General features: G+C 45.6%; 2 protein-coding genes across 6 annotated transcripts; both read left to right on the top strand.

The window, feature by feature from the left end:
* The first annotated feature begins 24,375 nt into the window (after window positions 1-24,375).
* On the top strand, window positions 24,376-32,603 carry LOC119461303 (uncharacterized). Of its 3 annotated transcripts, none has more exons than XM_037722552.2 (4): window positions 24,409-24,602; window positions 29,187-29,257; window positions 31,131-31,310; window positions 32,327-32,603. In XM_037722552.2, exons 1-4 carry the CDS (start codon window positions 24,521-24,523, stop codon window positions 32,549-32,551), a joined length of 558 nt encoding a protein of 185 aa, XP_037578480.1. In that variant the 5' UTR covers window positions 24,409-24,520; the 3' UTR covers window positions 32,552-32,603. The 3 variants fall into 3 exon arrangements, with proteins under 3 accessions (XP_037578482.1, XP_037578480.1, XP_037578481.1); XM_037722553.2 differs by lacking the exon at window positions 24,409-24,602 and adding an exon at window positions 25,915-26,122; XM_037722554.2 differs by having other exon boundaries at window positions 24,376-24,602; window positions 31,131-32,603.
* A 16,192-nt stretch (window positions 32,604-48,795) lies between these two features.
* LOC119462154 (uncharacterized) lies at window positions 48,796-58,808 on the top strand. Of its 3 annotated transcripts, none has more exons than XR_007468353.1 (4): window positions 48,796-49,021; window positions 54,090-54,185; window positions 55,228-55,407; window positions 57,725-58,808. XR_007468353.1 is itself a non-coding variant. In XM_037723499.2 (4 exons), exons 1-4 carry the CDS (start codon window positions 48,910-48,912, stop codon window positions 57,869-57,871), a joined length of 507 nt encoding a protein of 168 aa, XP_037579427.1. In that variant the 5' UTR covers window positions 48,796-48,909; the 3' UTR covers window positions 57,872-58,808. The 3 variants fall into 3 exon arrangements, 2 of the variants coding, with proteins under 2 accessions (XP_037579427.1, XP_049528388.1); XM_037723499.2 differs by having other exon boundaries at window positions 54,118-54,185; XM_049672431.1 differs by lacking the exon at window positions 55,228-55,407 and having other exon boundaries at window positions 54,118-54,185.
* Window positions 58,809-60,948: the final 2,140 nt, after the last annotated feature.

The raw sequence follows: 60,948 nt of genomic DNA, 5'->3' as shown, positions 1-60,948 counted from the left end.
TCAATTTGCAAGTCATCCTTATTTCACCAAACTTGGACCGTGACTCGGCAATTGCATCACCACTCTGAAACCACAATTTACGGTCATTCTTGCAAGCCACCATGTTTTTTTGCAAGTCACCCTTCCTATGATTCTCCAAGCTCTAACCGTGACTCGGCACTTATTTTTGCTAAGTCACTCTCACTTGGGCCCTCAAATCTTTCAGTTAATATTTTTGAAAGTCACTCACCAACTCCATTACTCCTTGAATCACTCTTAATTCACACTGGATTTACACTTGAGTCATCATATCACTGCTTGGTTCACCTTCATTCAACATTCATCTCGGTTTTTCTTCCATCACACTTGGTTTGCTCTATTACTTCAAATTTCCAATTTTCATCACTCTTCATTCACCCTTTCACCACTTGATTCACCTTCATTCACTCTTAATTCACTCTCATTTACTCTTCATTATCTTAGCTTACTCTATGTCATTATTGCCATTCGTTTGACTCATATTACCCAACTAAACCCCCTTAATTCCTCTTCAAATCACTCTTAATTCACCTCATTCACCTCTCCGTATACCCATTTTTATCATTACCATCACAAGCGTACTTACACCCATTACTATCATTAATTCTCGGTTCCTGCCAACTTTCTGTGTTTTTCGACCCGTTTTTCCGCTCCGTCTTGCTAATTATTATAATTAATTTATTGACTATCATGATCATTTATCGATACTTATATTCCTCATGCAATTATCTATTGATTGATATCTATTTTTATGGGGTTTGTAATTACGTTACGGAGTTATCAATTATTGTATATATTTTTCTGATCTTTGTAACCACATTTTGAAGGTCACCTCAAAACTAGACATACGAGTATAAGGCTTTCCCCTTAATAATTTTGTAGTTGACACCATTTACGAAATATGCGCCATCAAACTTGTGGTAAAAATACACTGTCATTCCACATAATTTCTTAACAAAACATCGTTTTATGCATTGAAGCAAAAAAGTAACTGGAACTCCAACGCATTTCTCCGCAGAGTTCCGAAATTATTATCTCGAAACTGGTGCCATCCTGAGAATTCGTTCCAAGTGGATCCTCCTTGCAAACTCCCCGGCTAGAAAATAATAAATTTCAATACCTGCCATAAGGCAATTAGTTCATAACTTATCTAGTGTATTTTCGGTAAATAGTCGTTTATGAATTTCAATTTTTTCTGCAAGTAATATCCGCCTCTTCGAGTACACTAGCTCATGCACTCGAATTGTGCTATCGGCCACAGGCAATTTTTTTTTTGCAAGTGTTCGCTGAAACACCAGGCATGTCATTCAAGGAACCAGACATATCCGGCTATATCGCTATCATGCGCACTCCATAGTGAATCCTGAATATGCGAATAAATTGGGCCGGTATTCAAAAAAACTGTTCGTAAAACCATATTCCAACCAATCGTGATTGTGGAATATACACTCAAGGCGACAGGCCAATGACGAAGAGCACTTAACGAACAAAACGCTTTGTGAGGTTGGCCTAATTTTCCTGTTTCTCTATATTTGAACTTTTAATAAATAATGCTTCATATAACGTTAAGTTTAATGGCAGGAACTCGCTAAAGTTGTCCATAAACTAAGATGCCCATGTCACTGGTGACAACGGCACTCTTAATTAGTCGAAAACTATTCGAAAACTATTCGAAATTTATTCGACATTCGATTAGATTCGTTTCTGGCACATGCTATTCGTATTTGATTCTATCTCAAAAATTGCCACTCGTGGCCCCTACGAATTGTCTTTCACCTTTCCTACTTCTGCGCTGGCCTGCTTACTTATTTCTTCAGTATTTTCTGCTATCATTGCCCGAAAACCCTGCTAGTGTTTAATTTGCATCGCATTTTTTTTTCAGTAGTCGTAGCTCCTGTTAACACATGTATTGTACGATGACGTGGGTATCAAAAAGGGATCATAGGCCATTTGAACTGTTCTGGTTTAAGAGCAAGATGATTACGGTGTTTCAGTCCTTTTTCACCGACGCATGCAACGGAGCAAGTATGTGGTGCTTTTCCCACCCCTTTTTGGTGTATTTGGTTTTCTTTCTAAGTCTCTAATATTCGCATGCCAAACATCTGCAAATGTTGTAGACATGCCTGTGTAAATCACTGACCCCCCACAAGCACTGCCTTTCCGAACACTTTTACGAAACCATTGTCATCATAGCTGCTTTAAGGCAGGTTAAATATTTTTGCCGCATTCCTTCGCTGTATAATAGCTCACAGTTGGCCAAACTCTTACGGTTGAAATTCGTCCGCGCGAATTGAAACGCAATTTCCGGAAACGTACCGGCAAAATTCCCACGCGCAGATGACAATGCATTGTGGTCGCTGTTGCCAAAAGCCCAAACACTTCAGGTTTGCTTCCGGGAGCCTAGACCTCGTCCTTCGCAGCCGCACTACGCTTGAGATACCACGTTTGGGATAGTAATATTCAGAATAGTTATTTAATCGAAGCGGCGTTATATACTCTTCACGTATCACATTAATTCACGCTCCAGAAGCAAATACATTGTTTACCGAGGTGGTAATACACACCATGTCAGGTGAGGCCCACTATATGTATAATGTATTCGGGAAAGATGAAACAAGCGTCCACCCTTACAGAATAATCTTTTGCTGGGCTATTGGCATCCGGATACACAATGCCCCCTGTCTATGGCCATTTTCTGTTTACCCGGTAACCAGACACTCAGTGTCTTATAGTGGACATAAATCACACATGCCAAAAAAATATTATCTTTATTTATGGACCACCTCGACAGCGAAGCTATTAGTGCTACTGCAAGCGCTCGAACACATTACATGCGTGTTTTTATGGTGTACTGAAAGCACTTGATAATTCACTAAATTCACATTCACGAACATTTTGAAGTGTGTGGTCTTATCAGGAGCTAGATTTTTATTGCTAAGCACTCGTTTATTGACAGTTCTAAGGTGAAACACTTGCAAAGTTTGGCTGCTGCCATTAAAAAAACTGACAGTACGAATTTTAGACTCGCAGACGATATATCGAGAACACGTTAATTTGTACCATTATGCCAAGAGGGACGTGCACCCTTTGTTTGAAGTGTGTAAGTTAATTACAGCATGTACGACAGACCTTTGCTTTGTAATTTCTACAAGTACGACAGACCTTTGCAAGCTTGTGTTGCAAACCACGCAGGAAGTTTACTAAATATCCTGAAAGAACAAAACCTGCCCTAAAGTTCACATATTGAAGGAATGAGGGTGCATTGTTTGAGTGATATAGGTGGACACAATTGTAAAAGCGTCAGTTAACTCATATACCGTTGCAAAAACAATATATTCATTGCCAATTTCTGGAAGGCGTTATACGGCCGCTACCACCTGTTTCCCAGCATCCTCCGAGAACTGTACGTCAAACCGAGTCTACGTTTGGTGAAAATAGTGCACAAGTAAAGTTTAATGCACCGCGAAGCTTTAAATGTTTGCCTTTTCTGGCCTAAAAGTGACCGCTCGAAATTATTACTGAACCACCATTTTCGCCCTATCTTCGTGCGTTATAGGAGGTTCGTAGTTTTCCGTCGCCAGCGCCGCCACCCCGGCCGCCCGTCATCTGCCCCCGCAACGCCCCGAGGAAAACGGACACGTGGCGCGCCCCCGACCGTCGGCCGCTGTGCTACCACTGCGGAGAAGCAGGCCATGTCTATACCACCGATGCCCATACCGTAGGATGGGACTACGAAGATTTAGCGTGAACGCACCGTGCCCGCGACAAGAGGAACGACCACGGGACATCACCGACTACCTGGCCGCAACTAAGTGGAAACCGTGACGACCTTCCTGTTCGACGTCACCTGGCCGCTACCTTTCGTCGCAGGGACGACCGTACACTGCCCCGCCCCTTAGCCGGACAGTTAGCCCATATAAAGCATCAACCGACGGAGGTGTGGCTGCCGTTCATCGAAATGCCGAAGATCATTCGCCACCGAAGACGACGCTTCAAGACCCAACTCGACGACGAAGCAACGACATGCCTCCATCCAGACGAAACATCGAAGCCAAGATGATATCACGTACAGAAGACCTGACTACTAGACGGGACTATATATGTATACAGCGGAATAATGTGACAGCCAAGACCCAGCTGCAATGCAAGTCAAAGTAAGACCGACCTCGACGTGCTTATCGGCGGCCACGTAGTCACAGCTCTTGTAGACACAGGATCCGTCATCAGTGGATCATTCGCCACCAAGTTGAAGGAGATGAAGACTGCGTGGGACGCCCCTCAAATCCGGACAGCCGAAGGACACCTGATAACGTCGAGTGGAATCTGCACGGCAAGAATTACCGTCCATGACCGGACCTATCCTGCGACCTTCGTTATTCTCCAGGAGTGCTCTCGAGACGTAATTCTCGGCGTGGACTTTCTGAACCAACACGTCACAATCATCGAGCTGAAGTCCAAGTCGATAACGCTATCTGAATACCAAGCGACACTGCCAGAGGGCTCTCCGAGTCACCATGCTTTGAGTGTGCTCGAAGACCACGTCAGCATCCCGCCTCGCTCCACTATCATCATTTCCGTCGGCGCCGAAACACCCGCAGACGTAGAAGGCGTCGCCCAGGGCGACCAACGTCTACTGCTTGACCGTGAAATTTGCGTCCCAAGAGCAATCACCCGGCTGCACGGAGTAAAAGTTAAAGTTATGCTAACAAACTTCAGCCAAGAATACAAACACCTCAACGAGGGCACGACGATCGCATACACCGAGGAAATTGTGGAGACGAGCAATGTGTTTGTCCTCTCGGATTCTTTCACATCTACCTCGACCACCATAGCTCCAGAACCAGGCTTCGACATATATCCGTCTCCCCATGAGTAAGCAGCAACAGCTCAAAAGTCTTCTCTGTCGATACAAAGACAGCTTTTTGACGTCATCGAGGATTCAACAAACACCAGTTGCAAAGCATCGCATAATACCCGAAGAATGCGCTCGATCACTCCATCAGAGCCCGTACCGTGTTTCGACGCGGGAACGAGAAGCCATAAAGCAACAAGTCAGTGAAATGTTACTGGAAGAAATCATATAGTCTTCGAGGATCCCTTGAGCTTCTCCTGTAGTCTTGGTGAAGAAAAGGGGTGGAAACCTGCGGTTCTGCGTCTATTATTGTAAGCTGAGCAAAATAAAACAGAAGGACGTATACCCCCTCCTACAAATAGACGACACATTGGACAGGCTTTGCAATGCTAAGTACTTCTCGTCGATGGATCTGAAGCCTGGCTACTGGCAAATATACGTGGACGAGAGGGATCGCGAGAAGACCACCCTCATCACGCCGGACGGTCTCTGCGAGTTGCAGGTGATGCCTTTCGGGTTGTGCTCGGCGCGTGCAACATTCTAGCGTGTGATGGACATGGTGTTAGCAGGGTTGAAGTGGCAGACCTGTCTCGTCTACTTGGATGACGTGGTCGTCTTCGCCGGGAATTTTTACAATCACCTTAGGCGGTTTGGTGCAGTACTAGAGGCGATCATCAGGGCTCATTCTAAAGACGGCAAAGTTCCGCTTCGCTTACGATGAGCTTCTGTTTCTGGGCCACGTCATCGGCAAATCTGGAGTCCGTCCTTATCCACAGAATACATCTGCCATCGCTAACTTTCGTCATGATTTACGGATTTTATTGGTGCAAGGGCCAGATATGGCCAAAGAGCGCGAATCAAAAGAAAATGAATAGATTGTCGATGGTAGAATATGGCAAATGTCAGAGTTGTGAATCATAATCGTGAATGGTACATGTAACTTGGCTGTAGAGAATCCTAAAATGTGTCGCCGCAAAGTGCGTAAAATGTACAGGTATTAAAATAATGGAAATGACTAGTGGTGTATTCTATGAACATAAAAGTCAGATTACCAAGGGATTATGTACTAAACGTGCGAGTAAAAGTAACACTCGTGCCTCACCAGTGATCCCTTGACCACAAGGACTAGGAGGCATAGGCGTGGGGGGGGGGGGGGGGGGGCACTTGCACCCCCCCTCCTTACTGTAAAAAGGGGAGGAGCAAAGTTTCAACTGTTGAAAAAGCATCTTTTGTAAACCCTCTCCGGCTTGGGCAGCATTGCTGCCTGCAGTATGGTGCAAATAAATAAACAAATATTTGGGCTATAGGCTAAGCACCACCAAGTCATCTCCAGCATTTTCCGCAATTTATTTATTTTTGATGGATTATCGATTAGCTATTGATTGCCTATCGATTGGCTATCAATGACTAACTAAGCTTAAGTAGTCCCAACCATGCTTAGCTAGACTTAACCAGGCTCAGCTTCCCTAGTTCAGAGGGGTACGTGCCATTGCGCTTGAACCCTTTCTGCACAACCGCCAGGATCGGCCCACATTTTTTGTCCGTGACGGGCGGACTAACGGCCGGCTTAAACAGCTCCGCTGTTAAAGTAGTTGGGGCCCCCCTTAGTCTTTCCTCATCTGAACACACCCTACTACAAATAAAATAATTTCTTCGTACAACATGCTGCTCTTTAATCACTGTCTTTAATACTAATATTGATACTTCGAAAACAACACTTCATATACACATACACATGGTTCATCAGCCAATCACACTAAGGATGCTTCGCTTTACGTAGATATCAACTGGAGATGAGTCTGCCTGTTTTCAATACAACGACAGCCACTGAAGGGGGCCCAGAATAAAATTGCTGTTTTTCTGCACTGTGCTTAAAATTGAAAACTAAAAAACTAACTCACACCACATACTATAATAACACTATTTCAATAGTCAGCACATTTTATTTCAGAGAAAGTCAACCGGCAACACCGAGCATTGAAGACATCAATGTTAAACGGTTGAACAAAGGTAGCAGAAAGAAACCTAAAAATTTGTCGATTGTATTGTGGCACCGTTCACATATTACTCACGAAAATGAGAAAGCATAATATCGTTTGACTGGTGCACATCCTAAGTAAGAAACACGAACCTTCAATAGAGGCATGTTTGGGCTGTCAGTTTGTATGTGGGACTTTTTAAGTTTGGTAATCATGTCCCTTGAGCTGGATTTGAACTCTATAAGAATCACGCTTTGTACCAAAAAAAAAAAAGCTAGCGCCACCCTTGCTAAATTACTCATCAGACCGGTTCTTTGTTGCCCATAGACCTCGAGAAAAGCCGAGACTCTCGGCCGTCGGATTTACATTCATAGCAACCCAGGCGTGCATCTACGCTTATTTGCACTAAGAAAGACCACCATTTGTACTGAATAAATGCAGCAGCCCATATTCCCGCGAGAGCTATATCACTCCGATAAAATCGAGAGGTCGTCCGTAGCAAAGCACACCAACGTTTAGCATGTATACACACAGGCGAAGCCGCGGGACCATCACGCACGGATCCACCATTCGCTAGGGGTACTTTGCGGGTATTCCCAGTAGGCCCTGGCCGCAAAAGTAATGACTGGCACATAATGTCATTGTGGACACTACGCTACTGTTCGCAGTAGACAAAGGTCTATAACTGCGTATCGATAAAGTGTTCCTGTGGGATGTAGCAGATACCTCGCTAGATTGGATGGACTGACAAAACACATGACACAGAGGCTACGCAATGCTTTATTGAACTTACAAAACATCCTGTTTCCTGTCTTATGTGTCTCCTGCCTGGACGCAACCAATATAGACACTGAATATCGGAGGCCGAATCCTTAAAGCTCTTCGTTCATAGGTGTTATTTGCGATTGGCCGGTTGCATTCGTTAATAATATGTCGGACATCCTGATTGGCTAGCGTCTCTGCTTAGGAAAAGTTCGAGCTTTGAACGTTTTTGTGACATTTTATGTCCTGCAGTGGACATAAAATATAGGCTCATGATGATGATGTGATCATGGGTCCGGAACTCTTTTTCACAATTGTAACTAAATAATTTCTGGAATTCTTATGCCAAAAGAACCGTATGAATATGAGGCACGCCCTTGTGGGGGACTCCGGAATGATTTAGCCAAAAGTATTTCTGTTTATTGGACACTCGATGCACGCTACACGGGTGAATTTGCATTTCACCCCTATAAATGTGCAGCTGCCGCGGCCGTGATTTGATCTCGCGCACTCGAACTTAGCAACGCAACGCCATAGACGCTAAGCCACCACTGCGGGTAGGTGAGACGTTCAATCATTGAAGAGCGGCATATACCCAGTGCATTCGTGGCACAGCTCACTAAAGCGTTAGTGTGAAATACGTTATCTGTAAAGCAGCTCATACAGGTACCCAGTGGCGCAGCTTGCTAAAGTGTCGGCTGCTGTGTTTGAGGAAACCGTGTAAAGTGGATTCGATTTCGTTCAGCATCGGAGAAATTTAAGGGATCTTTTTCGTCATGGAAGAGTGGCACATTCCTAGTGTGTCACAAATAAGCACATAACCTAAGCGCACGCCACGCATCACTCAAGCCAGCAAGGAAACAAGACGGCCCCGCGGCAGCTTCGACAGAGGGAGAGAGCGCATACGCCAGACAGCCGACGCGATCAACGGAGTCTAAAACAAAACAAAAAAAAAAACATGATACGCGAAGGCTACGGTAACGAGCGAGAGAGAGAGAGAGCGTCGAAACACCCCTCACCCGGTGAGCAACGAGAGAGAGAGGACGGCTGATGAGTCACCACCCTCCTCGACGACGCTCCGACGGCCGTGGTCGAAAACGTGAGAAACGTCCAGAAGATTCCCAGGCTTTCTTCATGTTACGTGATCACAACTCCGACCGAAGGTTCCAGAAGCGCCGGTGAAGGCAATAAAAGCGCCGTGCGGGAATCGGAAGGGGGATCAGACCACGCCGGTGAAGAGATATAACGTGAAGACCGAGGGCCTGCGGAAGAAGGGGATTCCCCGGCAAGCTAACTGATGAGTTCATCGAGCGTCTACATTTCCGGAAGAAGTTCCTTCTTCGAGATTTGCCTCGAGCTACGCCGAGATCGTCCGGCTCTAGACCAGCACGGGTGAATACGATTGCACACTTTGTGTTCCTATTCATTCTGTACTTTACGTGTTTGACTCTTAGTGCTTGTCGTTAATTATTTTCCAGTGTTTCGTTAATACCCATCTGAATGTATTGTGATGTGTCTAGCCGAAATGTACACGCGTGTATGTCTCTGCCTTATTTGAAGAATATATGTTGTTCTGTTTTGACAACTCTGGGCTCTGACTCGGTGTCTGGACCATAACCGGCGTTCGCTGACGCACCAGAGGGCCCTTTAATAATTGTCCTTGCTTTCGTGGGGTTATTTTCTGAAGCTGATAAGTCGGCTTTGGGATTTGGCCCGGCATTGGCGCCTCGTTCACGAGGTGTGTGACAGTTCCATTGCCGGCATAAAACGAATTACAGCACGAACAGGAAGCCACAGTGTTTATGTCGCTGTATAAAGTAGGCACAGCCAGTGGACGATAAAATATCCATATGTTGTACGAGATACAAGACACGTCTAGAGGGAACTCTCGTTTGAGCAAGTCAACAGCAGCGAACCATTCTTGCTAACATGCGCTAACCTGTGTACTTCAGCAACAGCTTTTTGAATGAATCCACTTTTAGATCGGCGCTTTCTTTCCCTAACTTCCGGGGTTTTGCGTACGTGGCTGCTGGCTGCTTGGTCGGTCAGTATCTGGGCGCATATATTTGTGGATTATATACGAAGGTTATGTATGACCCGAATAGAAGTACCAGCTAATGGGGCTTATATAACCCTGGTATGTTGACTGACAAACTATTTCAAATAACCGCTCCTCTGTTCTGCCTAACAAAAAAAAAGAATTCATACAATAAACTGAAAAAATGGTGTCCGCTCACAGGTATCTCTATAGAACAGCGACGTGCTAATGGAATAGTAGGTGATATTGATGCGAAAGCGTCAAATGGCCGATTGAGCGATAAAGCCGGCGTCTGTAGTCGGTAGCAATGAAACGGCACCTAAATTCCCATTGGCTGCGACGCCACGTGACGAGCGCGCCTCAACGAAGCAGAGCAGGCGAAAGGGTCTCGCGATAGCGCGCCAGGTGTTACGTGAGTGGAGAGGGCATCGCCGCGACGCCACGTCACCCCCTCTCTCGGAAGCCGGTGTGCGGTCTGTATTCTCTCTCTCTCTCTCATCCCCACTGGGCTTAGCTGGTGCGCGCGCCTGCCTGCCTTCGTGACCGCTGCTGCTTCCCGGCGTCTCTCGTTTCGCTGGACGTCGGTGGCCCGCGGCGTTGGCACGGCAGGCTGTTGCTGCTTGATGACTCGGGCAGCACATACCGCTATGGTAGATTACACGCAACGCAAAACTCGAAGGACCGCTAAGCTGCGTTCAATTTGACATTAATGCTTTCGCATTTACAACTCATAAGAAGGGCTTAGGTGTCCTCGGATTTTTACCCGCCATGGTTGCTTAGTGGCTATGGTGTTGGGCTGGTAAGCACGAGGTCGTGGAATCGAATCCCGGCCAAGGCGGCCGCATTTCCATGGGGGCGAAATGCGAAAACACCCGTGTAATTAGATTTAAGTACACGTTGCAGAACCCCAGGTAGTCCAAATTGTTGCGGAGTCCCTCACTACGGCGTGCCTCACAATCAGATCATAGTTTTGGCATGAAAAACCCCATAATTTAAGTTTTGTTAATCCACGGATGTTTTTGAATGGTTCCTTGATTCGCTTTATTTTCGTTGATTTCGCCATTCCGCTAGTGCCACTGGGTGTATGCTCGTGCTTCGCTCCTCCAGAATTGGTATCCGTCACTGGTAAACAAGTGGTACGGAATCCATAAACATTGCTTCATGCGTGTCTCCCTTTTATGGGCATGCACCTGTCATTGCCATTCTTCCCTGGACAAGCAAAGTACATCGCCTTCATCCATGAGACCTCCCGCGTAAGCATCTCACATTGTGCCTCCGACTGATTTGGACTTTGCTTTTCGCTATAGCATTGTGAGCGGTGTGGTGCAAAAACATAAAAAATGCATAATAATAATAATAATAATAATAATAATAATAATAATAATAATAATAATAATAATAATAATAATAATAATAATAATAATAATACTTTATTGACATTTGGTACAGAAACAAATACAAAATTGCCCTGCCAAAGCCTCATTGGGCTTGAAGGGCAGAGCCGACAGACAGCAGACAACAGGAATTCATTTACCTGGGACCACTCTAGTGCAGATACATTTTTTTTTCCTTTCGCGCATACATGCAAACATTAGACGCGCGTGTACAGCAGTGCATGAAGAAGAAAAAACACTGATGGTAATACATATAACGTCACCCAGCCTTACATGAGTTGACCATTCGTACATGCAATGGCAAAAATACAATAATAGATCACCATCATATTTTTGAGGAAAAGAAAAATTTTCTAATGCCTTTAATACATCAACAGCTATGCGCAGCCTGAAATACATGGTTACCTTAAGGTTTTTGATACCGCAGCGGCATTAAACGAAGGAAAAGAATAGATATCACGGAAGAGTTAGAGATGAATGCGACGAAGCAGTTGCTTCAGCTTGAATTTTGTTTTTGCACGAAAGACACTCGGGGGTAGTTGATTAAAGCAAGACGGTATAAAGTAGCTACGAGTGCGCTGACCATATCTGGTGGAGCAGCGAATCACCCGAAAACGGTTTTTAGGTCGAAGGCAGCGTGTAGGGACGTAAGGAACTTTATACTTGTTAGACCAGAAATGCCTCAGGACAGCCGTCTCAGTCAGAAGGGCATCAAAGTTAGAGCATCGTAATGATTTAAAAAGGTCTGTGCCTGAGGGCAGTCTTAAATCATAACTAATCACTTTCAAAATTGAGAGAAGGATAGAGTTAATTCTATTTTTCCAACGATTCGCGCAGTGACCGAACGTCGTAATACCATACCGAAGAACACTATAACCTCAGGCTTGCAGTATCATTTTGCGAACTGATAGTGGCGTATAGTATCTGATAGTGTATAATGTACGAGACACTGCCCGGAGCCTTGAACAAACATACGCCAGGTGAGAATTCCAGGTGAAGTCACTGTCAAGAAGTACACCAAGGTATTTAACAGATGAAACATATGGAACAGGTGTACAAGAACACGGAGAACAAGATGAACAGTGAGCCAGCAATGGGACGCTTAAACTAACTTTTTTTAGTGGATTATGGAAACAAATGAGCTGTGTTTTAGAGACGTTTACATTAATCACATTATTGGCGAACCAGTTCATCAAGTTTATCGTAGAATCTTGCAGAAGGGAAACTGCTTCTGGGAAACGGGAATGCCGAGACAAAATGACAGTGTCGTCGGAGTATTGAAATATGCAAGTAGATACAGCCGCGGCGAGATCATTGACATATAAGTTGAAAAGAAGTGGACTTAAAATTGATCCCTGGCGCACTCCGGCTTTTATAGAGGTTATATTGCTGCGGTACTGTCCTATGGATACTAACTGTGTTCTACTGTCTAAAAAATTAGCTAGTAATTTTAAAAAAGGCCCACGAAATCCGATCAATGAGAGTTTTGTTAATGATAAACTATGACACACACTATCAAAAGCTTTGCTAACATCCACGAATAGAGCACAGACAACCTGGTTGGCTTCGAAAGCAGAATTTATAAGGTCTGCAATATCTTCTAGCAGGTCCTGTGTGCCTTTACCTGGTATAAAACCATATTGCGCATTTGATATAACGTTATTAGCGTCAAGGTACGTGAACATAGCTTGCAAGATATGTTTTTCCAGTATTTGAGAGATGCAAGGTAAAATGGAGATAGGACGGTAATTTTCATGCTTGTTTCGTGCAGCTCCCTTGAACAGCGGTATCACTAGGGCCTTTTTCATTTCTTCTGGGATAAATCCAGTGTCGAGAATATGGTTGAGCAATGTTAATAACACACACTTAATAGCATTAAAGTTTCTGCGTAACTCATCTACTGAAATTCCGTCAATGCCAGGTGATTTATTAGATTTTAGATTAAAAAGGATAGATTTGAGATCACATTCTGAAATAGAAGGAAGATGCGCAGATTTGCATGCGCTATATTTTAGGGTGCATACTTCGGGGTGTGGTTTAGCAACACCGGAGACACGTGAAAAGAAAGTATTAAATTCATTCGCAACACTGATTCCATCATCTGGAAAGTGTGAGAGAAGCGACAACTGGTGGCCATCGCGTTTAGATACGCCTCTTAATTCATTTATTAGAGACCGCGTCTTTTTCATGTTCGAGTGAGCTTCGCTAAATTTCCCACGTAGGTGATTTCGCTTGGCCAACCGGATCATGGCGTTCACTCGATTCCTACATAGTTTAAATTTTTGTAGCAACTCAGGGTGGTTGGGAGCCCGTTTCGCTTGGGTCCACAAAAGGTCTTTTTCCTTGATTGCAGCTAATATTTGTGGCGACAACCATTTCTTCTCTTCACGGCGTAATCGTATCTTAACACAGCGGGTACATTTTTTCCTGTAGTTATCTAGTATCTGAACAAAAGAATCGTATAAATTAGCAGGGGAGACAGTGCATAATACAGAGTGCCAGTCATGCTTTGCAATACAGTCGTCAAAAAGCCTTGGATGAACAATGGAAATTTCTTTTTTTGTACTGTCTCCTTTTTGAGGATTCGAACAGTTCACAAGACTGCAACAGATAAAATAATGATCAGCGACCTTGGTTTCAACGACAGCTGCCTGTGTTATAAGATTAGAACAACGGACATTAATGTGGTCGATGCACGATTTCACCAGTCTTCCAGATAGAAATTCTTCACGTGTCGGTAGATGTATAGCCCCTTCCAAACCCCATTTCGATAGAACGTCGAGATAATCAGCAACTAGTGGCACGGCAGGGCGAAGGGTATCGATATTGATGTCGCCCAGCACAAGCACGTTGTCGTCAAAAGAATGGGATGATAGCGCTGCATCAAGTTCTGATAAGAACAATCGGACATTGCAGCATGGGGGCCGGTAGAGCGACAATACAGTTGCCGATAGCTCAGCAGCGCATAGGCGCAAAGCGACCACTTCTGCTACGAGAAGTGGTCGTAGCAGAAGTGATCATGAGGACAGGATTGCCACATTTGCTAAGAATGTTGCACAAGATGAAAGTAAACAAAATGCTGCGCATGGCCATTAGTTCTACAGGGTTTAATTAATCGCTTCACCAAAGTTGGTGAAGCGATTACCAAGTTACACATAGGCAGTCATTCGCGACCGCTCTGGCACGTCTTGACGACCGGCCGCTTTCGGAGCAGACAGTCCTGGAACGCCGGCCTATACAGTCGTCACACAATAAGTCAGTCAAGGCACTCTTGAAGTTTTTGCGATCGAGTGGACTATCTGACAGACTATAGTTCTCACAGACGTTTCCAACCTCCTCCTTTTCTTTTTTTTTCTTTTTTTTTCTTTTTTTTTAATTCCTGGATTTTTTTTTTCGTGACTGCTTTTTCTCTTCCCTATTCTTTCCACCTTTCATTTCCCCTTCCCCTTCCCCCAGTGCAGGGTAGCAAACAGAATCTTTTCCGGTTAACCTCCCTGCCTTTCCCACCACGTTCCTCTCTCTCTCTCTCTCTCTTCACCAAAGTTTCTATTCACATAGATTCCAACGTGTGCGTTGGAGCTGCATTTTTCCTGTATTATTTATGAAGAATATTTGCTCACCTTTACTGTTACACGTCAGCTGTCCTATATTGTCGTGCCTAAATAGCGAAATTACTTTTTACGGCATTGTGCTCTAGACCGGGACAACATTAAACGTGAAATTTGCATCGGGTTGTGTTTGCCGCAAATTTGTTTTAACAAGCGGATTGTTTCAAGATTTTTATATGATCAACGTAATTTCTTGAAGGGCCAGACCTGAGTGAAGTTCCGATATTCATTGTTTGTTTATATGAATACTGAAATTTAAGTAATCCCCCTAAAGTGTCTGATCTGTGCCATCTGTCACAAGCCATACTATAAAATAATTTGGTCGAAATGAACTTTAAAAAAATAACACTTGAGATACTGAAGATTCCTTGCTGTGATCACTCCCCCGGTTGTTTTTCTACGAGGACATCTCGTAATATTTAAAGATAACGGTTTTGAAATAAAAAGATGGTTCCTTCGGAGTCATGCCGTTAGTGGTGGCGTCCGGGAGGGGACGGGTGATAAGCAGTAAGTGTAGTCGCTAATGAACAAAAAATCCCTGAATTAACCTTTATTTATTTTTAAATTTCACTGGATAAGTAACTGTAATCGGCAAATCGAAGCGAGCTGTCCCTACAAGCTATATTGAACTTTCTACATCTGGAAAAAATGCGATTGCCCGCCGAACTGTGGCACGACCAAATTCGAGAGTGCGCGCAACAGAAACTGGAAGGCTACATGGCACGCGTTCTACGAACATGAGAGTTCTACATGTTTGCGTGCGCAAAGCTTTTGCGTACGTGAAACTAAAACTGTCTATTGAGGCACACTTGTAACCGCACCCTTCGAGACGACGTTCAGCTTATGTCACCCAGCGACCCAGCCAGACGACGAGAAAACCCCTACGGCCCAAACTGATTAGCCGACACCTGCATGCGCCGATCCGGCGCACTACCGCTCAAGAAGCGGCAAATGTGTCATCCTAAAGCCCCTGCATAGTTCTACCGCGGTGAGCTGATAGGGGAGCTTTACCTAATCCCACCCTCAATGGCTGCAGAAGAAAGCTCCAACCTTTCCCTTCTTCATAAAGAACCACTTGTCTCTCTCTCTCTCTCTCTCTCATCCCACTGAAAATGCAACAGTTTGACTGCTACCGGCTCTTTCCGAAAAAGGGGAAATATGAGTGAGTGAGTGAGTACGAACTTTATTGAGGTCCTGAGGAGAAAGTGGAAATATGTCCGAAGAAGAAGTTCTCCGAGGCGCTGGCCCTGTTATTTGCTGCTCGCGTTTTACTTCAGTTTTACTATTTGTTTACATTGTGCCTGGACTTCATTACTCAGAAATTGAGTGAGAAGAAGTGTAGCGACCTACGAGCCCATTGGAACCAGGTACGAAGCCTTCACTACCTTCTCCGTCGGAGTGTCTCCAACCGCTACGGCGGTAGGCAGCCGAGAACGGCGGCACGAGCCCTATGACCGCCAGCGTGTTTTGAGGCACGTGAGTGCAACGCAGGAGCGCGTCCAAGATTCTGCCAACGTGCATCATGCGAATGATATCATCAAGCCAGCACGGCTAGTCCTTGAACATCAAGGTGCTGATGGCCCGCCTCCGGTGACCATGGTGGAACCCAGCGAAGGTGAGAGCAAGAGACCTCGTCTTGAGGAAACTCACAATCAAGATAACGACAATACTTCAAACTATGACCTAAGCGATTATGAAGACATTGAGTGCGATGAAGCACCTTTCACATCTGTGACCTACAAAAAGAAAAGTGAAGGAATCCCAGTGGTATTCCGACCGTCAGAAGAAGGACACAATTTTTGGCAAGTGAATCCAAATCGTGTTTCCTCAGAAATTGTGTCAGCGGCAAAGGAAAAAGTTCAAACGTTCCGAGTAACCAGAGACGGCAGTTTCTCAGTGTCTGTTCAAATGCCTCAGTGGCATCGGCGAAAACCTGCTTTTACTACAGGAAGTAGCAGGACTACAAGTTAAGCCCTACATACCGGCTTCGTACACTCGAAATTTTGGGAAGATTCATCACGTGCCATTTCAATACACTGAAGGACAACTGCTCGAGTTTTTGAAAGATTTTGGAGTAATATCAGTCCGCCGCCAAGCAAGATACTACCGTCTGGAGGATGGTACTGTTAAATCCCGCTCTTTATACAGTGTAATCCTTCACTTCAGAGATGACAAGCCTATGCCTCAGAGAATCCACTTGGGCTTCACCAGCCACCCGGTGGAAGGGTACCTTGGTCCTGCGTTGAGGTGTTATAATTGTCAGAGGTTTGGACACCTGGCAAAAAACTGTCGCGGATCACGTAGATGTAAAATCTGCTCCAAGAACCATGAGCACACTGAATGCAAGTCTGCACGACAGCCTAAATGTGCAAATTCTGCGGGTAACCATACGGCTTCCTTCTCAGGATGTCCAGAGAATAAGGCCGCATCCATGCTACGCAAACATGAACTAATTCATGGGAAGCAACCACGACACAAGGAGCCTCATCCGAATTTTGATGCAGTAAGCCCAGCGAAAAATCGTCAGTTTACAGCAACTGAACAAAAATCAAAACAACTATCGTATGCGTCGGCATTAAAGCAACCAGCTGGGCAAGAGTCCCAGAGACAGCGGAGTCATCATTCCGCTACCGCCACTGAAGACCACACATCACAACAATATCAGCGACCTAACCTAGGACAACCTCAGCGATCCTCTCAGAACACCCCTCAGTGATCACCGCAAACGGCGGCCGGAAGATCGACATTCCAGGATAACACCGCGTCACTCAGTGTTGGACAGATGATTCTACATATGCTGTTTGCTGCAATTCGAGCAATTGTCACAGCTCTACCTCAGGCGAACAAGCTTCCAGAGGTAAAGGCACTGTTGTCTATGGAGCCATTAATGAATCAACTATCTACATCAGTGCTACCGGATGGCAATTATGAATAGCCGTTACGAAAATGTCGTAATATTTCAGTGGAACGCTAATAGCCTTCGATCCAAATCTGCTGATTTTCGCAAGTTAGTTGCACAATACAGCTTCCCTGTATTGTGCATACAAGAGGCTGGTGTACGTGATGATTTTCGTATTTCTAATTACATAATATATAAATCGTCTCGTCCATCGGGAAACAGTAGAACAATGCTCTGCGTTCGAAAAGATTTGCCCTCTCACCTTATTCAATCAAGCAGTTCGAATTTTCCCTAATATGTTGCCTGCAAAGTATATCTCGCAAAAAAATGTATAACAATCGTAAGCATATACCTGCAAGCATCGAGACGTATTACGACTGACGATTTGATTAATATTTTTAGCCCATCACAAGATCAAATATTTTCATATGTGGTGACTTTAACGCACACAACGTAACATGGGGGAGTAACCACTGTGATGCACGTGGGAATATCGTTCAATGCGCCGCGGAAATATGCAATCTGTCAGTATTGAATGATGGATCTGTGACATTTATGCGTGGATATCGCTATGCCAGTTGTATAGACGTAACACTATGCTCTAATGATCCTTGTTACCAATACTGGGTGGACAACAGACGCAGAAACACGTGGAAGTGATCACTTCTCAATTCTTATATCACATCCACGGTTAAAAAGCACTGCGAAACGAAGTTAGGATGGATAGTTGGGCGTGTTGGTTAAGCATGATCTGAAGTGAAGGCGCGAAGTTAGAGGGCCGAAGTTTGCTGTGAAGCCGCCGACCACCGCTCCGGAGAAGCTTTCCCTGGTGCGAAAAGTGTCCAGTTTGGCTCCCGTGAGCGAGATGGATCGGTGCGTTTCCAGTGGTGTGGACGTTCTTATGCGGGACCAGTGTGGCCCCGGCCGCCCCGCAATTAATCGTCTGGCATCGCACTTGAAGACGAACGCCTACTGCTTACTCCCATCGGACAAAGAAGGCGGCTTTGCCGTATTTCCACGAGAGTTATACAAGGTGAAGGCGTTGGAAGCCTTAAGTTCTGTCTTCCATTGTCAGCATAATGTATCGCTCAATAAGTTGAAACGTGAAGCGAAGAAGATGTGCGAAAAAATGAACCTGTCAAAATTAGCTAGGGACATTAAAAATAGCAAAGTGCGCACACTCGAGGTCTTTTTCAGCGCCAAGACCCATAAAGATAACTGCCCTTTAAGAGTAATAGTGTCGGAGCGCAATACGTGGCAGAAGTGTTTAGCTGCCTTTCTGTTAGTAAGGCTCAAGCTTCTTACAGTAGACGACCCTCACCTCGTAAAGGATTCTACACAAGTAGTTGACTACCTGTCGAAGGCAGCCAGTGATGGAATTAGAGGCCTTTTCCGTAGATCTGAAGGATCTATATTATAGCATGCCAAAAGCAGAATTGCTTCAGTGCGTCCAGGAAGGCATTGACAGTTATGGCTCCCTGGCATTTCAAAATGAAGCAGCTATTCCGGAAGACAAATTCCTGGCCATGGTCGAACTATACCTGGCTTCCACCTATATTGAATGGGACAGTCGTTTGTACCTGCAAAAGAGCGGCGTTTGCATAGGTTCCTGTTTAGCTCCGATCTTGAGCGACTTATTCTTAGCTCGCGCTGGCAGAACTATGTCTAGCAGTCTAGAGGGTAGCGGTGTAGTCAAAGCTTTTAGATTCGTTGACGACTTCCTAATTTTCGTAGATAAGAATTTCATTGACGCCGACTTGGTCGTTAGTCAAACATTGACAACCTTCAGGCAGACTTTATCTCCCATAGAAGTGACCCACGAACTTTCGGTAGATTCCTCCATCAGGTTTTTAGATCTTAGATTGTTTTTAGCAAGTAACCACGTCTGTTGGCAGTATGAACCTCGGGCAAGTAAACCTCTGTTGCCTTTTAGTTCCTCTCACTCAAAGCTAGTTAAACGAAGCATTGCTAACATGTGCCTGCTGAATGTTTTTAAGAAGTCCTGTTCACATCGAGCTGCGGCAAGTTTTCTCAAGCAGATCGACCGACTGGAAGAGGCAGGTTACACACAGCCTGTTCTAGTTTCCGTAGCGGAAACAATCCTGAAGAAGTCCCGAACACGCCAACTGGACCAGGAACCACCTCGCGAAAAAGAAAAGGTAGCCGTCATACCTTACATACACCGCATGTCGCACAATTTGAAGAAGATTGCCAAGCGAGCTAACGTAAATGTCGTGTTTTCTGCCCCATGCAAGCTTTCCAAGCTCTGCAGAATGACTAACCCTTTTTTCCGCAAGGCACCGGCCTGTGTCACAAAACATGACACCAAGTACGTAGATTGTCAGGCAGGAGTAGTTTACGAAATTCCTTTAGATTGCGGTAGAAAGTACGTGGGCCAAACCGAGCAGTGTCTGAATGACAGGCTGAGGCAGCACAATAACAAAGTCAACATTGGGAGAGAGGGCCACCTGGCAATTCACTGTAGAGACTGCAAATGTAAGCCAGACTTCTACGCCTGCGCTGTGGTTGCCAGAAGCCGTGACAAATGGGTTCGTTTAATAATTGAGGCCAAAAGGATCATTGAAGCAGGTGATAAGTGCGTAAGTGTTGCCTCAATATCTCTATCACGCAAAGAACTACTTTACCTGAACGCGAATGCGCACTGAGAAACTGTGATTGTGCTCCCTGTATAAATTAGTGGTGTTCTTTTCTGATTAAACATTGTTGAAAGTGGCGCCCTGTGTGTGTGTGCTCTCTCTTCGTCCGTCGTCGTTTTCGCGCCTTCACTTCAGATCATGCGAAACGAAGATACGTGGATATAACAAATTGGCAGCTTTTTCGTCAACACTTATCCAGTCGAGTAGATCGTGAAACTGACGTAGAGACACTCACATCAGTTATACAAGAAACAATGAAATTGTGTACGAAACAAGTGCCCATTCCTGATGAATACACATCATTTGATGGAGAATATGAACATTTGAGAGCTATAAGAAGAAGAGCAGAAAGAGCTTACCGCCGCAGTGGAAATATAGAAGCGTATAGAAATTCGCAGCAAGTCCACTCAGTCATGCGAATACGACTACAAAAAATAGGGGGAAAAAGATGGCGTGAATATTGCAATACGTTGTCTCCCCCGACGCCAGTTCCTCGAATATGGATGACTATTCGTGCATTAAGCGGCCCTGTTGTTCAAACACAACCATTTCGTGCTCTCTCAATAGCCAAGGATACTTCAGAATTAGAGATTGCTGAAGAATTCTGCAAGATTATAACTAGAACAAGCGTTTCTATTACTTGTCCGGAGTTTCAATATTCAGTTAAAATGGCAAAACAAAAAAATTCTGCGTGTTTTTAGTCCCAGCATGTACAATTAGACTATCAATTCTCTATGATTGAGCTAAAATGTGCACTTGCGTCTTGTAAGACAAAGACTGCTGCAGGTCCAGATTCCATTGCATACAGTATGTTGCAAAACATGGGACCTAATGGTCGATTGGCACTTTTGGAGTTACTGAATGACTTGTGGAAAAAAGAGTATGTCGCTGACTCTTGGAAAACAGCACGTGTGATACCTATATTGAAGCCTGGTAAAACTCCTCTATCTCTTGAGTCTTTTCGTCCTGTGAGCTTGACGAGCTGTCTATGCAAGGTCATGGAGAAAATGATTGACACTAGGCTGCAATGGTGGTGTGAGCAAACAGAAGTACTTCCAGATCACATGACAGGATTTCGAAGGCGGCGATGCACCATGGATGCAATTTTGGATATCGTCACCTATGTTGAACATGAACGAGCTAAGGGAAATGTCATAATAGCGTTTTTTTTTTTTTAGACGTTAAGCGAGCCTTCGACACAGTCAGTCATGCTCATATATTGTGTGGTCTGCTAGAACTGGGAGTCTCTGGAAGGGCGCTACTGTGGATATCCAACTTCTTGAATGGCAGATCAATATTTATTCAAACAAGCGAAGGAAAAAGTTCCTCTCATAATTTTATTCAAGGAGTCCCACAAGGCAGTGTCTTAAGCCCGTTTCTCTTTAATTGTGTAATGGCGGATTTACAACGGAGACTTCCACCTGCACTACACTACTCTATATATGCGGATTATGTTTGTATTTGGGCCTCTGGTTCATGTGCTAGCCTTGTTCAATCAACTTTGCAGGAAGGCAAAGTTGATTGGTCATTGTGGACGCTATGGTCATTGTGGTCGCTATGGTCATTGTGGACAAATTCTTAAAAGAAAGAGGAATGGAGCTGTCTTACAGTAAGACGGCTGTGCTACCCTTTACTAGAGGATGCCTAAAAGACTTTCAGCTGTGCCTTGAGGGGCAACGTGTAGACATAGTAAAACAACACAAATTTCTGGGGGTTATACTAGACAGACAACTTTCTTGGAATGCTCACATTAAAGCACTCGAAGAACAAATAAACTCAACAATAAATGTTCTTCTCCGCGTAGCAGGCACGACATGGGGAGGGTCGGTTTCTTCACTACTGAAAGTACATAATACACTTATAAAGCAAAAAATAGCTTATTCTTCACCTGTTCTGCATGGAATTTCCCGTTCATCTGAAGAGCGACTTCAACAAATAATAGCTAGGAGCCTTGGAGTATGCTTAGGTGTTTCCCGAGCAACCTCAAGTTCCTTAGTAATTGCAGAGGCACGTCATCCTCCATTCCCTATTATGAGGACGGTTGAAACCTGTCGACACTACTTTCGCGTTTCAGTACAGCACAAAAGGCACCCACTAGCAATTACACTTCTTGAGAGAGACAGGGCGAATATCAATACTGTGATTCAGGTGCAAAAAAATCTACTACCACACAACGAATTTTGGATCTCAGATATTTCCTACCCTCCATGGCGACTTGTCGCCCCAAAATTGAACTTTCGGTTGACGGAATTATTCGCAAACGAGACATGGTTGTGCTAGCAGCCCAACAACTGGCGCTGTACCAGATATACTTTCGGTACCCTGGATATATTCAAGCGTATACAGACGGTTCTTGTCAAACAAATTCTTCTACAGCTGCCTTTGTCATTCCAGAATGGAACCGAATACAGACGTTTAAACTGTCTCACACGACATCATCAACTACAGCAGAGCTTATTGCAATATTGTCTTTGTTACGATACATAAATTCAACGCAAAAAGGGAACCAATGGGTCATCCTTTGTGACTCACAAGCAGCTTTGTCGTCACTTCGTGGTGGCATCAGCAATTCCCAAAACATGGCGTTAGTTTATGAGACACTAAAGGAGCTCACAAAGGCAAGTGAAAAAACTCGCACAATAATGTTCCAATGGATACCTGGCCACTGCAATATCCCTGGGAATGTTGCAGCAGACATGGCTGCTAGACAAGCGCATATTAATACCGCCACACACGGTCTCCCTCTAACGCAAGGAGAATTGCGGCACATACTAAGACAAGTCTCAGTCCGTGGTTGCAAAGCGACATGGTTTGATCAGAACTCGAAATCTTCAGATATATTTCACATTGACCCTGCGCTTCAATTCAAAATCCCGTCCACATTGAATACAACCAGAGCCTTTGAAACACTCATTCACCGTCTGCGGCTCGGTAACGCATACACAAAAAATTTCAAGAGCTGATAGTCCGGAATGTACTTGTGGCCACGCGGATGAGGATGTGCAGCATCTTCTGTTAGAATGTCCGCGACACGACACACACAGACAACGTTTAGCACGTGATTTAGAGACATTAGACCACAGGCCCTTCAGCCTCAGGAAGATATTAGGTCCTTGGCCAACATATTCGTTGCAAAGACGAGCGTTAATGGCCCTCCAAAGATTTCTAGAAGCGAGCAATATTCTCGGAAATTATTGAAAAGAGTGTTTATCTGTGATAAACTCACTCTATGGTCAATTCGACACCTGGGTTCATGTACTTTCATTTGAATCGAATCCATGCTATCTTATGTGCCGTGATTTTAGTATAGTTACGTGACCGGACTTTGTGTTTAGTGTACCTATGTGACTGAACTTTGTGTGCCGTTTTTCTGAGTGGACTTCCAGTTTTAGTGTGGCATTAGTGTACTTATGTGACTGCATTTTGTGTTTAACTTATTGCGCCTTTGTGACTGAACTTTGTGTTGCTGTGTTTCTGAGTTGACTTCCAGTATTAGTGTGGTATTAGTGTACCTATGTGACTGGACTTTGTGTTATTGTAATTTGGAGTTGACATTTAATTTTAATGCGTGTAGGTCAATTTTTCTTTCTTTCGTTCATACCTCTATGTGAAAAGGAGTAGCCGGCGCCAATTAAAGGCGTCAGCATCTCCTAAATACCATATAATAAAGAAAAGAGATCCTGAGGAAAAGTGGAAATATGTCCGACCTACGTCGTCATCCTCGACGGCCGATTCGCCAACATTAGGAAGAAGCTGAAGTGAATAAAGCTCACGCGCCACGGGCCTTGCGCCCGTGAGGCATTCGGTCCAGTGGGCAAGCGCCGCAAATGAAGGAACGAGCAAGCAAGCAAGCATTCTGTCCAACAGCCGGCGCGTTTGCGGCTGCTTGCTCCTCGCCGCCGCAGCGCGCTGGCTTCCCGCCAGTAGCATGGCTAGCGCAGCTGCAGATAGCATAGAACGGAAATGAACACAATTGTATGCAGCGCCGTTAGTTGCGTTGTATTCGATACACACACTTGACAGGAAGGTTCGATTCGCATTGATTCCTGCAACACGTAGGCTTGCACGGCCTATTCGGCCTTCTGGAAAGACTCTCAGTCTGTTATCACTGCTGCGCCGTTGGAAATAAATGCAAAAAAAAAATAGTAACGAGCAGAAAAACCAGAGAAGAGCCGTGAATAGTCGCGACAGGCGCGCCACCGTTGCGCTCGTCTCCTCCACCTGCGCTCGCCTTAGCCCATCCGTCAACGCACTCTCTGAACGTAATCGCATCGGGCCGCTCGCAACATCGGCGCATCGGTGGAGGCACCGCCATGGCTACGAACACCGCGGCGACGTCGACGAAGAAAAGTAGCGGCATCGTTTGGAATCTCCAAGTGGAGTACTTCAAACCAGGTGAGGCGGCTAGCATATGACCTTGATGTTCTAGTTGTCTTCTCTTTTGTACGGTATACTGAAGCGTGTTTTCGTGTTCACGTGTGTATCTGATTTTGCTTATGCACCATGTTTCTCGGGTGGCAGTGCAAACTGCGCGAAAACTCAAATGTTCTTCCTGTCTCAGTTCTTTTGTTTAAGGTAACTGTGAAGTGTCTGAGAAAAAAAAATAATAAGCGTCTCAGTCTTTGCGAGGGGATGCAAGGAAAGTTCGATAAACGGTGGTCTTCGCTGGCAAAACGGTTGATTTGCTTCCTTTCGCAAACTCCACCGAGTCACGCGCGTTTAAGTGCAGCTAACGCGACGTGCGGAAAAGGTCGAGGGGCGTTATGCGACACGAGACAGATAAATCGGAGCCAGGCGGGAACGCTGCTTGCGATGATTCTCGGGCGGTGACTCACAGATAAACACGTGTTACTTTCACCTCGTCTAATGCCATGTTTGCCCGAATATAACCCGCGACCATTTGGCAAACCTTACTTCAGAAGATCCTGCTAATAAGCACAAAACGTCTTCGACTGCAGAAGTGAAGGCATACGCACAAGTGAACACGGGCAGACTAAAAGCGCCACAGGTGTTTTTATTGTCCCCGAAGGCGTGCGTGTGGGTGCGGGTGAGTAAGAGTGCCTTGCGGTGTTCTTTTTTTTTTTTTTTTTTTGTGCTAGACGAGGCGGATGATTATCAGCGAATCAACGACATAAATATAAATCAGAGATCTCAGACGATAATGTGGTTCTGAGCGCTGGCAAGATCAGCACTTCCACTGACGGCAGTCTCTTTTCTATTTATTCATTCATCGCTTGCAGCAAACGGCAGTGGCACGAGCTCCACCGGTAATAGCAGAGAAGGTTGGGAAATTTATTTGCACTTTTACATAACCAATTACACGGACGTTTCGGTGGACTATATCGCTATTGAATGCCTTTAGCATTTCATTTCTTATTTCACGAACTTACGCCACCCCGATAGCGAGAAATGAACTATTGTTACGCGCCGGCTGAGAAAAGCAATCACCGCCGCTGTACATGCGCCTCGTATCAGGTTCTTAACTATTCGTAAGCGGCCGCCGAAGAAATTATTGGACCTCACTTCGAAACGCGATTTTGCAGCGCTTTCACACTGCATTTGTTGCCTCCTCGTACGGGCACTGGCGAGCTGCTGTAGCGAACAGCGACCTGACGGGCTGATGCAACTAGCACACCCGGTTGCTGCTATCAGCGTTCGCGGCGCCGAGGCACGACGTGACTCATTCTCAGAAGCACCTCTCTCGTTGTTGACGTGGCGCGATCGCGTGCGGCCATTGGCTCGCTCCGATTTGTCCCATCCCTGCGTCTTGGTTGCGTCAGCTTTAGTCTGCCGTATACAGCAGGCGCGTACGTTGCTCGGCGTGCATACAGTAGTTGTGCGCGCGTTCGTCATGTCACAAGCAGAGCCCGATGAAGTGAAGCGAAAGGCTCCTCCGGATGCCGACAGCACCTGGGGTATGTGATGCTGTGCCGCACTGCTACGTGAATTTTTGCTCGCTGTTAAGCCTGGTTTTTTTTTTTTTTTTTTTTTTTTTGAGAGAGGCTGAAGGAAACATTTCAAATTAATGCACTCAAAAAATAACTTTGAATGTGAGGTTAATTAAAAATTGTATATTTATTTACAGCATTTCTGTGAAAATTTCCGCAATTTATTTGCACTCGAAAATAATTTTATAAAAGGCTAACCATGCGTAATTGGTTTCACATCATTTACCATACCTGTAGGCGAAATTCGACGGCTAGTTATAAAAGGCTGATATGGGCGTCCGGCACTCAAGGAATGCCTTTGTATCAGCACATTTTCACACTGCGCTAGTTCAGGCTATGTTAAAGGCGTCTTGCGGCAGCCTTTAACACAGTCAGTGTTGGAGATGAGCGAAGTTTTCGTACATAAATTAATGCACCCGTGGGAGTTCAAGTTACCCTCGTTCAATCTCCGTGTGCAAAGCGCTGCTTTCTGAGTCGGAGGTTGTGACGGATTAACATGGGTGTGACTTCATGTGGGACGACACGACATGATGTCAAAGTCGGGCTATGATGAAGCATAGGGCGAAATCGCGTCAAGAGGCTACAGGGAGTTTAAACACGTATTATGATCTGTAGTTAAAGGTAAAGTAATTTGCATTCGAGCCTACGTGATCCCCATATTTCTTTCAAGCTAATAAGAAAAAAATGCGAAATGTGATGTTTTGCTTACAGCTGTTGATACTCCGTTATTCCCCTCCAGTCGGTCTCGACATGCTAATAATTCAGTCTTCATTTAGATGAGGCTTTAGCTTTTGGCTAATTCTGATTAACATATTAAGATACTGTCAAACGCAGAAATTCTCCCATTAGACACTCACTAGAGCTATTCAAAATAAATTTGTTGCATTTAGAATGGACAGCTAAAGTCTACGGATTGCAGAAAGCACAATCTTGCTTCATAGTTTTTACAAAAATATTGATGAGTATTGGTAAAACTTAGAAAAAAAATTAAGCACAAATTTTACGAATCCGAAACTTTGCACCAAGAACGAATATTTTACCGCTAATTTCTGTGAACTACGTCTGTTAAAGCAAATAAAGCAGTGAAATGTGATTATTTCCTTTACAATATACTGCCACAATGTTTAGGCAGATTTTGCAAAAATCTCTACTCGCAGATTAATGGTATGTTTCAAGGAGGTGCATAAAACATCCATTTTGTCTTCTTTATACTATGTCGCAATAGGTAGTCCAGTTTCTAGGAGTGTGATATCGTTTCTTACTGCTTATTTAAAGAGATGTATGCTGGAGGCCGAGTTTTTTTTTTCAATTTCCAAGAATGAAAGAAAAAACTGATGGGCATTTTAAATAAAAGATCAACTTTCTGCAGCCCGCAGATTTACCTCTTTCCTTAAAATGTAGCAAACCAGCGGTGCAGTCGATGCTGTGCAAAACCATTATTCTGTTCTTATCTACTCATATCTAGATAAGAGCTCGGTAGCTAAAGCTTGCAGTTAAATATGTGATTTGATCCACTCTTCAAGATAACGCGTAATCAGCATTCAAGCCAAGAGAACCACTCAATTGCTTCAACTTCTTTTTTTTTATGAGTAATCTGACACTTTACTCAAACATCTACAGAAAGAACGTGATTCACCAGGCCGGCATATTAAAACCAATTCTGATGGTTCTAAAACTGCTAATTCAGTGTTCCTTGATAAGATAGAACCATACTGTGCTGTATTTGCTGGCTGATTGTTCTGGAAAATGGGAGCTCTAGAAATTTCCATGCTCCCACCATCAGGACGAACTTGCTTCTCTTTTTTTTTTCTTGAACACAGTATCAACGGTGGGAACGTTTGTCGCAGGCGTACTGTATATTCCCAAAACTCCTGTTCGCAAGATTTTGTAAGAGTAATCCTTAAGATATAAACAAAGCTTCAGAATGAGTGAATCAATCGATCAAACTCAATCAATGCAGCTTCAGTGTTTTCAAAAGCCATTACCTAATTAAGCACCACTCACCTCTGTTACCTCCTTGGGCAAAGGCAGCTGCCGAAAATATGGCTTACAGTAGCTACCTAGGCGGATGAGCCAACACGACAGAAAAAGTTGGAAGGCGACTCAACCTTTGCTTGAAGTCGATGAAAGAAAATGTCTTTCTGGGTGAGTTGACCGTGAGTGCGGGGTTGTACGAACCATATAATTTATTATGAGAGCCGCGCTGGAGCGACGTTTCATCGACGCCATCTAGACGTTAAATCGCCTTCCATCTTTTTGTCAACAACTATCAGCAGCTGCAACAGAACAATCGTCATGATCAACATTGTCATCATCAGCGCTGCTCTCAGAACAAATTATATGGACAATCATCAGTGTCATCATGATCGGTTTCGTCACATTTTTAGACTGTGCTATCTCCGGGATCGGCCCACTATAGAGGCTAGAAGCAGAGGTTAGGCAAAGACATACCCGATACAGAAGAGAGGCGTTAACTCGCCAAGGAATAGCGTATTCTAAATGCCAGCACACTTTAGCCCCTCCTCTTCCAGCTCTGAACGAATTGACTGCCGACAGCAGCAGGCTCTGAAGCAGGCACCACCATCTTCTCATGAACTACTTATTTGCAATACACGCAGGATCGCCCTCGCTCGCTACGCTATTGTATGTTGCGCACATGGCATCCATAATACGCGCACAGACTCCACCGACCTAAGAGCCCATGTGGGGCGAAAAGTTAATAAAAATTAGGAACACTGTTTAATACACCACGACTGCTAGAACTTGACACCGAGTGTAGCGCAAAGTATTGAAACCATTCTTCATCTGTTCCCGATTTCACTTTGGGTCATGGATGACGTAAGTTCAATGACAGGATTAGACTGGAAGTGGTCTGGAGGCCTAGTAACAAAGCACTTTTGCGTTCAAAAACAGAACAAAAAGCTAGTCAATTGCTTGTGTCATCAGCCACGAAACAACCGACCGCAAATGATGTGAAGCATTTCTTTGTCTTAGCAATAGCATGCGTTAATATGTTCTCGCTGTCATGCAGTTGACTTCCCGCTCGACGGCACCGGATCCAGCTCATCGGCAAGCTGGTCTCCCTCCCAAGTACGAAACATGGTACGTAGAAACTTCCTATCCTCCACTTCAATATTGAGCATAAAAAAAACTCTAAGCAATTCATTTTTAAATGTAGTAATATAAACTGATAAAATCAGTTCGCTTATTGGTTGATTGTTTCATTAAAATGTGATAATTCGAATAAATATTACCGCCCATCGTAAGTAGCGTTTTTCGAATCTTTTGCATACCAAGAACAGGTACAATTGAAAGCTGCCTCAAGCCGATGGCTAGTTGGCTATATGTTGGCAAGAAAGACTTGCTACACAAAAAAAAAACATGTAAACAACGTTGACAAGAACCGAACACTGAGATAATTGCAAGTTTTCAGCCGGTGGTTTATTCAGCGCACACAGGAAATAAGGAGCATCAATATAAAAAAGCTCACCTGTGAGTTAAAAAGACTTGCAGAAATTTGTAAAATGTCCTGTATGTTGCATTCTTTCTTCTGCCGACATAAATTGCCGCACTTTAAACATTTTTTTTTCTATTTAGATCTATCTAGAAACCTATATTTTGCACCGTGGCAGCATAGACGACATAAAATGATCTAAACAACTGCAGGAACTAGAGACCAACTTCAGTGATTACTGGCTAACTCGTCGACGTCAGATTTTTGGAGGACACGTTCTCGGACTAGTCTTCATCATAATTGTGATCATCATTATGAGCCTATTTATCGTAGGACAAGACCCTCTCCCAGCGATCTCCGGTTATTCCTTTGCCGAGTTCGCTGACCCCACTTTACATTTTCAAATTTCATCACACAACCTATTTCACTGCCCTCCGCGACTGCACTTCCTTTTTCCTAGGCACCCATTCTAATCGGCAACAAACAACTTTAATAGACAACGGCATTTTGACCACCAGCTCTACACGTCGCGTCCAACTCTATTGCTTCTTCCTAATGTCAACAAGAATATCGGCTGCCCCCGTTTTCTCGCTAATCCACAACGCTGTCTTCCTGTCTCTTAACGTTACGCCTATCTTTTCTCGTTCCATCGATTTGTGGTGCTCGCTAAAGTGCAAAATATAGCGCATCGAGACAACCATAAAGAAAAAAAAACAAAGGAAGCGCAGGTGCAATTATGTCTACGTCGTTTTCTTTCTAACTGTGTTGTTACGCTATGTTATGCCCGTTACATGATGGCTCTTTCGTAAATATGACCGATAAAATGTACGGTCTTCTTGCAAAGCTCGCCACAGTGTATGCAAACACCAGACCACATCTATGTGGGGTGTCAAACCAAAGAGATTTCTGCGAACATCTGGAGATTTTAAATTGCCTTTAGAAACTTAATATTATTACGTTTTTTTTTCTAAATAACTTGCCTTTTCCAAAATACCTTCGATTGTTTAATTTATTCCAAACTACTTTGTCACATAAATACTCGTCTTTAGACTAGAGGTCGAAAACAAATTTTATGTGTCTGCATTCCATATGTCAAAAGCAGAAAAAATAGAAGGAACATTGTTAGCGAAGTCGTGTACGACTCTGAAAGAATGCGCTCTTCCATGCGCAATTTTTTGGGGACATGTTGGAATCATTCCCAACTTTAGTTTGTATTTTACCAGTGTTTTGAAAACAATAGAATGCGGAACATTATGGGGTAAAATCAAAAATACGGTAGCTAAAAATAGCGATTATCGAATTACCGGATTTTGTCCAGTAAAACTTGAGGTGCGCAAAGGCGTCATCCTGTCATAAAAGGGGCCACAAATACAATGCATCACTACTTCTAATAAAAGCTACAAATTCCGGTGCTATTGCTCTGTCAAAAAAAATTTATATGCTAACACTGATAATAAGCATCTAGAATTTTTTTGTGTGTACGTAGGTGTTAGCCGTAAGTTCTGCTTCTTCTAACAACAGGTGGATGAAGCTGGTCAAAACCTGGCACCACCAATCAACATAAATCATGCGAACGTCGTCTACAATATCCTAGCAAACTGCGGTGCAGAACAGCTTCGCAGTCTGTTTCCCGACCGCACTGGACGCGATCGCAGCCCCATCGATGACCGTCGAGTTGGAAATTCCAGCCGTCGTACTCAGGTGTGTCATTGAACACGGGTGCATTGCAGTTACCGTGACACCTCGTCTACGCACCATCAGACTTTCTAAACAGACCCTTTCTTGCAGTTTTTCTGCACTTGCAGACTTTCTGCACTTGCTGGCTACTCTGTTTAAAAGTAGCCATCAACTATTTCAATGAAGTACACACACACAAAGAAACGAACAGTCAAAATATGGAAAACATGATAAAATATTTTGCAAGGAACAAAGCCTTACAATAGATATAAAAATCTTATGTTGACTACAAAGTAATTATACAAGTAAACATAATAACGATAAACAAAGTAAATAGGTAGAGTACAGAGTACTCTACCAGCGCCGGCGATGCACCAATGTTTATTGTGTGTCACGAAAGATGATCATTTAGGACTACCCGAAATATTTTTCTTTTCACATTGCATTGTATATTCTTTGTATCTTCAATGGAGTTGCAATAAGTTCTAGGTCAAGAACGTTTCATGAACTTTATGTGGCTATTACATGTTAATTATTACAATGACGGATTTTAGAAAATTTAGGCATCTTTAATGATGTTATCATAGTTCTATTTAATGCAGAAATTATATCGACTATATCCAGACACCTAACTCGCCTTCGACTTTTAAGCAACGCCGACTCCTCAAAATATAACACAACCTAGAAATTCGGACTTTCGAGATACTAAATATAGCGATTCCCTAGTCACGAAGTTTGTTCATTTTACTGAAGATGTTAACGAACGCGAATACAACATACAGAAAATCTCTCTATTTGGTCGACCCTGTTTCAATTTCTGTTTTCCTATCTTGGGCACATTCTTTTAGCTTATTCATTCTTTGGCATGCTAGCAGTGTAAAAACAAGTGTGTTGAGCGGAAATAATTCCACCATGGTCAAACCGCGGTACTATATAGAGTGATCGTTTTCTCCTTTCGTCTCTTGGAATTTGAAAGAGATGGCAATGCCCGAGGTTTTCAGCCTCAAATTTTTCTCACCATATATTTCCCCCCGTTTCAGATAATAGAAAATAGAAGACACTCCGCGACCAGACGAAGAAGTATGGAAGATCGCACGTGCTCCTATCGGTCCATTCCTCGTCGCTTGGAGTATAATCGCCGTGAACACGGTTATTCGCACGGTAATCATCGGGGAAACTGTCGTCATTGCGAGGAAGTGCCTCGCGAACGAAATGCCCACTCGTGGAATTCTCCTAGAAGTCAGAACTCTTTTCGCCTACAGTGATGTGCTGTTCAGAATCGAACAACGTGTTAGTTATAAAACTTCGTCCTAATGACACGTTGCCTCAGCTACTGAAGCGATCGGTTTAGACACTGACGAATTTGGTCATGTTGCAGTTGTCATAGTTTAAGTGACGTTATGGCTATCGAAGCCAGATAATTTTTTCGATCGTTGTAGTGTCTTAGTGGCATTGCTCCTCTATACAAGGCGCTAATGGTGATACGAGTCGCTGTCTGGTGCACGGCTTTGCTTTCTTGGTTCGTAAGATCTTTGTTTTCTCTACTATAGCGATTACTGGTACGAAACTGCTTAAAACGCAATAAGGCGAAGAGTACTGCTGTACGTGCACAGTACCGATGCTAATGCAAAAATCTAGTATTGAGGTTCAACGTCCCAAAGCAACTTACAGTGCAAAACAGATACCGTATAGTGCTTGAGGGGATGGCTCTGGATTATTTTGACTACCTGGGGTTCTTTAACTTGCACCTAAATGTAAGTACATGGGTGTTTTCGCATTTCGGCCCCATCGAAATGCGGCCGCCATGGCCGGGATTTGATCACGCGACCTGGTGCTTAGCAGCCCAACACCATAGCCACTAAGCAAATACGGCGGCTGGCCGGCAAGTAAACCCGCAATTTTTTACTCACCATCTCAATGACGTCGCCATTGAACTACTTCGGTGGATTGGGTAATATAAGATGGCAATGGATCAGTGCAACAGAAGGGTGCGGAACACGCGAAAGCCATTACCAGCTCTGGCGCAGGCCCCGTGAAAGCGTTTCATATCGGGATATGGCTCAATTTTGGTTTTGTGGTAGTGTATATCGGTGCTTGCAAATTCACAGTGAATTGTCCTAGGCGCTACCCACAGGCGCACATAGACACCACGAGAATGCGGTTCGGATGTGATATGTTTCAATAAAGTGTGGTTCCTCTTCGACTGTGCCAATGTTAACCCGTTAGCAAAGGATGCGGACTCCCATGGTCCATGCCTGGATGCATGCTTCGATGCACCACCTTCCTTCCCGCGCGGCGACTGCTGTCGAGAGTGGCGCTCTAGCGCCGGTGCGCATGCGCGTCCCATCATATCTGTCGGCCTGTCACGTTGCTTTCCTTAACGACATATGCTGCTGCGGGCAGCCACCTGTGCCGCTTCCTCTGCGCCGTCATCTCTGCACCGCTCTTTCACCGAGTGAGTGCGGCGGAGCTGGCTCAACCGTCCGTCGTGCATTGCAATTTCTTCGGTTATTGCGCGGCCTACTGCCCATTTTCGCGCTTTTTGATGACTTGGCCAGAATGCTTTGCTTCTTATTGGGACGTTATGCTATCGGAAGCGCTTGCGATACATGCTGTGCCGACGTGATGCTGCTACTTTCATATTATAAAGTATCGATAAAATGTTGCAAATCTTTTTGTGCGACAAAAAACACCGATTGGAAAACCATGCCTGAATGAATGCATGAATGAATGAAACGTTGAATGATACCGATTGGTTTCCCACATCAATGCTTCGGGAATACAGGAAGTAAGCCTCTTCATTGCGCAATGCCGTACCAACTATTTTTCGAATGCGTGGAGGGGCAAGCACTATATATATATATATATATATATATATATATATATATATATATATATATATATATATATATATATATAATGACCGAGCAAGACATTTGTGATGAAAGCCTGACCCCGGCTTTAACGTCGCAAGAACATTGATGTTATTGTATTCTTTTAAAACTGGATCATTCAAAAATACATTCGCTTGATATATATATATATATATATATATATATATATATATATATATATATATCCTTCTGAGGATGTCACCAGTTTCGAGATATTAATTCCCGAACTGTGCGGAGAAATACATAAATGCATTGGCGGTTCCAGTTACTTTATTAACAAAATGTCGTTTTATGCATTGAAGCACAAACGTAAATGTAACGCCCATGCATCTCTTCGCAACGTTCGGCAATTATTCTCTCGAAATTGGTGCCCTCCTGTGAATTCGTTCCAAGTAGATCCGCCTTGCGAACTCCACGGCTAGAATTTGTAAATTGCAATATGGGCCATAAGGTAATTAGTTAAAAACTTAATTAGTGATTTTCTGTGAATTAGTCAATTATGCATTTCAATTTTTTCTGCAAGTAATGTCCGCCTCTTCGAGTAGATCAGCTCATGAACTAGAATTGTGCTATCTGCCACAGGCAACCTTTAAAAGTTTTGAAACTGTTCGCTGAAACACCATGTATATTACGTATGTGCTCAAAAAAATTGACGCCACTCATCCATCCCGTATATAACTTCTTATTAGAACACAGACAACTGAAAACATCAGTCAGAAATGCTACACAGATATAGAAACAGCAGAAAAATTTCCAATCGAAACCTGAAATTTTACAATGCATAATGGTTCACTATACAAGCTAAATTTGTAACTCAGGTTCTGCTTGCAATAATTTTTAAATATTAAAATTTTGAAAGCATTGTTCACGCTTTTTCTTCGCGATTGGCTGGTTTAGTATTCTTAATAATGTGGTGTACCCAAAACCCAGTACAGCACTCTGCAATATTCTTGTAAAAGGGCTCACGCTCTTGTGTTCAAGCCCAGCTTTTAGAACAGGATTTCTTGCAGGGCTAGTTATTGTAAATTATGGAACAAGAAACCTACGAAAAACAAAGACGCGTACGCAAGAGAAGTGACCAGAACGAGCACTAAACTTATGACTATTTCCTTGCAAGTCGAGCGCTCGTCCTGCCCCCGTGTTCTGTGTACACGTTTGTCTCGCTGGTTTCCCCCATTAAAACAGTCGCTGCGCGGAACGGCACGCAGTACAAACCAAACAGAGTATGCCGTGTTACAAGCACACCTCATATATATTCGAGCAGAACTTGAGACCGCTGCAAGCTGGCGGCGAAAGCCCATCCGCGACCACCGAAACGCATCGGGGTTGTGCCGTGTTTGGAATTACATTTTCGCAAAGTCGAAATTTGCCTGATGTCTATACAATCCACTAAGTCGGCTCTACATGTTGTCCTATGGATGACTTTTATTCCACCATAACCAAATCTTTCAACAAAGTTTTTTTTTTTACATTTGTTTTGTACCGCCGGTAGAACACGTTCAAATGGTTCAGATATATTCACCTTCTGCAAGCGTGGGTGTTGAGCGCACCGCGTAAAACACTTGGCTTATTAGCGTGTGGTCGTAGGTTCGAAACTCACCACCGCTAACGTTGTTTTCGCTCCGAATTTATTTGTTTGATGCAATATTTTTTATAGCCATTCGTCTCACGTGACAGACGGGCGGACAGATTCCCTCGGTGGGTAGGCATAGAAATGCTTATGCATTTTAAAACTGCGTATAGAAGGCCATTTTCGAAGCAGCTTTCTTTGAGGTTGCTGAAATATCACCACTTGTCAATTCAAGTCGCCGAAAAAACGTCGCTGTTTACTAAATAGAAATGTTTGTCGTCAAACAAGAAAATCACGAACTCTGGCGACAAACTCGCTTAAATGTCAACATTGATTACACACTGGTAAATTATAAAGAGCAAAGCTGATCTTGGGTTTTCAAACATGGTTAGGTTAGATTGCACCAACAGGCACGGAATGGTGCAAACTGCGGTAGGTGAAACTTGGATTTGACTGCCCGGTGACAACCTCCTCTGCAATGCAAGCGTGCAAGGCGGGTCCTACAGGTGGCTCGCGCCGCAAAAGAACCATTACCCTGAACTGCTTAGCGTGGCCGGCCGAGTGTCTTCTGCCACAGCACGTGGCGGCTAGGCCCGAAAGACAATCCTAGCTGCCCAAGCAGCGGATAAATAAAGAAAGCATACTTATGTGGACGCTTTTGAAAACTTGGCCTCAGATGTTGTTTTGCTGGATTTGCCAGTGGGTAGCCGACAGTGCCCGCTTTCACTAGTGTGTGGGTGGCAGGGGAGGGGAGGGGCAAGTGCCCCCCTTGCCTCCTTCGTAGATTTGCGAAGGCCATTAAACTTCTATTTAGTAGCATATGCATACATAGTAATTTATGTACCTGTACAAATAACCACAGAAATTCAAGGCACGTATATGTTTCTTGAATCTAGTGGTAGACTTTTGCCTGAGATTGCAAGTCATTTGCTACACCTGTGGTTTGTACATGTACATCTGTACATGTGTGCTAGAAAAGGTCTGAAATATAGAGTTTGTATCTGATCCCCTGGAGGTTAGTGAACATAGTCAACAATTCGGCGAAACCTCGTCTGGTCAGGTAGCATGTTAACAAAACAATAATTACGGTCACTGACCAAGTCAAAAGTATCAGACGTTTTGGAACCCGTACAGGTTCCTTGGTCAAAAAAAAAGGTAAGTGAACTATCGCGTGTATGAAAAAGAAAATAAAAGTAGCGGCAGCAAAATGGCACTCGTGGAAAAAGAAAAAAGGATAAATATATAAATAAAAGTACGAAAGGAATGAATGTAAGGAAAGGCAGGTTGCAATATTATTGATAACCCAATAACAAAAAAACTTAGCAACTTATAAAAAATAACGAAGTGTCGTTGCCTATTTTTCTGCTATTTTTCTGTTGTTGCCTATTTTTGTCGACTTAGTTATTTTTCATTAAGCTGCTTAGTGTTTTTTTTTTTTTCAAGTCATGTTTGGGCAATGAAATATCAACTAGCCCGTACCCAAACCCTGCTTCAGTTACAAGAAGTTTGTCCTTCCTAGCGCGCTCCAAGAACGGCTGGTCTTTTGGCGTCCGCGGCAATTTCTTGAACCACTTCCATAGCCTTCTGTGAGGCGCTGGAAGATCGAGAACTAGGCGCTGAGACGCCTGTCTCAGGCCTCGGAGTTCGATTCAATCTTGAGAGGTGCGAGATAGCCGTCTGCGGGCGCGTCTTGGATTACGATGAAACAGCAGTGGTCTCTTCCATCAAGGGGGCGGCTGGAGTTCTTAAAGGAACACACTGTGTGGCGCCTGTAGACGCCTCAAACCTATGTGGCGCTGGCCTGCCGCGCCACGCTGGCGCATCCCGTTTGAGGTAAGTGAGAGCTTCTTCCTTGCTTCATAGCAATATATCTTCTCTTTCACCGTAAGTGCAACCATTTCTCTCTGTTTCCTCCAGAAAGGACAAGATCCCGATAAAGCTGCATGATGTCCTTTGCAGTTTGCGCAATGTGGAGAAGCATTGTGTAGTTGTCCGAGGGGTGATCAATGGCACTACACGTTGCGCACGTTGCTTTACCTCTGCATGATTATGACGCATGCCTGAACCTCTGGAACTTGAAGCATCGTCTCGGGTTCGGGATGCATGACCGAAGCGTGATCTTTAGATACCGTGCATCGAGTGAACGGGAGAGAATACTCACGCCAAAAGTAGTACAACATGTTTGGTTGGGATTTGTTAGTCGGTTTGTCCTAATTGTTATTCTCTGGACTTCGATTACATTTTATTCTGGGAACCCCTCGAGGAGTTATTCGTCGCTCAAGTTTAGGAAGTCTTCTGAGATCACGCCCCTGCTTGTGTTTACTGATCGGTGTGCTGAGATCGTGACTTTGATGTCACCAATGCTGGTGAGATTGGATAGCTTTTGTGATTGTTCTTCCTTTGTGACTTCGAGGATAACGTCTCCGCTTGTCATCTTAGAGGCATTGTAGCCTTCTCCGATTTTTTCTTCGAGGCATTTTGCCACCAAGTAAGGGGAGAGGTTTCGCATTGGGGTGATTCCTTCTCTATGGAACGTATGAATGTTACTCAGAATGTGAATTCGAAAGGTATTTCGGTGCGACCTCTTTTCAAAGGTCGGTCTCGAAGAGGGGAGAATGCGTCTGTCATAATATGCTTCCATTATTCGGCGGCTGTGGTAGTCACCCACCACCGAGCACAACAAGGGGCCGCTGCGAGGTTTGGATGATACCTGCAAACGCCAGCTATGCACCGCCGCAATAACCTAATATAGTACCGAAGGCTGGATATAATACACAAGGTTAACCTTTGCCACCTGGTAATTCCGAAGTGAGGAGAAGTTAATACGAGACAGGAAAGATGTAAAAGTAATAGAGAAAGAAAAAGGTTGGGGAGATGGGGACAGAAAAAGGCGACTGGCGCTTTCCATCGGGTGGGTCATCGGGTGCCCCTAAAAATTGGAGCCCGCGGGAGCGGGCTGCAGTTTTTAAGGGAAACAGACTTGGACAAGCGGCTGTAGCCCGGACAGATGTGTTTATAGCGATGCAAGTGCAACTGTGCTGTGCCACCTTTGACCGATTGTGATTGTGTATCTGTGCTGCTTTCTTTCTCTATCTCTACTTTCCTGTCACTTTACCTCCCCTCCCCTCTCTCCCCAGCGTAGGATAGCAAACCGGATCTTCCCATATAGTTAACCTCCCTGCCTTTCCCCTTTCTTCTCTCTCTCTCTCTTATGATGCACGGAAATCTGCAGCCAAATATGACAAAGTTATTGACCTATGCCTGATTAATGGAACACTGATAGCAAAGCTAGCAATTGCGTACTCTCAAATCGAAACTATAGACCAGCTGATCTCGCTGTACGAACTGACGGTTGCCGTCCCCTTTTCACTGTGTGATACGTGACGACAGACAAGGCGCCATAGGCATCTTTCTCCCTGTTCCATGGACTGTATCAAATACGTATACCTAAAGAGTCAAAAGCACGAAAAAAGAAGGGAGCACTTTCTCTTCGGAGAATGTGTGTATACCGTAACTGGTTCAACCACAACAACAAATTTCACTCGAGAGCTGAATTTCATCAAACGAGGGCAATATAAAGCTATATATATAAAGCGACAGCCGTGCGCCGTATTCACTCGTGTAGGACCCGCACATTTTCTTTCTCGAAAATTTAGCAGGGTGCCGGCATTACTGGAGGTAGGCGTGCTGCTGCCCACTGCAATAACGCGGCTAGGTGCGTTGCAGAGTCTTTAATACTTTAATGTACCAAAGTACTCTGGTTCTTGATTTAAAATCATAATTTGATCGCCACGCAAAGCGCAGCTTGTCGACACATGCATTTTTTTTTTCAGATTTGTAGACACTCTACCTTCGCTTTTCGAACGTAAGACGATATCACCTAACAATACGAAGGTTATAAACACAAGATATTACAGCGACGCTCTTAAGGGCTCACTCTTCGATGGTCGCGTCCGGCAATAGAAAAAAAATTCTCATTGGCCGTATGCTGTATGTGCGAGTGAAAGCGCGCGAGGGCGAGGGACTGCGCGCTTTCACGGGGAGTGAACGCACAGCGGAGAACAAACGCGACTTCCCAGTGGAAGGGAAGGGTGAGCGAGGAGGGCATCGAGGCACCCTGGACTGTGCGTGTGCGTGCCCACTCTCCAACTGCGGCGCATGCGCGCATCCCTGCCGGTCTCTGCTGCCGACTCTCTCTGGGCGCCGGGCGGTCGCGCGCACCGTATCTTGAAAGCGATCTGCAATACAGCGTTTATAGAAGTATATCTATAAACGTTGTATATCTATAAACGAAGTATATCTATATCTATAAACTATAAACACGGCTCCTACCTTTGTATGCGCTGTGCTTTCGCCGCTCAGTTTCAGTTGAAGCGATAGCCCGCATGAACCTTCGCCCGCTGCTGCCCGGGTGCTTGCTCGCGCCAGCGTTTTGACAGCGGTTGTGTGCGGTCACACAAACAACGCGCAGAACTGTTGTCGACGGCGGCGGCGTTTTTCCCGCGTGCGCACCGAACGCGCGCGGCGTTGGTGACGTGTTTATGGAGAACGTGCCAACCTTTGCCGTTGTGATGTGTGGTGCGCGACGGTGATATTTGTGGTGTGCGACAAGGTGCGTTGCATTTCAAACAAGAAGCAGACGACAAGGAGGGCGCGTGCCGCTCTACCGCGCCGCGCCGAAAACGACGACGCCGAAGACCGTCCGGCGCGTGAACACGCGGCGCAAGAAAAGAAATCAAAAGGAAAAGAGCCAATCCAATCACAGAGGAACACGGAGCCTCGAGCAGCCAATGAGAAATCGACGAATCGACCAGAGCAGCAGAAAAAGGAGCCGCGCTGGCAGTAGGGGGAGGAGTTCCAGAAGCGGCACCAGGACAAGGTCGGCCACCGGATCGGGAGTTGAAGACGGCCGTCGGGTTCCGGACCCGAGCCACCAGGACTTCACCCGGCCGGGGCCTCCTGCCAACCCATTCCTGGGCGCCGCCACTCCATCCGTTCGAGAACTGCTGCCCGAGGCCGGCGAGCGTCTGCGCCCGTGGGCAGAACGAGAGCTGTCGGGCTACGGGCCCGAGCTCCACGACCAGCTGCCCGGCCAGGACGCCGCCGCTGTCAACCCCTGCTGCCAAGCCGCCTGCCTTCCCGGGCATCGCCACCCTGCCCGATTGTCAACTGCTGCTGCCCGAGGCCGGTGAGCGTCTGGGCCCGTGGGCAGAACGAGAGCTGTCGGGCTACGGGCCCGAGCTCTACGACCAGCTGCCCGGCCAGGACGCCGCCGCCGTCAACTCGTGCTGCCGAGCCGCCTGTCTTCTCCCACCGAGCCAGCGCTGCCACGCTCTGGTAGCCTTTACGACGTTCCGACACGAGCTTTGGTGAGACCAACACCGCTCATCTCGTCGTCTCGTCTCCGCTACTCCGCGTCGAGACTATAGCACGCGCACATGCCCGCTTCCTGCCCGAACTTGCCCGATATCATTAGGCGTTCGAGCTACATGTTTTCATTTTATCTTTGTGTGTTTGGTTTATAGTTTTCTTTTCGTTCTAGTTTTAATTATTAAAAGTTTGTGTGTTTCTCAACAAACGGCTTTGTCCTCGATTGGGTTCTGGGAGGCTTCGCCTCAGAGAACCGCCTGAAAATATTAAAAAGAACCTGCTCATCACAAATTGGCGTCCGCGCGACAGGACAAAGCCGTTTGTTTGGATTTCCTTGTCGATTATAACAGCTTGAAACCATGGCTAGCACGCGAGAGCTGTTAGCTTTAGCGGAACGCATGGGGCTAGAGGGAGCAGAGCTAAAAGCGTGGTTCACCGAGCGGGAGGCGCGAGCGCGAGAAGAACGCGCTGCGGAGCGAGAAAAACGGGCTGCAGAACGAAAAGAACGGGCCGCAGTACGAGAAGCGAAAAGAGAACAGATTGAGCGCGAGGCACGTGTTTTGCAGTTGCGTCTCAAGGTCGCAGAGGCGGAACGGGCACGCTCCCTGAGAGAGATTCGCGAGCTGGAGTCCCATACAAGCTTTATTGAGCAAGCGTTTGACGCGGGATCCAGGCTCAGCAGTTCGAAATCTCTGTCTAGGGAGTGCCCCGAACGCCGTCACGGGTTTTTGTGCACTGAACAAGAGGGCAGCAGAGAAATGAACAGGATAATAACCAGCCTGGAGGCTGAGGATAGCTCAGGGAGCAGACAGCAGGCAGCTTCTCATGAAATCGAGGCACCCATGCGCATCTGTGCTAGTAAAAGCACCTTGAATAAAGAGGCACAAATGCCTTCAGAAAGCCCGATTGACTGGGCAACGGTGCGCAGTGGTAGTGACCTCGAAGAGGACACCACCGACAAGGAGGTACGCTTGCGAACCAGTGCAGTTGAAAGCACATCGCATAAAGAGGCGCAGATGCCTCTACAAAGCCCGACTGATTGGGCAAAAGTTCGCAATGCCAATGACTTCGAAGAGTGCGAGGCGAGCGATGAAATGCTGCCCCACTCTTCCGGTGTGCCCCTTGCAGTGGTGACAAGTGGCCTCGTCAGGTGCGAGGACCACCCAGATGAATCACGTCAAGAGAATTTGAGCTTGCCTGACTGCGTCCCTGAAGACCCGATAGGTCTATATGGAATGTACAAGAGTATGGAAGTACACAGCCAGGAGACTTGTACAGAGTCAAATGAAAAGGCCAGTTACTTTAAATACAAGGCCCATAGCATGTTGGTACTTAGTGACAACGCATGCACGCAAGGTCGGTACAAGGGCCTGCTAGCTGAGGAGGCCTGCAACTTTGTTAAAGAATACTCTTCGGAGTTCCCTGATACACGTCCTAGAGAATGTGAAGGGGAGGCATCGACTTTGCATTTCCCCATGAACAAGGAAGCGGAGAAGTCCTCTCTTGGGTTAGGCGGGGTAATTTCCGCTAAGACACGTGCTAAATGCTAGCGCGACCAGATAGAGTTCGGCGTTTCAGCTAAACGTCCGAGTCAGGTCTTTCGAAAGAACAGATGTTCGCCAGTTCGAAAACGCGTTGCTATGGCAACACTGGTGTCTTCTCAAACGCACAAGCGACGAGCGATTCGCCTAATGTGGGTTAGAGTAACCTGACGATGCTGTAGATCCCCGGTTGGATTTTTTTTGGATACCTGACCCTGGACTGAATAGAACTTTTTAAGTGTATTGTACTTTTGCTTAAGCACGGTTCATCAAAACTTCACTGTTGTGCATTGAATGCCATCAAGTGTTCTGTACATTTGGTTGACATGTTCTCTTCTGTGCTTATTTTACACTTGCTTGAATTTGCCAGCTCATGATTATTCTGATTGGGGTTCTCACTGGACTTTATTTCTGACTATCAGTATAATGATATCAACTCACTGTGCTGTTGTGTTTGGACCAAGGATAGGTGATGGAGACACAGTGATTGAAGTGTGAAATGTGTCGCGCACTGACCGGCAGTTTTTCCTGTGGAAAAACTTGTCCCAAAAAAGGGGCTTATGTGATGTGTGGTCCGCGACGGTGATATTTGTGGTGTGCGACAAGGTGCGTTGCATTTCAAACAAGAAGCAGACGACAAGGAGAGCGCGTGCCGCTCTACCGCGCCGCGCCGAAAACGACGACGCCGAAGACCGTCCGGCGCGTGAACACGCGGCAAAGAAAAGAAATCAAAAGGAAAAGAGCCAATCCAATCACAGAGGAACACGGAGCCTCGAGCAGCCAATGAGAAATCGACGAATCGACCAGAGCAGCAGAAAAAGGAGCCGCGCTGGCAGTAGGGGGAGGAGTTCCAGAAGCGGCACCAGGACAAGGTCGGCCACCGGATCGGGAGTTGAAGACGGCCGTCGGGTTCCGGACCCGAGCCACCAGGACTTCACCCGGCCGGGGCCTCCTGCCAACCCATTCCTGGGCGCCGCCACTCCATCCGTTCGAGAACTGCTGCCCGAGGCCGGCGAGCGTCTGCGCCCGTGGGCAGAACGAGAGCTGTCGGGCTACGGGCCCGAGCTCTACGACCAGCTGCCCGGCCAGGACGCCGCCGCCGTCAACTCGTGCTGCCGAGCCGCCTGTCTTCTCCCACCGAGCCAGCGCTGCCACGCTCTGGTAGCCTTTACGACGTTCCGACACGAGCTTTGGTGAGACCAACACCGCTCATCTCGTCGTCTCGTCTCCGCTACTCCGCGTCGAGACTATAGCACGCGCACATGCCCGCTTCCTGCCCGAACTTGCCCGATATCATTAGGCGTTCGAGCTACATGTTTTCATTTTATCTTTGTGTGTTTGGTTTATAGTTTTCTTTTCGTTCTAGTTTTAATTATTAAAAGTTTGTGTGTTTCTCAACAAACGGCTTTGTCCTCGATTGGGTTCTGGGAGGCTTCGCCTCAGAGAACCGCCTGAAAATATTAAAAAGAACCTGCTCATCACAGCCGTACACCCTATAGCGGTGTACCGTAGCGACCATAAGGTCCTTGGTCCCTAAATAAATGAAAACCACCGGATCATATATATTTCTCATACTTTAATAGTTCAAATAACCAATTACACCATCACATGTTAATAGTCATAATTGGAAATACATAACTCCCACCATAGTACAGCTTCGCTGGTCTTCCATCTCCACCCCAGTGGAAGGGCTGGCAGTTTTTTTCTTTTTTTCTTCTTCGTAGTTTGTGAACTGGGTGTAGAGCGTACACGTTTCAATTCACGCCCGTCCCCCGAGTCCTCCTCGTCGAGGGAGCGCTTCGATGACGAGTCATCTGCCGATGTCGACACTAAGCCTAAAACCTCGGCATCACAATAACTGCCGCTACTTGTTGCAGAATCATTAACCATGCTGCTGCGACTGTACCTCCACAGAAGCTGAAGGCAAACTGAGACTGCGGGCGAGGACGCGCTCCTTTTGTAGATGCTACGTCGGTGACCACATGTTGACTGCGCCCACTATTCCAATCCGCTTTCCTTCTCCCCTTCGAGTCGGGGCTTCCCCTTCTGCTGCGGCGGAGTGGAGCGGAGGCGTTGGTTGAGCGCGCGTTGTTGCTGCGGAAGGCCCGACCACATTTGGCGTTTTCCCGGCGTTTCCTGGCGTTTCGTCACCTGGCGTCGCTCAGCGTCGACGCTGAGGGAGGCGCCAAGCCGAAACGTCGTGCTCAAGGCACACCAGAGATCTCGGCGCCGGCGCCGCCGCCGGTAGCGGCTCGATGAGCGCCAACGTGGCGCCGACCAATCAGCGTGTGGCCGCGGCCGCGCTGCTGGCAACTTTTGCAAGCGACTTCCGCGTGCGCGCCACCATGTGGCGCCAGTGTCTCGTCGGCGATAGGGTGCCTCGAGGCACCCTAGTCGGCGAGGCGGCGCCGTCTGAGAAAGCAGCCGCTCGTAGCTTCGAGCGCGCTGCCGTGAATGTTTTTGTGTTATGTGTATGTGTGTGTGTGCCGCAGATTTATAAACAGGGCTTAAAAACCTTAATCGGGAACATTTCTCATAGTTCACTTGAATGACATTGCACACTGCTTCTGGTTAAATCTGTCTGGTCACATAGTGCGACGCTGGACTGGCGCTGTTTGCGTGCGTCTCATGTGGGTGGGTGACCTCTTCGGCGCCGTTGATGCAACGACGCCGAGAGACGCAACGGCAGGAAACGCCGGTGAAAACGCTGAATGTGGGCCGGGCTGGAGGCGTTGGCGCCGGCGTCAATTCCGGTCGGAGAGGTCACGTGCTTTATTCTGGGCACGGCTTTTGCGGACGCATTTTGCTACCTTTTGCGGACCCCAGCTGGGTGCGCGCTTTCGCCAATCTAGCCAAGAAACGTTTTCGCGTAAAAATAGACGAGAGAGACGAGAGTGCCGCGCGGATTTCTTCGGGCTGTGTTCGCATATGGGCACCTACAGCGATCACGGGAACAGAAGGAGGCCGTGTTACAGTGTACTACAGTGTACTAGTACACTGTAGCCGTGTGTCGTGGCGACATGACTTCTTAGCACACTATATGCATCGGTACCGAAAGTTAAATTGGTTCGTAGAAGTCACATAACATAGTAGATTGTTTAGGGCTCTCTGGCGCTTTTGACTGCTGCTCGATTACGGGTAAGACACAGAAAATCACTCATTCTAGTGAACGCCGTACCTGACTATTCGCACTAAACATATACAGGGTGTCCCAACTATCATGCACCAAGATTTAAAGATATGCAAATGCCACGTAGCTGGACAGAACAAAGGTAATGTTGTTTGCCGTCGCTTGGAGATATACTCAGGTTACATTTTTTGCATTCCGCCTGATTACATAATTAGTCTTAATTAATTAATCAACTTTTCAACTATTATAATTAGAGGAAAAGTGTGAATGATAAAATTGTAGAGCAACAGGGAAAAAAAAAGTCGTCGGCCCTTCCACTACGTGAAGAAGGTTAACCTGCGCAGCTGAAACGTGCGGCTCCGGTGTTTATCACTGGGTTAATCCCGAGGGTTCATTAAAGTATTTCTCAATTATGAGGTTACACACACGTTAGGCTGCAACGGAGAGAACGACGTCACTGACGGTATGCCCGCAGTCCGCCGTTGCCGCTTACGTTCGATGTCTCGAGTTTGCTCCGTGGCGTGGTTAGCAGCATTCGCCCGCCATTGCCGCTTGCGATTCTTCGAAATTAAATTGCTTCGAAATTTAATCTGTCCGTTACGTAAGACAATAAATGGCTCATACCCCTTTAACCAATGGCCTATACCACCGTAAACGCGGCCTCCACATTACAACGACAGATGTGTATTTGTACGCTGGAATGATGAGCGGCAACGCAGCCAGCTATGGAAGACGACGACGAACGCGGGAGCAGGGGCACGAGCCCGAGCGCCACCCGAGTACAGCCACTGTAACCCGAGGGGCGCCAACGAGCCAGCTGCGGAAGAAGACGACGACGCTCGAGCCAATGTTGATGATGATAGACATATAAAGCTCCGCTTTAGAACTCCCGATACAGCTTTCTGATGCTAAATACGCTGCATAAAAGTGTTTTTACCGAGCGTGAAAGAAGCCCGCGAATACAGGCAAAGCGCCTCGAGCGGCCAGTCGCGCGGCAGTTGAGGGTTCGTGCTGTAATTATGAAGTCAACGGCTACCTATAAAAGCGAGAAAAGAAGAAAAAAAGAAAGGAAAGGGAAAATTCGGGACCCACAATTTTTGCGTCAGCAGCGAGTGAAATTAATGGTGTGGCAAGCACCACTTCAGTCGCTGGCTTTTTGAGCAACTTGAAGCTAAATTAGGTCTTTGCATCATTTCATTTATCATGCAGTGATGTCAACTCTAGGAATTTCTCCCGGGATCTGGAGCTTTTGATACGTATATAACTATACAAGTGCTTAGTTGTAGCTCTGGATTTTGTAAAGACTGGAACCTGGTTTGGCATATGGTTCGCAATGATGCATTCGCAAATCTGTAGTTGGACGAATATTCACGACAGCTACACTAGAAAACGAGTACTCGTGTTTAGGTTCTAATTTTGTTTTTACATAATGTCAAACACGGAGTTCCACACGATTTACGTATCTATATTTTTACTGTGTCAGTACAGTGAAACAAAATATTCTACTCGCTAACCACTCTTTATAAACACGTGCAGCAGCATTACAAATGAAGAATAATCTCGTTGGACTGAAATATGTAGAGCCCAGCCTTTCAAGAAGTTCTGAGCTCTTTTTTGTGTTCAATGTTGATGTCGGGAATGTTTTTGGCTGCTGAAATAGGAACCGATGCGGAGAGGTATAGGCTGTTGACACATGGTTATATGGTTAAATCACTTCAGAATATAGGTTGTGTTGTTTCGCAAAGGCTAAACGTTCTTTTGACCTATGCTGATATGAAAAGGCCATCACCTAGAGTAATAGCGAGTTTCCATTTAGGAAAACTATCAATGTATAATTGTGCACTCTTGAGTGCTCAAAGCGAATTTCAAACCCTATCCACAGCATGAAACATAGATACAAAGTTGGACAAGGCGCGAGCTGGAGGTAGTACAAAGGATGACTGCTTGTCTTTGCTTTGTCATAGGTATTAGCTTTCGTAATTTTTTTCTACTAGTGCAGTCGGATCGTCATGGAGCACGACATGAAGTGGATATATCGTATCGCGTGAAAAAGAAACGCGCATAAATATACAACGCTGACAATTTTTAGGGACACCTCGGCGCAAGAGGTTGGCATCGCTGATGCAAGCACTGAAGTTAATTACTACGAGAACATTCCATTTCTTCTATTTTTTTTTTCTGTAGGGTCATGGGTCACCGTGAGTGGTGGTTACAACATCTTTATTTCAAATCGTTGTGGGGTCTCAGGGTGGCCCCTGTTGGGGGCGACTCCCTCGGCCCAAGTGACGATTTTTAGTTGTTCCCTGAGATCGGTGGCAGTCCTAAGTAAGGTCTCCCAGGTAAGTTTGGAGGGGGCTGGCAAGAGCGTATTTGGGGGAGGAAAACCCCTACATCCCCAAAGAATGTGGTCTTGTGTTGCCAATTCGTTCATGTTACAATTTTGACATATGGGGTTAAATTCCACATTTGTGATAATCGCCAATCTGTGCGGACTCAGAAAAGAGTCTGTCTGAAGCTGGCGAAGGACGGTGGCCTGCGCTCTGGTAAGGTCCCGATGAGGCGCCGGGTATGTAGGTCAAGCAGCTTTTAGAATGTCGAACAGATGGAAACAGCGGAGGGTGAGATATCGGTGCGCTCAGCGCAGTCGCTTACATAAGCACCCGGTTTCGCACAGGTCCCATTGTTCTTTTTGTTTTGTTTTTTTAATCCAAATTCATTCCGTCCTTATCATTTTGGCTCAAGCGCCTCCGTTATCGACGGCATCGATCCGTCGGCACAGGAGATATGAAGCCATTTGCGAAGCGTTTCATATCGCCGGAAAACATGTTGCTGTCGATATGTTTTTATCTCTGTCCTACAACCTACCGCGAGTTCGTGCGTCTCCCTTTCGTCACTAATGAGAGAGAGAGAGAGAGAGAGAAGAATTACAAACTAGGTTTGGGGGGGGGGGGGGGGGGGGCAATAATCTGGGGAACCTAGGGATTAAATGGCACCGTAAGTTCCATAAGAGGGCGAAACTGAAACTATTGTGTTCTGTGCTCGCGGTTGCCCCTCAACTCGTGCGAGTCTGACTGCGCACAAACCGGATAGAGCCATACGGCCGCAGCTCGACCACAGCATGAGGGAAGGCAGCTGGAGTGAAGCGAACCGCAAGATGCACGGCACGGTAGTTCGATGCGAGAAGGTGAAGCAGGAGCCGGTGCCTTTGGATACAGAGATCAGACATCCAGGTATGTGATCTTCAAAACTAAACCTTGCGGGGATGTAATGGTCGCTGGACGCTGTAGCAGTTCAAGATGTTTTGTGCGGATGAGGAGCCACCCCTAGCGCACAAATATGTGCTATTTGGCCAGATTGCTCGAGTTCTATGTATGAACGTGCGCAACAGTGCGTTCGACTAGCGCCCGCGAGCGACAGCAGCGGGCGCTAGTCGAGAGGGGGAGAGTGCCCGTATGGTGGAGGGTATAAGAAAACCAGCAAGCATCCACGTGGAGAACAACTTTTGCTTTGCCCTAGCGTGCAGGTGCATGCACTCTGAACGTTTCTCGTACGTTTTCTTTGGAGCACACCGCTCACCCGTAACCATGTATTAAACTTGTGGTATTTGTTTTTACGTCGCCTCGTCTCTCCTGCCGGACCCCTTCTGATGGTCAACCTGGTTCGAGCTCCAAGCAGACGCTGTTGAAGGTTCACCAAACCCCGGCCCGTAACACGGGTGATACGTTGTAATTAGTCACTAAACAACAAAAATACGTTAACTCTTAAACTTTTAGTTTCAGCGGGCTCATCGTAATTGGAAAATTTAGGCGAGCTATCCGTACAAGCCATATCAAATTTTGGATCTGGAAAAATGCAATTACCGGTGGAACTGTGGCCTGACGAAATTCGGCTATCAGACCGTGCGAAACCGAAACTGGGAGGTTGCAGTGAAGGCAAAGCCGCACCTTTCTATGGCGACGTTCTGCTTACGCCAGCAGCAGCAGGCAGTGAGCGTGCTGCAGCTCCGTGCTCTGTGCTGTCGCTACTTTCGTTTCGTGATTGTCTCGTGTGCACAACCCACTCTCGAAATATACTGGATCTTGGCTGCATCCAGCTACGTAGATATTCGTGCAGGAATCCCCTTTATCTCTTAAAGGGCTCCTCACCAGGTCGCATAGCAAGTTTTGGTTATATGCTGAAAGTTGTTACGTGCCCTCTAGGGAGCGTTCTACCGCGAGAATTTTTCAAATTGGTTCGATAATTGCCAAGATAGAAATATTTCAGTGCCACAAATCCATGATTTCGAGGGAGTCTACATGTAACGCTCGTAGGCTCCCTAATGATACCAAGTGGTCCGTTATGAGAATAGGAAAGGTTAGCGCTATCTTCTACAGCCCTTGAGGGAGCGGAGGCGAGCGCCACTACCAAGAGAGAGACTCTCTCCCATTGCCCCGTCTAGCGTCCTCAAGCTATGGTACACATGGTGTGGAGGTGCGAAGCAATATATGATAGCTTAAACACGATAGAATCCTGGGAGGCCTTACTACGCAATCCGGACAGCAAGACTCAACGCGAAATCATCAGCCAAGCTCTAGCTGCGGCTGAGTCCTTCGGGATCCCGGCCGACAGATAGAGGCGCTGCGGAGGAAGACCATCTTCTGAGGCGTTAATTGACTGGTGGAAATAAATGTTATTTCTCTCTCTCTCTCTCTCTCTCTCTCTCTCTCTTGCCTGCGTTCTCTCCCTTGGTTCTCCCATGCCGAAGCCGGAGAATCGCGTGACACATACGTCATGGGCCCAGCCTCTTTTTTTTTTTTTTTTTTTTTTTTTTCTGTGCGGCGCACTTTCGGTGACGGCCTCGAGCGCGAGCTGTTGCGATTGTCCTGAATCGCGCAGCATACGATTTTGCACGATGTGCACGAGAGTGCCCAACGCACAACACTGAGGCAGACGCAAGCAGAACAGAGCACGATCGCGCGCTGGAACGCGGTAGAAAATGACAGTTTCGTAGTCAGCGCAAGGTCGATTCACATAGGTCGCGAAGCTTCGGGCGAAAAGCGGTTCAGAACCAATTGTCACCGACATCAGCAAGGGTGGTTATGGGAGCAGCGATTGAAGCGCGACTATGTTGGGGGGGAATAAACACTGGGAAAGAAAAAAAGCGTTTTTAAATTAAAGCGAGACGCAGTTAGGTTCATTCAACGAAAATAAAATTCTTAATTCATTTTATATATGCATGGCGAGAAAAGATACAACTGTATTTTACTAGATCATTATCAATATATACCTTTTTTCAGGGCCCACCGTGAGAGCGCCCATCGATAGCGGTGGGCGTTGACGCCGCTATCACTTGCAATGCCATGCAACTCTTGGGAGTGCGTGGAAAGGCGCGCTCGTAAAGCTCACCTGTTACAATACGCCCCCCTCACATGTGTTGTGTTGCATGTCGACGTTTGCCTGAATTAGGTGACGCGGGTAGTTTTATTGTTTCTTAACCTGTGCAGTCAAAAGCAATAGTAGCGACCGTCAGATACTTGTTTACTTAGTTGTTTTCGCGCAACAGCGCTGGCCGACGGGCTTGGCGTCCGACGAAAGGACGAGCACTCAACGCAATCTACGCCCAAAGTGTTCGTCGGCCTCCTAAGAAAGTATGTTCTGTGCAGCGATGCGATTTCGACACCCGTACGGCTTATCTTTTCCGGCATCGCTTTTCGCGCTGAAAACTCGGAACGCCCATGAAGTCGAATGGCGGGGCATTTGAATATACAGCTCTAATGGCAGGCCTCCGAAAACAAATTTCGCGCCTATGAGAACAAAATGACGTCACTTCTGTTTTTGACGGATATGACGTCAAATTATTTTTTCTTCCGCCGGAAGTGTTCCCTCCTCACACAGATGGCGCTAAGCCCCATGAACCGCCGGTAAGCAACCATGTTTTGAACGTATGGGCTTCTATGGAAGCTTCGCTACCAGGTATATCTACCTTGGTCAGCGCGCGCGACTGCACGACGTGGGAACAAGCAGACGAAACGGAAGCGCATCTCTCTTGCTGTGGTGCGAAGTAAAACAAAAACACGCAGACGTTCGGTTTGTATGTTTTATTATTTCTCTAAACTTTAATTTGTTTACAGAACGAACAGATTGAACAAATAACTGATGTTGCCTTGGATAATTCTCGAAGTCACGTGTCACTACGAGCGACGTCACAGCATTGCGATCTACGTAGGCGCACTTGTGTGATATACGTCGACTCTCCGACTGGGAGCGCGGCGCCCGCGACCAGAAGGGAAAACGGCCGTTTAGTTTGAAATTTAACTTCTTTCCGCGGTGCGTAGCGGTGTAATACTTAGCAGACACGATCGTTAGCGCGCATTGTATGCACCGCATAAGACTCCATAAAGACTGAAATCGCTCTGGAGACGGGACTTAGACTGGACTTAAGAGCTTTGTGCAAGTGGCCCCTGGTGAGGGGTCCTTTAAGCATTTCAATCTTCCCCGCTCTGACCCGAATTCTCAGGCAATTGACGATGCTGCTTGACTCGCGAAATGCGGAGCAAAGGCACGCATTTTCGCGTAGGTCTTTCACTGTTGCCAAACGACCTCCGTACAAAACTGACTCACTGTACTGGCGTGCACTAGCAACGCTTGCAGTCTCAAGGGCAAAAAAAAAAAAAAAAAAAAAAAAGCTGCTGTAAACTTTTTTTACCTTTGCTTTCCGTATTCTTGGCCGCGAAGAGCAGCTACTACACTGGTGAATTATTTTTCCGGATGGAATTTTCCTGCGTACTATCCGCATACATGCATAATGGAGGCTGCAATATTAGAAGGGTTTTCGACCTCTAAACTCCTGCACTTTCAATGCCATGCATTTTCTATGAATGTGCACCTCGGTGTACTCGAAAGCAATTCCACGCACAGGCATGCAACTAGTCATATAAGATTCCATATCTACACACCATACGTACGCAGCTTCAGATCTAGTGTTGCAAAACCAGTCCAAGCTGCTTTCTGGTCTTCGATTTGTTGCCCAACTGACACACATTTACAATTTGCAGTGTATACACTTTAACTGCCCCATCCCAGCATTCTTTTTTTCATCCTACAAGGCAACAGGAATACGTTTATTAGCAGTAAACAGTATAGCTTAATTTCCAATGATGTTTCATTTGTATCGTAATAGCCTACAGTTTGATTTTGCACAGTGTAGTACATATAAACATTCATTGTTAAACCAATAAACATTATAAGTACACTGCAACGTTGCTTGCCTACTAGCTGACTCGGCTTTCTGGTGTGCCAGTGCAATTGCATAATGTGGTAGCCATAAATATAGCGCAAGTAGGTCATAGTTCAGTAATGATGTATACGCATCATTACTAGGGTACTGGATGCATGCTTTAAGGACCTAGTTTTTTATGGCGCAACGAAACACTCACCCTCGGTAGTGTTTACACCTGCAGCGGTTACCTTATAAAGCGCGTGGATATTTTGTAAGCTGAATTTTTCGAGCTCATCTTCTAAAAAAGCAAGAGACCCTCCTCCAGCAACGCTGAGAAATGAGAGCGATGCCGATAGCCCACCTCACAAATTGTGAACGGCGCCCATCGTACTGCTTTCACAGGAGTCAGTGCAACTGTGGTTAACCACCTGCATTTTGATTTTTTTTTTCAACCACTTTGAAAATAAAAAGCTGGCACAATAAGTTTGCGTTATCGTACAGGCCTTTATTATATTTGTACCGCGGTTTTCCCCAAGTACACACCTACGCCATGGCTGGCTGGCCCCCGTCGTCGCCATTCAATCGATAGACGAGCCAAGCCAACTCATTGAAAACGAAGGCGAAGGCAGCGCCACTTTTCTGCTCGCTACAAACGAAGGCCTATCTGCACATTGTGAGTTAGAAAAGCTTATAACGGAAAAAAGTGTACTGGATTTTAATACTTATAAAAATACCAGGAACTGCGTACACTAATAGAGGGTCACGTGGTAGACCTCTTATGCATCTTCAAGTTTTTGCCACTTGGGGCACCAAAGATCATTTTTGGCGACATTTAGTGAAGAATTAAAAATATAAACTCACGTTTGATGAGAAAAACATGGCTCGTTTCAACCAGTACGATAGGCAATCTTTCCATCAGCGGAGTATCTCGATTCATGTTCTGAGTGGTTGTCTGTCTCTTTAAAGTTGGCGATTCAGCTGCCTGCCGTTTTAAAAGTGAAGCGTGCATATATATTTAACTATCGTATCTCCATTATTAAAGGCGATGGATAAAAATGACAAGAAAAGAAAATAATGACATAGACACATTTTTTCACCAGTGGCACAATTCTATTCTTTATTGGGCAGCTGGCATCGCCCTCAACTCTTCCGGAGAGCCTAAAGCAAGATGGCACTATTCTCAAGCGTTCAGCCAGGTACTTGCTTCTTTTACACCATTTTTGTCAAATTTAGCACTGTGTGTTTCCACTTTCTGATAATTTACTAGCCTATACTCAGTACAATTTTCTCGCTATATCTGTACTTTCATTTAAAACCTTCTATGCCCTGCCTCACAAAAGGCCCTTGCCTTTCACAAAACGCCCCTCACTTGTAAAGAAAGAAGAATCAAATTATCTTGATGAGCTTGACTTTTTTTAGCAAAAAAAAAACCACATTAAGTCAACAGACAATGAAGCCCAAAAATAAATAGGATAAATTGACGGTTTCTTAATTCAAATTTACAATAGAAGGAAAAGGGAAATGAAAGTGCAGTAAAAGACAGCTTGCTGTTGGGAGCTGGACCAGCAACCTCTGCATGATGTCTACAATGCTCTAGCAGTTGAACTATGGTGGGGGCAATTCGCCCATTCACTCTCTTGGGTAAGTGCTGTGTGTACTAAGGCTAGCCATGGGAGTGCTAACCGGTACCGCTCATGGTCATGGATGTGGGACATCTTCAGCCGCGACAATACGTAATTTAGAGAACATTAGGAAGGTATCAAGACTGTCAGAGTCGAGTCTCGCTATACAGTAAGCAAGAACAATTGGGAGACCCAATCGAAGGGCTTCATTTTTTTGCAACTACCCCCCCCCCCCCTTTTCAGTAATAATTCCAACAGCACCCCTCACCATTATCATGGCAAGAACATGGCGGCCGCCTGTAGCCGCGGGAAATTCTGGTCTGTATAAGGGCACTGCTCCTGATAAAAAAAACTAATCGTAATGATTGTACAGAATATACTACATAATTTCCTAACTTTTGTTTTATAAAAGGGTGCTTTTTGTTTCATTGTCACAAGAGGAAGACCAAGTTTTGATTTAGTTGTGCAACGTTCTCACGGGCTAGGCATTTAGGGCCACTGCTAGAGCCGTGAACAACTGGGCAATAATTGCTTGTCATCCCAGGTCGCAGAGTACTGACCAAAAAAGTGCATTGCCCCATTTTGAGTTGCTCGAAGCATGTTTCCTCCATAACAGGTGTCCACCACTGTGAACACAGCCATTGTCAACATCAGTGTCAGCAATGGGAATTTTATATTCAGCGTGAACCCTCCTAGCTGCAATACCCGATTGTGCACACCGCTCCATAGCCACAGTGCATGTGGTAACAGCCCAGTCGACAAGTGTTGCACAAGACATCCATCGCCTAAACGAGAGGTATGCCCTGCGTTCAGATCGACTGTAAATCCAACTGTACTTGTTAAACCCTCTTTGTGCGATATATGTAGTACGAGTGTAAATGAAAAACAAAAGGCAATTTTGTGTTTTCGCGGGAATAAACGAAGACGTGCATGTGTTTCTGACGTCACCACGTGTATGCTCGGAGTGACGTGGAAGTAGAAATATCCACTATCCACTGCCTCATTCAGTCGAGTCTCATGGAGCACCACTCCTCGATTGCACCATTGACGAACAACATGCTGTAGCGCGTATTCTGTCTTTGCGGGCAGTCAAAAGGGTGGACACCCACCATCCACTGTTAGCACTTTCCCATCCTCCGTACACCACTGATCTGGCGCCTTCGGATTACCACATATACCCTTTGAAAGAGACGCGGCATGGTTGTCGCTTCTAGTCAGATGACGAGGCCCAGCAAGGGATGCGAATGTGGTTTCGTGAGAAACTACCTTCAGAAATGGGATACAAAAGCTAATTGCACGATATCAAAATTGAATTTTGGTGCAGGGGGCATATCTGCAGAGTGATGTGGAGTTCTTGTTTTCTTGTGGAAATAGAGATGTTACGGGAAAATCGTCTTTACTTTTTTTTTTTATTTACCCTCGTATATATGCATTAGCCTAGGAGAAGGAGGCGGAATGAACGTTTATTGTGCGAAACAGCGAGAAAGTGTTCTTTCTTCGCCCTAGGTGGGCGGCTCTCTCAGTCCTGAAAGCCGTTGGCTAATTCCGCGGCCCAAGCCCAGTCCACCAGCCTTCGCTGATCATCCAGGCTCTGTGCCATTAACATTTCCTCCCACGTTTCTTCGGTGGCTTGTAGCGGTTATGAAGGAATATTTTTTTGTTCGACAAGTTTCAATACCTTGCTGCACTGAACACATAAAAAGGCTGCATGAATACATTTTGCTGAGTTATCAGTGACAGCTTCATTCATTTACATGTCCATGCAGTCGTCTATGCCTAACCCTGTAGTGGCACCTTAATATCTTGCGAGGAGGCAGTTGAGACTAGATCCTGTCAGGAGGCAGAACATTCCGAAGTCTAAAGCTGAGCCGACATGTATGCCAGCCGACTGTGCCTGACAGGTAGCTTGTAATAAATGTGGCCATAATAGATTCGCTGTGAACATCCACGTCAGAGAAGAGCACATTGCTTGCTACATTATTGCTGCGTTTCTCAATCGAAGAGAAAGTGTGCGCTTCATTATCACTCTAACTTAAGGACATGAGCTATACCGAAGTAATGAAACGTCTCTATGTCAGACTAACTAATGTTCGCACTTTCGTTTGCACCGTCTCCAGTTCGTGTGACACCGGCCTAATTTTGGCTCGTACACTTAAATCAGAGTTCGTACCACCTTTAGTGACCGTTTCGTAGCGACATTATATGGCACTCACATATGGGGTGTTAGACTTTGATGTTTCCCTATCATGCAATATTTCGCGAGTACAGCACACAGCCACAACTTTACTTTTTTTCGCATGCCATATGCGCATGGTGTACCATTCTACAATGCTAAGTCAGTGGCCTGTAAACGTGAATCAACTGCAGCTCATCTAAGCATTCTCCAAAATTTGCCAGCAGGATATGGTTCTATATAGCTAGCAAATGTTATACATTACTCTTTCGGAGAGCTGTCACTGTTTGTCACTGTGCGACATCGCAGATTTCATGACCTGATCAAAGATTCAAGCACTTCCTTTTCACGAGACAACTGCAAGAGTTGCCAGGTTTAATGCTATGTAAAAAATCCGGTTTCTTCGGTGATCAGCAATTAGCAAGCCTTGGCTGATTGTTCCCACCTTAGTTTCTTGCAATCAATTAGCGGGAAATATGGTACGCTACAGTGCGGCGCCGTATCCAAAAGGAGGGAAGCACACTGGGGACAACAACAGGAGCATTTGAATGTGTTCCAGTTCTTTATATTTTACTCGTTATTTTTTGGCATATGAAGCTGCTTCATTTAGTATAAACAAAATGCCTGTCTGTCGCATGAGAAGTGATCAATGAATCTAGCCTACACTGACTGATAAAATGAGTATGCCACCCTCTTTTGTACCGAGTGATCAAACTCTTTTCTGCGACTGGGAGCAAGGTGGGTAGAGTCATTGCAGTCTTGCAGTTCTGTCTTCTAGATCTTGTCAAGATCTCTGGGGGACAAATTTGTCTTCCACTTATCATAACCTCACGATAACAATGTCAAAGTGTGTTCTGGCTGTTGGCACATATGCTCAAACTTGCAAGGGTCACACAACAGGACATAGGGACCGATAATGTCTCCCTTTTGTACTTTTCAGTATACAAGGCATTCTTCAAGGCAGGAGTATGCAAGAGACTTGAAGTACATGAACTCATCCAGCCATGCCTATCGTCGATCTGAGTACAGCCTTTCCGATTGTCGTTCGTCGCACCGGAGCCATCGGAAGCACCGGCGGCACCATTGAGCAGTATTAGTGATCAGAAGACTCGGTTGGGTATTATTCAGCGAAGCGGGTCTCTTTGCACTTGTGCATCTACAAGTACAGCCATTGCACTTACTTCCTCCACTATAGTCATGCACTCACACCATTAAGCAGTGTAATTCAGCGATGCGGATCTTTCAGTCAAGGAGGACACGCGACATTCGTTCTGGGCCTTGTCAATGGACCATCCTTTTAAGTAAGGTTTGTTCCAATGCAAGAAAGGTTCACCCCACCACACACGAAAAGATGCAGGTTGTGGTGCGCCAGACTGCACCCACTTGCTGCGAGGTTCAAGGCTGCATTGTATCGTTGCGGTACCTTACCTTGCACCCAGCGCTATCGACAACAGGGTGCAGTGTGCGTCACTGTATACCTCCGAACACAGCCGTGATGGGAGAAGTGGGGGCCTAGGTGCAGTGCACCGAGAATAAGTGGAGAAACACGATTCAATCGAATAAACCTGCAATATGCTGCTCATGGAGGGTCCTACGCCCTACAGAAATACATGGAGCATTACAGCATGCACTTTACATAAAACTGTAGCCCAATTTCATATGGTGAAGTGGTACAGTTCTTATAGTTACCATGTTCTCAATATTACAATGTGCGTCTTGATGTGCTTCCTGGTAATTATGTCTCATTGCAACATTGATATGTGCAAATCTTCAAGCCAGAAAAACTAAAATTTCATGTGATCCACCTGGTGTTAACAGACTGACCCTTTGCACGTGTAGTTTAGAGATCACAGTTGCGGTCTTTTTGGTGCATTATCTCGACTAAGGATATTATTGGCCAAAAAAGCACAGAAATTTTGAAAAAAAAATCTTATTTTTATATGTCACGGTCATTAACAAGCAGTGTTGTACACGTTCCTCAAAAACAGGAACGAAAGCTCGTTCCTTCCCAATATTGAAACGAGTTCCCGTTACTAGTTCTTTAATGCGAAGGGAACACGTTCCAGTTACACTTCGAACCTTGGAACGTGTCGCTACATTAACGTTACATTAGATTTTTTTTAAAATTGAAATATAGTGTCGGATCCCGAGGCGAAATAAAGTGAGCAATTTAAAACTCGCCTCGAACTACGTATATTATTCAAATTTCAACATCGCCGACAGCATATTATCTGGTGATAAAAAGAATCCAAAGAAACGCTCCTAGAAGAATTTGTTCAGGGAGCACCGCACATACTACAGACATGTCTAACTGCAACTTTGGTGCTCGTCTGTTACAAGTGCAACACATATGGCACCTTCTACTTCGGTCTTCAAATGCGCAATCAGGATACTGCGCTTCGGATGTGCAAATAGAAAGTTACTCACATGCATGAAAATAATTAAATTTCTTGCACAAGAAACAGCATCGAAATGAACAATACATAGACGTTTAGACCCTTCTTTGAACTCAGCAAGAGTTGCATCTCGATGTTGGTGGCCGACAGACGAACCCTGTTCTTCGTAAGCACTTCGTTGGCAATGTTGAAGAACCGTTCCACTGAAGCTCTTGAGGGTACTGCCGTGCTGTACTTGAGGAAAAGTTTGCGGTGCACTCAACTGGTATCAGCAGTTACCGCGACAGTTCATCCTGTTCCTCGGCTGGAAGGGTTTGGTGCCCGAACCAGAAGAAATCTTCGGGCGCGGACGAGGTGAAAACATCTGCGCTGGCTGGTTTGGTCAGCGCAGCCAACTCTATCTTTATGTTTATGGTCTACAGGAGGGAGCGTCACGTGACAATCTTGAAGCCTAGTCATAAAAAAATATAGCGGATAATTCACAAAAAAATGCACCGTAATCACGTGACAGGCAAGCAGTAGTTCTTTGCACCTCACGCGGTCGCCCATCCGCCCTGCATGATGTGCTGCGTACGTGGGTGCGTCTGTTCAATGCCGTGGAACATTTACAGAAGGAACGCCGTTCCCTCTGCCGTTCCTTCGTAAACGTAACGAGTTACCGTTACAGTTCCACCTCCCCTTAATGGAACGGTGGCGTTCCTCCCAAAATGAACTAGTTCCAAGAACGCCGTTCCGTACAACACTGTTAACAAGCATAGAAAGTTTTCACATCTGTGAAATGCATTTACTGGTATGCTTTTGTCATAATGTAACATTCATCTGACACACGAAATGCAGGACTGCAAGCGAAGTTGTGTGTCTCTGCGTAGCTCAGGATTGCTTACTTCATGCTTTCAGCATGCACAGAGCACTGCACAATTTTTCACAAGCATGATGTGCATTATATATAGTGAGAACAAAACTGTTTGGCCCATTACGAAGCCTGTGTGTTATGGCGACTGTTATACAAGATTACATTAAAGGGTACATTAAAGGTACAGGTAACCGCTCAGAACATAAATCGAGATGAGCCCCTCTGATGGAAAGATTGCCTATCGTGCTGGTTAAAACAAGCCATCTTTTTGTCATTAAATGTGAATTTAAATTGTTTTAATTCTTCACTAAAGATCGCGGAAAATGTCCTTTGGCGTACCACCCGGCAAAAACATGAAGATGCATATGAGGTCTATCACGTGACTTTATATTAGTGTACGCGGTTCTTGGTCTATTTATTAGTATTGAAATGCAGTACACTTTTTTCTGTTATAAGTTTTTTTTCTAACTCACAATGTGCAGATAGGCCTTCGTTTGTAGCGAGCAGAAAAGTGGCGCTGCCTTCGCCTTCGTTTTCGATGAGTTGGCTTGGCTCGTCTATCGACAGAATAGCGACGGCGGGGCCCAGCCAGCCAGCCATGGCGTAGGCGTGTACTTGAGGAAAAACGCGATACAAGTATAAGAAAGGTCCGTACGATAACGCAAACTTATTGTGCCAGCTTTTCATTTTCAAAAGTGGTTGAGAAGGTCAAAACGCAGGTGGTGAACCACAGTTGCACTCACTCCTGTGAAAACAGAATGATGGGCGGCTTTCACAATGCGAGGTGGGCTATCGGCATCGCTCTCACTTCTCAGCGTTGCCGGAGGAGGGACCCTTACTTTTTAGAGGCTGCTGTTGGAACCAAGGAGGATTTAAAAAATTACACCATCTTCCCGAGGGGAACCATGGGCTGAT

The sequence above is a fragment of the Dermacentor silvarum genome, chromosome 8 (assembly GCF_013339745.2).
Source record: "Dermacentor silvarum isolate Dsil-2018 chromosome 8, BIME_Dsil_1.4, whole genome shotgun sequence".
Lineage (NCBI taxonomy): Eukaryota > Metazoa > Arthropoda > Arachnida > Ixodida > Ixodidae > Dermacentor > Dermacentor silvarum.
This window is presented reverse-complemented; position numbering and strand designations above follow the sequence as displayed.

Coding starts and splice junctions, on each gene's coding strand:
- LOC119461303 (XM_037722552.2), top strand. CDS start 24,521: ATGGCTACGAACACCGCGGCGACGTCGACGAAGAAAAGTAGCGGCATC. Junction 24,603..29,186: donor AGTGGAGTACTTCAAACCAG/GTGAGGCGGCTA, acceptor GCTGTCATGCAG/TTGACTTCCCGCTCGACGGC. Junction 31,311..32,326: donor ATTCCAGCCGTCGTACTCAG/GTGTGTCATTGA, acceptor CCCCCGTTTCAG/ATAATAGAAAATAGAAGACA.
- LOC119462154 (XM_037723499.2), top strand. CDS start 48,910: ATGAGGGAAGGCAGCTGGAGTGAAGCGAACCGCAAGATGCACGGCACG. Junction 49,022..54,117: donor TACAGAGATCAGACATCCAG/GTATGTGATCTT, acceptor TTTATTGGGCAG/CTGGCATCGCCCTCAACTCT. Junction 54,186..55,227: donor ATTCTCAAGCGTTCAGCCAG/GTACTTGCTTCT, acceptor CCTCCATAACAG/GTGTCCACCACTGTGAACAC.